Source organism: Mercenaria mercenaria, chromosome 7 (assembly GCF_021730395.1).
Source record: "Mercenaria mercenaria strain notata chromosome 7, MADL_Memer_1, whole genome shotgun sequence".
In the NCBI taxonomy this organism is placed as follows: domain Eukaryota; kingdom Metazoa; phylum Mollusca; class Bivalvia; order Venerida; family Veneridae; genus Mercenaria; species Mercenaria mercenaria.
In genome coordinates, this window is record NC_069367.1 from 8,059,942 (window position 1) to 8,132,030 (window position 72,089).

The 72,089-nt window shown below is 35.6% G+C and overlaps 2 protein-coding genes across 2 annotated transcripts in view; one reads left to right on the forward strand and one right to left on the reverse strand.

The window, feature by feature from the left end:
* The first annotated feature begins 4,699 nt into the window (after positions 1-4,699).
* Positions 4,700-57,198, forward strand: LOC123556069 (GTPase-activating protein skywalker-like). Its single transcript, XM_053548944.1, has 11 exons — positions 4,700-4,845; positions 11,126-11,917; positions 12,929-13,239; positions 13,904-14,005; positions 17,663-17,753; positions 18,090-18,190; positions 18,726-18,920; positions 37,248-37,403; positions 43,193-43,351; positions 48,743-48,951; positions 50,065-57,198. Exons 2-11 carry the CDS (start codon positions 11,146-11,148, stop codon positions 50,198-50,200), a joined length of 2,232 nt encoding a protein of 743 aa, XP_053404919.1. The 5' UTR covers positions 4,700-4,845; positions 11,126-11,145; the 3' UTR covers positions 50,201-57,198.
* Positions 57,199-62,762: 5,564 nt separating this feature from the next.
* LOC123555647 (zinc finger protein 90 homolog) overlaps positions 62,763-72,089 on the reverse strand; it is a 12,103-nt gene continuing 2,776 nt past the window's right edge. Inside the window, exon 2 of the mRNA XM_045346243.2 lies at positions 62,763-64,938. Within this exon, the coding sequence (XP_045202178.2) occupies positions 63,741-64,938 (1,198 nt within the window). The 3' untranslated portion in view covers positions 62,763-63,740. The remainder of the gene's footprint in view (positions 64,939-72,089) is intronic.

Below are 72,089 nucleotides of genomic sequence, written 5' to 3' on the forward strand. Positions count from 1 at the left end.
AGTGTAGTAAATGACACATTACATTATTACCATGATAGCAAAAACCAGTTGAATGCCAGTGTATTATTACAAGTTAGTTTTCAGAGTTTATCACGATAGCATGGATTGAGACTGACTTTACAGTGCAAAGTAGGAAAATCCCCACTACTGTCATTCTGTTCTCAGACAAGCACTTTAGCCTACAGACAAATTCAAACAGCTGCCCTTTTTCAAGTACCCCTACTTCCTATAGTCTATTTTTTTTCTTTGTCTACGCTTGAATCCAGGAGAAGTTCTACCCTTACTTTACGAGAGGAAGAAAAAGAAAAAGACCCTTTCGAGCAGGTAATTAGCCAAACACATGCATTTAGTTTTCAATTTTATTTTGTACTGTTGTCAGTATATTGTTTTTCACTTGTCTCACTTTTAACTTCGACGTGTCATTGTTAACTTTTTTGTAAAAAAAATATCTTAATTGCCTCGACTTTCCATCTGTCAATAATACCGAAAGTCGGGTTAAACAGTATCCGTAGATCCTTAATCATCAACTACATTTATAGTGTAATGTCCAGCAATCAATACTGGTTATGACAAGGTGCGCTTTGTCTGGAACAGACTCTTAAAAGATGGGCAAGTTCATCGGGTGCAAAGTCCCAGATAGCAGATATGCGTTGGCCCAACGTTGGCCCAACGGCAGACTCTTCGTTGGCCTAACGAAGATTTCCATCGTTGGCCCAACGTCATTTTGCTAATTGGCGCAACGTTGGCCCAACGGTTGATACATCGTTGGCCCAACGACTGGTATCCTACACCTATTGTTGGCCCTCCATTGGGCCAACAGCTGGTATCCTACACTTATCGTTGGCCCTCCATTGGGCCAACAGCGTTTTTTCGTCTATCATGGTTGGTCCAACGTTGGGCCAACTCTATTTCTTTGTTGACCAGAGATGGATGCCAACGCTATCCCAACGATTACGAAATTGGAAAAAGACTAAAACTAGCATTTTTAGTACATATTTTATTTTCAAAAAGTTGTGATTTTATTAACATATAATAAAAAGAAGTCTAACATTTATTTGAAGTTTATTTGCAATTTTCCTGAAGAAATATAACAGAATATTTCATCACTACAACATGTCAAATATTGATTCCTGCCTTTTATAAATCTAAATATTTTTCTTTTTTCAGTCCCTGATAAAATCCTACTAAAGCGAATTACTGTCTGTATATTAACTCATTATGTATCCAAGTTCTGTTTGATTGTTTTCTTTTCTCACTGAAGTTGCAGCTTTCTATTTTATTTTCTAGCGCACCACAGTGTTAGGCAGTCCAATATTACTCTCTTGAACAGCACCCTGTAAAAAACAAAAATCATAATGTTGATTAAACCATCCACGTCCATGAAATTGATAACAATAAAAAAAGAAATGCGTATAAACCTCTGGACATAAACTTGCGTAAAATGTTTGAAATTTATTTGTGTCTGTATTTAACCGAGAAAAATACATGTATGTTAGAAATAATTAACGAGAATATGAGTTATTCTATTTACAGAATTTAATTCTCAACACAAGTGCCATCCGCCAGCATTAAATAAAAGTATTTAACGTATGTTCAAGTCACCTGAATATTACATACATACAGGATATAAAAAGACATTCTCTATAAGATTCCACAACTTTATCAAATATATTCAAAAACTTTTACTTACAGTTTATAGCTGGTAGACCGGGTTCTTGTTTAATCTAGATCTATCACAGGTATAATAGTTTCCTTTACTTCACCTGTCTATGAAGCTAGAAATCTGGCCTAGAGAGTAAAATTAACCACATTTTCTGGGATTTCTTACATAACTCGGGTTAACGAGAGTTCATGTTCTGGAATATTCAACAGATTTATTGTAAACATTTTATGATTGTATAAATTAGATATTTGTTATAGAGTTAGTAGGATTTTTTTCAATATTTTCTTTTTTAAGGTAGTAGATTTGAAATAGTTCAAAATATTACGGCTGCAGATAAGTTTTAAGTTTAATTAGCTCAAATTTAACTGATCACGAATTGGTGCAGAAAAGTGTTTTCAAATTATTAATTAAATATTGCATGTTACACCTACACAACGTGTAGACCTGTATGGGCTTGTGATAAAACTGTGACCTGTAAAATATATAATTATTATATATATTATTACTTCTGATGGGCCAACGTTGGGCCAACGATGTTTTCTCTGTATAAGACTTTCCCTGAAAATCAATATTGGGCCAATGCAGAGATATCTGTGACTGAAATTAAAAGTTGGTTCAACGTTGGCCCAACAGCTGTATTTACAATACTTATTAATCATTGTTGGGCCAACAGTGGCCCAACAACGATTATCCTTTGACGTTTTTTCGTCGTTGGCCCAATGACTTCATGTTTACAGTGGTTAAAATGAACTGCAAATTCTAAGATTTAAAACAGAGATATATATTGAAATATTACAGTCGTCAGTCAAAAGTAAAACGGGGCCGGACTGTCTGTACGGGGGAAGACCATTCCAGGAATACACTGTTCTTGAGAAATAGAGATTAGAATGGTTTTGCGAGTGCTATTGTGGGATCAAATAGTTCAGGTCCCTTATAGGTATGAGATACGTTGTTGTCAACTGCAATAAGTATTTCATATTCTAAAGAAAACAGTAAGGAAGTTTTGGATGCGGCGTTGGTTAAGGGATTGCCATTAAAGTCCATTTAGCATTTGGGTAACGTTGTTTGTTTGACTATAGTTGTTGCATACGTACAGAACTACCAATCGTTGTACCCGTCCAATTTTGTATGTGAGATACTTTTGCCAAAGGTACTAGACAAAAAGAGCAATATTCAAGACGTGAGCGGACATATATTTGTTGAGTGTTATTTCATTTACTTTTATGTTGTTTCTTTTTATTTTTATTTTTATTTCATGCTATGTTATCAATGTGTTTTGGTCAACTACATGAGGTCTTTACTTAAAGTAACGCTTATAAGTATTTGCAGTTTCAGTTGTTTTGATAATTTTGTTATTAAGTGTATAATTGTGAATGACTGGTTTCTTCTTTCGAATAATCCTCAATACCACATATTTATCGGGACTGTACTCCACTAGTCCAACTCGTGACGTAATTATCACTTTCATATCATTTCAGTCTGATATGGACGGACCGTCAGGGGAGGTAACTAGAGTCACGGATTGGGACTAGGGCTCCACTAATCAGTCCCTTTCCCAGGCTTCTATGAAGTGGAAATATTTTGTAGGGTTTGAGAATAAAGTGAGTATGTTACGGTGAGATAAACAAAGCTGTCGATCATTTGCAAAATGTCGTACTTAACTTTTGGTGAACTCTGAGAGGTCATTGATATCGGCTATGAAGAGGCTAATGACTTGGCCTTGTGGAACCCAAGACAGAGTTAAACAGAGTTTATCTGAGACAAAGCGGGCTCTTTTGGATCTGTCCTTGATAAATAATTTCATTTTGATGATCATTCTTTTTTTACAAAGGGTTAAGGGGGTTGTAGTGTATAGGTTTGTGGAGGGGTGGGGGGAAGGTCCTGGTCACGCGACAGGCACCTCTGGTTTGATGCATTCTGTCCAGTTTTCAAACAAATCTACAGGTTATAGTGATAGTCATGGGAGGTCCGCATATGGCTTACTCAATTTTGTTGGAGTATGTTTTGCACAGTCCAAAATGTAGTTCCATGTTGTTGATGAAATCTGGTATAATGAGTCTTATCTCAGTGTTGTTATATTTTCTGGTCCTTCGGGATCATTGATTTCAACTCATTTAGATTTGAAACTTGAATACTGCTTAAGCCGGTGCTAGGGGGCGTGGGCAGTGTTGCATTTTCCATCACTGCTCATGAACAGACTCAATCAAACCGAGTCTGCAATTTTCACTGTTTGCCTTGTTCTCGGTGCTTCCGAGGGATCTACTTTCCAGATTTTATTATGAAGATGTGACAGTTATGTTTCTGGCTTAATATTTTATAGCTTATTGTATTGAGAAAAGATCTAGACCATTTCGTTGTGAATTTCCAGAAATAAGTTTTATTCTTTGAGAAAATGTCTACATACGCGTAATTGCTAAACGGCTATTTTCATGGGAGCATTTTAGAGGGTGATGTTTCTCAGAACAGATTATTTTTCTAATATGTAACATAACATGTCAATATTTTTCTATTTTTGATAAGAAGACATGTCATACTAGATTACCATATATGTGTTTCATACCAGTGAAATGCTCTTAAGTGTTAAAAATGGGGTCTGCTCATTTCATTGTTTATATGAAACAAAGAGCTATAAAAATTATACTTCTTTGTATGAAATAAAGAAGGAACTGAATTGGTTGAATGTAACCTAGGGAGGTTGTTCCGCACATACCGTATTCCCAACGGGTTTTAGCCATAATTTAAGTACTTCCTGTGGCCTTCACCAGAGCGTGAAACTTCCGGTAAATTTGTTAAACTGTCAACATTTTGTAAATAGATTGTAATTGCACAAACTGACAGTGAAGAATTAAAGAAGGGTCAGTAAACATAATCATGACAGTAATCCGTCAACCCCTTTCATTATAACCGAAAGTGGTGGGAGCAATTTATGCACGGCTAAAAAGCATAAAGAAAGTTTATAATTTTTATGTCTACAAATTATGAGTAATCTGTCTGTGCTAGGGTAGAACTACGTGATACTCAGCACATCCATTCACTATTACATAGCAGAGGAGCAAGTCATATGACAAAATTAATAATATGAAAAAGGCAAAGCCTTAGTCCAAATAATTGTACTCGAGAGTTGAATATCGTTATATTATTTTGACTTGTCGATATCCGCCTCCGAGTACAAACCAGAAAAGGTAAAGAATGTGGTAGCACTGTCCTCTTCTTTGCGTAAGTAACACCCAATGGAATCCGTTGGGCGGGAATTATGTTATGATAATGCCAAGGATAAAAAAAAGAAATACATACACAGAAAGCCTGTAATTTTTCCTTTTCAATGATGTATATATTACCGAGATTTCTTGAGAAAAATTCAAACTATGACAGGTAAAAAAATGCCAAGGTTTAACACGAGTGTACTACATATCGGAAAATGGCCGATCACCGGTAAACACATTACTACACGAAGCGTTTTCATTGGTCACGCCTCCGACCGCCATTACATGAAGACGATTGAAACATTAGAGGTTTAAATTTTTTACAACAGAAATTCTTGATAAATATGTCCTGTTCTTATGTTTTTTATTTACTATTTATGATTTAAAACAACAGGTAAGCAGTTAGGGCTAAAGAAAAATCGTGACTACTAATAAATCGTAATTTCAATTGACCACAGTTTCCACCACAGTTTTGATTGTTTCTGGTTGAGACCTTTAGGTAGACAACGTAAAATATCAAAATGTAAAATCGGTCTGCCCGAGGTCTCATTATTTAGACTAGGCAAAGCCTCAGCGAGTGTAGCTTAAATGACAAAGAAACTATTCACTGCTCAGAATAATTCGCAATAACCTGTTCACTTGAAAAGAAATTTTTTTTTATAGTCATCATACCTCTAACAGCGAATATCATACTTTGCAAAATTCATGGAAAGCCAATGTCACGATGACGTCATTACCTATTTGCCGCGTTCATGTGGCTTTAAATGACATTTCTGCCTTTTCGCGTCCACAATCAACATATTGATTACAGTGACGTTTTGGGAATTTTTTTCCCATTTTCTGGTCAATGCTTGATCTTTTAAAAATTAAATGAAAAAAAAAAAAATTTCTACCAGTGGAAAGCTTTCTTGCATTATTTTTGAGTGATGGATAATGTTCAGCAATCAAATGAAGTTCTGCATTCACTGCGAACAAAGCACCAGTGTCCACTACGGTGCGCTTTTTGTAAAATAAAAGCAAAAATTGATATTATTTCCATAACATCACTTTTTAAAAATAAAGACACCTAAATAATTACAGAGATTTGTAACTCAAATATGAAATTTAAAACAAACAAGACATTTTTTCCCGACTTTGACGGAAGTAGAAAAAATGGCGGCTCCCTGACGTCGATGAAGCTACAGCTACATCACTTTGCCTCATTCGGCACACATTGTTATACTCACCTACACATTGCCTTAAGGTGAGCTACGCGCTCGCAACTGCGCTTTGAAAATAAGTCGAAGCGAGCGTCAAGGCCCTGCACAGCTTCTCATTATTGGATGCAAACCTGAATATTTTACAAAGTTATATAAACGCCGCTTTTTCGAATTAGAAATCTTTGGTTTAAGGTTTTGTATGTAAGCTGGTATCTACAGGGTTCGCACAGGCCTTGAAAAGTCCTTGAATTTGGTTGCAACCTTGAAAAGTACTTGAATTTAGTGTTGCCTTGAAAAAATGCAAAAGGGTACTTGAATTTGACTGAAAGTCCTTGAATTTAGGCAAACAGCCTTGAAAATCCATTAACTGTTTCTGTCTGTTGTCAAAATCGTATGTTATCGGTGTAAAAATGAATAAAAAAACTTTTTTTCGGCAAATTTAAAATACGTTTGTGTAGGAGTACGAAAGGTCGCCGGTACGAGAGCGTGTATCCTGTACGGTACGGGTTTTATACTAAACGTTTGTGTATGACGTCACAAATTGTGAAAATGGCAGCGTCCATGGTTTTGTAGAAATGGGTAAAATCGGGAAGAAGTGTTCGTTCCAGCATAAGTGGGTAGGAAAGTATCAGTGGGTAAAATCCACGAGTAACCAACACAAAGCCCGGTGCACGCTATGCATTAAAGATATTGACTTGACGCACATGGGTGTAAGTGCAATAACGTCGCATGCTAAGAGTGCAAAGCATAAGAAAAACGAAGAAGTGAGATCGTCGTTGGCATCGTGTGGGGTGGCATTCATTCGACAGGAAGGAACTTTCAATGTAAAGAGCGAAACTAGTGCTGGCAGTAGCCGAGATATCAGCAATAATTCAACTCTACCTCCCCCATCCACTCTTGAAACTGATGGAAAGTTCTGTCACTGGTATGACTATCCCACCCCCATCCACTTCAGAAACTGTTAATAGACCCCAAGGGCCAACAAGGATTAATCAGTATATTGTGAAGTCAGGATTACTTAGGGGTTGACATGGCCTGCCATTTTATAAGTGGTAACAGTTAAATACTCTAAAATCAAAATCTAAAATGTATGTATTTGGGGATTGGTTATGGATTGACATATACTGACATTAATTTTTAGCTCATCTGATTTTTTGAAAAAAAATGATGAGTTATTGTCATCACTTGAGCGGTTGTCGGCGTCGGCGTCGGCGTCGGCGTTGCCTGGTTAAGTTTTATGTTTAGGTCAGCTTTTCTCCTAAACTATCAAAGCTATTGCTTTGAAACTTGGAATACTTGTTCACCATCATAAGCTGACCCTGTATAGCAAGAAACATAACTCCATCTTGCTTTTTGCAAGATTTATGGCCCCTTTTGTACTTAGAAAATATCAGATTTCTTGGTTAAGTTTTATGTTTAGGTCAACTTTTCTCCTAAACTATTAAAGCTTTTGCTTTGAAACTTGGAATACTTGTTCACCATCATAAGCAGACCCTGTACATCAAGAAACATAACTCCATCTTGCTTTTTGCAAGAATTATTGCCCCTTTTGGACTTAGAAAATCAGTTTTCTTGGTTAAGTTTTATGTTTAGGTCAGCTTTTATCCTAAACTATCAAAGCTATTGCTTTAAAACTTGCAACACTTGTTCACCATCATAAGCTGACCCTGTACAGCAAGAAACATAACTCCATCCTGCTTTTTGCAAGATTTATGGCCCCTTTTGGACTTACAAAATATCAGATTTCTTGGTTAAGTTTTATGTTTAGGTCAACTTTTTCTCTTAAACTATCAAAGCTATTGCTTTAAAACTTGCAACACTTGTTCACCATCATAAGCTGACCCTGTACAGCAAGCAACATAACTCCATCCTGCTTTTTGCAATAATTATTGCCCCTTTTGGACTTAGAAAAATCATTTTCTTGGTTGAATATTATGTTTAAGTCAACTTTTCTCATAAACTATCAAAGCTATTGCTTTAAAACTTGCAACAGTTTTTCACCATCATAAGTGGACACTGTACATCAAGAAACATAACTCTATCCTGCTTTTTGCAAGAGTAATGGCCCTTTTTAGACTTAGAAAATCATGGGTAGGACAATATTTCTATTATACAAAAAAAATCAGATGAGCGTCAGCACCCGCAAGGCGGTGCTCTTGTTTTATCAGTGGTGACAATAATTCATTTAGTGTGTGTAACTGTATGTGGAGGCCATTGTTGTTAAGAAATGAACTGTGTTTTCTAGTCAGTAATGAAACTATTTAAGTTAGAAACTAACACATAGTTATCGTGTTCATGAAATACATTGTCATAATTGTATAATTTGAACTGGGTACGGATTTAAAAAAAAATCCTTGAAAATACAAATTTAACCTTGAAAAGTCCTTGAAAAGTCCTTGAATTTTGGTAAGAGAATTTTGTATGAACCATGAATATTCACTTATGGGAATTGGTTGAATCTTAACACACTTATTCACTGTCATGATGTGACATGCACTAAGCAGGTTCCATAACTCTACTTCGCTTTTTTTTTTTTTTCAAAATTATGCCCCTTTTTCCACTAAGCATTTTTTTGTAATCTTCCTGTATGTAAGCTGGTATCTCAGTATCCACTAATGGGAATGGATTGAAACTTCACATACTTGTTCACTGTCATGATATGACATGTAATGCAGCTGATGTATTTTTGTAATGCACAGGTCCCATAACAAATTACGCCCCTTTTTCGACTTCAAAATTTTTGGTTAAGGTTGTGTATGTAAGCTGGCATCTCAATACTCACTAACGGGAATGGATTGAAACTTCACACATTTGTCCACTGTCATACGCTGATATGCACTGTGCAGGTTCCATAACCCTGATTTGCATTTAACAAGATTTTGCTCCTTTTTCGACTTGTCTCATTCAACTGACAAGGCTGTTGAATAGTCGAGCGTTGCTGTCCTCTGACAGCTCTTGTTATTATTATCATTTCTTCAAATCGGTATGCAAGAAAAAGATTCTGTCACTGGTTATAGGTACAGATGGGAATATCCGGCTCTCGGGTAACTGTTTTCCAGTAACTTGGCAGAGCCTCGTTGGTAACGTTACCGCCTAAACAGTTACCCTTGAGGCCTGAAATTCCCATCTGCACCTACAACCAGTGAAAGAATCTTATATGACGTAACTTCGATTGTTTTTTATGTACCTAAGGTAAGTTACTTGGCATTTTAGAAAAAGTGATTATTAGTCTTAATTATGACTTTTTTAGTAATTTTAAGATGCTGTCGATGTGGCCATACCGTGATTTATTCTCTGCAAAATTCCTTAACTTATCTGTACAATAGAGATTATTTCTCTGCAAAATTGCTTTTAAGCGTAAGTTAAAACTTATCTGTACAACAAAGGTCAAAGTTTTGACAAAATGCTTAAAAATATGTCTATCAGTCTAGACTGCAACTTCTTCAGCTTTGGGAGTCCTGGGACTGCAACATAAAATTGCTAATGAGAACCCTGCTGTGCCGTGGAAGAGCAGACCCGTTTTCACATGGAATTTTTTTTCTTAAAAGTACTGTAAAATGGTGTAAGTTCAAAGCCTTACAAGAAAGAATGGGAAAGACATCTTGTTATAATTTGAGAGGAAGATAACAGTATTTCAGAAGCTAACAATTAATACACACAACAATCACGAACAAGGTTTTAGGGAGCCACTAGAATTTTATAAAGCAGGCGTAAACTTAACTTTCCACAATTACTTCTCATGAACCTGAACGTAGATCTCTGCTGCACATGTTAGATTAATAAAGATAAGGAATCCTTGCACATAATTGAGCCGTGCCATGAGAAAACCAACATAGTGGCTTTGCGACCAGCATGGGTCCAGACCAGCCTGTTCGCTTTCACAGCCGTGCAGTCTGGTCAGGATCCATGCTGTTCGATTTCAAAGCCTATAGCAATTAGAGATGCGCAGGCTGGTCTGGATCCATGCTGGTCGCAAAGCCACTATATTGGTTTTCCCATGGCATGGCTCATATGTATTTTGTTCAAATTTTCCACTTAATGTGTTTTAAGAGCAGCCAGAGTTACTGTTAGAAGAAGCTTTAAACAGCTTTTTCTGATGAACCACTTTCAAGACCGCCGCTAAACTTGGTTTGTAACATCCTTGCTCAGTTTTATTCAGATGTTTCTGCTCGATTACCGGAAAGGGCCTCAAAAGCTAAAAAACCACAAACGACTTCTTACCAGGAACCACTGGCTTCTTTATGTTTGTGTATCTTAGTAGAATATGCACATAATTAACCTTTACCCTGCTAAATTTCTAAAATGAACTGGTCCATCATTCAATTTGGGCAATACCATTTATTATTTGAAGGGGTGTTTGCTGAAAATTTACTGACTGAATAGCGAACAGTGCAGACCATGATCTTGGTCTGCACTGGTCGCAAAGGCAGAAATATTCACTGCCAGCAGGCTAAAGGTTAATTATTATATGTACCTGAATGTATACAACTGATTTGCACTCCCAACTGATTTGCACTCCCTCACCCAACAGTAGGTCGGTATTGTACCCGCTGCCGAATATTGGAGTGAATTGAGGTATATTTACTATTAGGAACTATAACACATGCAAAGTTACACATGCAGTCATTTCCAAAATATCTCAAGAATAAAGTATGTCAGGATGATAATCAAGCATTCAAGTTAAGCATCTTTTTCAGCAACTTTTTGGGCATATAAACTACAATGTTTTCTTGTAGCAGAGAGCACAATACCCAACTTTTTAGTGCTGCCTCATTGGAATATCATTACATGATACCCATAACCAAGTCAAATTATACAGATAGTGGGTTGATCAGTCCTAGAACTGGCCTCTTAATGCTGAGCACCAAACTATTAAGCTATTAGTACCATTTTTCATATATATTTCATATGACACAGTCAGGGAGCGAATCCATGACCTCCTACTCTTGAAGCGGGCAGTCTACCAGTAGGTTATCAAGGGGGTGATATTACGTAGTAAATACAATTTCTGGTGTATACATGCATATACATGTACTTACTAAGAACAATTTTATTTTCAGGACTGTTCTCATTTTCACCGATGAACTGTATGTCAAGTAAAAGTTCAAAAAAGAAAAATACTTTGAAAGCAAGAAATGAAAATATGGAAACATTGACGCTGGAAAATGAACCTCAGATTGATCAGAATTCCTCAAATGTACATGAGGCTGATTTATTGACGAGTGAAACAGATGTTACAGGAGGTATTAATGTTGAACCTGAAGGGAAGGAGAGTATTGATTTACAGGAAAAAGAAACTGAACACCTGGAAAATGTTAATGAGTCAGCCAGAGATATTGATGTAATTGGTGAAGGATCAGAAAAATCAAACAAGGATGAGAATGTTTCTGAAGTGAGTAGTGTTAAAACAGAAAGCAATAATTATGACCTTGAAAATCAAGAAAACTCTGAGATGGATCTGGAAAAACTAGGATTTGTGGAAGTTAAAAAATCAGATCTGAAAGGTAGTGATACAGCTTCTTATAAAGCTGATAGAAACAATGTAAAGTTTGAAATGGAAATGGATGAGGAGAATTACGAAGTGTTTAGTGAGTTTGTAGACAAGGATTCTGTAGGTAATGAGATGAAAGTTGATCACAGTGTTGATGAAGATGTGGAGATCAGTGAAGATCTGCTTGTGCAATATTTGAAGAAAAACCAGAAGAAACATTTTAAAATGGCATTAAGGAATGGATTGTGGGATGTAAAACATAAAATAAGACATGCTTTATGGTTTAATTTGTGTCATCACCTTCACAAGGCAGATGACCATGATATCTTTAGTGAATTTGCACAGGATCTGTTCTCTTCAGGTAAGCTAGTTGTTAAAATTGTTAATGAAACTAACCCACACTGTGTGACACATTTTCAGAGGAAAGAAGTGAATACCGGTACTCAGCTGAAAGTACAATGTAATAGTTGTACAAACTTACTGACATAAGATTGTTGTAAGAACTAAGATAGTCTCATAAATAGAAATGTAACCTAAACTATTGTGAAGAAAGTAGCTGAATGTTGCAACATCTTTGAATAGATGCAGAAAATTTATTATTCTTTTTGCATTTTTACCGATATATGTAGTTTCCATTTTCACAAAATTTATCATTTTTCAGTGTCAGATAGACATTTTATGCCAAACTGAAATGAAAATGGGTTAACCGTTGCTAACTTGGAATCACTTGTCTCTCACCACTGTACATGTAGGTTCAAGCTTTACTTTGGACGTAGAATTTTTCATGTGAGGAAGCCATCCAGCTGGCTTATGGAATGTCAGTGGTTCTACCCTGATGCCCGCCGGCAGGGTTTTTTCTAGCTAATTTGGGAACATAGCCATTACCCCCAAAATTGGGAATTTTGATGCTTAAATGTTCCAAATTGGGAAATATTAAGTCCCATAAGATATAGAAAGGATGTGTTTAAGCACTTTCTCATACACTTGTTTCACATTGCACAACCTATTTAACATAGTTCCATTACAAAATTGTCCATAATTTGGTCAATAGTTGTGCAATTTTGATGAAATTTTTTTTCAAAATGAAGATTGGGAATTTTTCCACTTATTTTGGGAAAAATACATACTTTTTGGCATTGGGAATATAGCCGAATAACAGCTATAAAAATGGCCGAAAAAAAACCCTGGCCGGTGATGAAATAATGCTCGAAGGTGCACCTGGAGTCTTCATCCACCATGAAAAGCTGGAAAGTCACCATATGACCTATAATTGTGTCGGTGCGACGTTAAACCCAACAAAAACAATCCTTATAAAATGTTATAACAGTAAAATTGTACAATTGCTATTATAATGTTTTTGTTATTTTGAAAGGAGACCCTTCAGATTTGAGAATACCATCATTTGTGGACATGGAGCACTTGAACTACTACCATCTGAGGCAGGAGGGTATTCAGAGTGCAAAACAGATTCTGTGTGTATTAGAACATTCGTGCCCTGATATTATACACAGTCCGTTACTGTTCTCGATACTGTGTTTGTTCTTACACTACATGGATACGTCCCAGTGTTATAATTGTCTATATTCTCTGCTAAGACACAAGGACAGCGGGTTCCTGCCAACAACCAAAGTATCCTATGAAGCTTCGAAACTAGTCATCAGAGATCTTGCCAAAAAATATGCTGTATGTAATGTTTAAGTTGTTATTCATTTTTTCCCATGACTTCCTAAAACATTAACTGTCACTCAGCGAATAGGATTTGTACATGTTCTTTCTGTTGAGTTTAATAATGTAAATACCATAAAAGCTGAAATTTTCGCAAGGGTTTAATTTTGCTATATTCACGAAGCCCTTCATCTCGCGAAAGTTAATCCTTGTGTTATTATTTACCATTAGTATATTAATTCAGATTGAAGTAGGATACCATTTTAATAACGTTGCAGATATTAACTCAAAATTTCAAATTAGCGAAATTTTGCTCCAGCGAACGTACATTTTACGTGCTTTTACAGTAATAATATAATGTTTGAACTTTCCTCTTCTGTCAAAATGTTAAAAAATTCTGTGCATAATGCTATATCTATTTTAGAGTTATTCAACGGATTGCAGTTATAGATTGTTGTACTATACAGTTACTGAATATTATCTTGCCAGTTCACATGGTTGATAGAAGTCAGACAGACCAGCATGACCAGGGGCTAATAATTTTGACTATTGCCTAGCAAGGCATTCAGTGTTGTGTTACATGATATTAGAAAAAGATTTCTGAGCTGCTTAGAATTTTCAGTTTTTGGATATGTAATTTATAATAACAATTATTATATATTTTGTAGTTTTAACCTTTCAGAAATCAGGCTATGTACTGATGGTACGGAACTGTGGCAACGTGGACCAGGTTTTTGATACGTGGATATGGTGGATATTTGAAGATCTTCCTTTCTCCTACTTGGTATCAGTCTTATGTATTTACATTTTCTATAATGTCAATTAATTTAGATTAAGGAAACTTATTCTTACTAAGTTAGGTGTCACTAGTCCAAGGAGTTTTCCTGGTAAACTCTCTCAAACAAGAGGGTTAAGGAAGTTATGTCACACATAGGGTTGTTTTTATGAAATCCAGCATCTACAAATGTACAGCACTTAAATCAATAGGGAGTCCTTGGCTGAGTGGTTATGGTTGCTGACTTGGAATCATTGGCCCTGCACTGCTGTGGGTTCCAAACCTCGCTTGGAGTGTAGATTTCCTTCATGTGAGGAAGCCATCCAGCTGGATTATGAAAGGTCTGTGGTTTTACCCAGATGTCTGCCCCTGCGTGAAGTAATACCCAGAAGGGCACCTGGCGTCACCCTCCACCATCCACCATCGAAAGCTGAAAAGTCACCACATGACCTAAATATTGTGCAAGTGTGAGGTTAAACAAAAATAAAACAGCATTTTCAAGCAGAAGCTGGACACCGGCATTAAAGAAAAGACACATGTATTTGTTTTGCTGGTTCCCTTCTTTGTAAAGTAATATGACCCTGAACAGTTAAACGGTTTCCAGATGATAACTCAAGAACACTTTGGCCTGGGATCATGAAAGTTGATAGGGACGTTGGTCATGACCAGCAGATGACTCCTATTTATTTTGAGATCAGTATGTCAAAGGTCAAGGTCACAGTGACCCAGAACAGTTAAATGGTTTCTAGATGATAACTCAAGATTGCTTGGGCCTAGGATCGTGAAATTTGATAGGGAGGTTGGTCATCACCAGCAAATGACCCCTATTGATTTTGAGATCAGGAGGTCAAAGGTCAAGGTCACAGTGACCAGGAACAGTAAAACAGTTTCTGGGCGATAACTCAAGAACGCTTGGGCCTAGGATTAGGAAATTTGATAGGGAGATTGGTCATGCCCAGCAGATGACCCCTATTGATTTTGAGGTCATTAAGTCAGAATTCAAGGTCACATTGGCCAGGAACAGTTAAACGGTTTCTGGACAATAACTTAAGAACACTGTGGCCAAGGGTCATGAAAGATGCTATAGAGGTTCATCATGACCAGCAGATGACCCCTATTGATTTTTAGCTCATCTGATTTTTTGAAAAAAAATGATGAGTTATTGTCATCACTTGAGCGGTTGTCGGCGTCAGCGTCGGCGTTGCCAGGTTAAGTTTTATGTTTAGGTCAGCTTTTCTCCTAAACTATCAAAGCTATTGCTTTGAAACTTGGAATACTTGTTCACCATCATAAGCTGACCCTGTATAGCAAGAAACATAACTCCATCTTGCTTTTTGCAAGATTTATGGCCCCTTTTGTACTTAGAAAATATCAGATTTCTTGGTTAAGTTTTATGTTTAGGTCAACTTTTCTCCTAAACTATCAAAGCTATTGCTTTGAAACTTGGAATACTTGTTCACCATCATAAGCAGACCCTGTACATCAAGAAACATAACTCCATCTTGCTTTTTGCAAGAATTATTGCCCCTTTTGGACTTAGAAAATCAGTTTTCTTGGTTAAGTTTTATGTTTAGGTCAGCTTTTATCCTAAACTATCAAAGCTATTGCTTTAAAACTTACAACACTTGTTCACCATCATAAGCTGACCCTGTACAGCAAGAAACATAACTCCATCCTGCTTTTTGCAAGATTTATGGCCCCTTTTGGACTTAGAAAATATCAGATTTCTTGGTTAAGTTTTATGTTTAGGTCAACTTTTTCTCTTAAACTATCAAAGCTCTTGCTTTAAAACTTGCAACTCTTGTTCACCATCATAAGCTGACCCTGTACAGCAAGCAACATAACTCCATCCTGCTTTTTGCAATAATTATTGCCCCTTTTGGACTTAGAAAAATCATTTTCTTGGTTGAATATTATGTTTAAGTAAACTTTTCTCATAAACTATCAAAGCTATTGCTTTAAAACTTGCAACAGTTTTTCACCATCATAAGTGGACACTGTACATCAAGAAACATAACTCTATCCTGCTTTTTGCAAGATTGATGGCCCTTTTTAGCTCATCTGATTTTTTGAAAAAAAATAATGAGTTATTGTCATCACTTGAGCGGTTGTCGGCGTCGGCGTCGGCATCGGCGTCGGTGTCGGCGTCTGCGTCGGCGTTGCCTGGTTAAGTTTTATGTTTAGGTCAGCTTTTCTCCTAAACTATCAAAGCTATTGCTTTGAAACTTGGAATACTTGTTCACCATCATAAGCTGACCCTGTATAGCAAGAAACATAACTCCATCTTGCTTTTTGCAAGATTTATGGCCCCTTTTGTACTTAGAAAATATCAGATTTCTTGGTTAAGTTTTATGTTTAGGTCAACTTTTCTCCTAAACTATCAAAGCTATTGCTTTGAAACTTGGAATACTTGTTCACCATCATAAGCAGACCCTGTACATCAAGAAACATAACTCCATCTTGCTTTTTGCAAGATTTATTGCCCCTTTTGGACTTAGAAAATCAGTTTTCTTGGTTAAGTTTTATGTTTAGGTCAGCTTTTATCCTAAACTATCAAAGCTATTGCTTTAAAACTTGCAACATTTGTTCACCATCATAAGTTGACCCTGTATAGCAAGAAACATAACTCCATCCTGCTTTTTGCAAGATTTATGGCCCCTTTTTGACTTAGAAAATATCAGATTTCTTGGTTAAGTTTTATGTTTAGGTCAACTTTTTCTCTTAAACTATCAAAGCTATTGCTTTGAAACTTGCAACACTTGTTCACCATCATAAGCTGACCCTGTACAGCAAGCAACATAACTCCATCCTGCTTTTTGCAATAATTATTGCCCCTTTTGGACTTAGAAAATCATTTTCTTGGTTGAGTATTATGTTTATGTCAACTTTTCTCATAAACTATCAAAGCTATTGCTTTAAAACTTGCAACAGTTTTTCACCATCATAAGTGGACACTGTAGATCAAGAAATATAACTCTATCCTGCTTTTTGCAAGAATGATGGCCCTTTTTAGACTTAGAAAATCATGGGTAGGACAATATTTCTATTACACAAAAAAAATCAGATGAGTGTCAGCACCCGCAAGGCGGTGCTCTTGTTAGACTTAGAAAATCATGGGTAGTACAATATTTCTATTATACAAAAAAAATCAGATGAGCGTCAGCACCCGCAAGGCGGTGCTCTTGTTAGGTCAAAGGTCAAGGTTACATTGACCGGAACATTTAAACCGTTTCCAGACAATTACTTGAGAACGCTTGGGCCTAGGATCATGAAACTTGATAGGAAAGTTGGTCTTGACCAGTAGATAACATATATAGATTTTGAGGTCTGTAGGCCAAAGGTCGAGGTCACATTGACCCGGAACAGTTAAACCCTTTCGGACGATACCTTGAGAACGCTTGGGCCAGGGATCACGAAATTTAATAGGGAGATTGATCATGACCAGCAGATAATTTTGAGGTCAAAGGTCAAGTTCACATTGAACCAGAACAGTAAAACTTTTGTTTTGTTTACAGTGAGCATATAATTTCTGTTCCTTGTGCCATTAATGAATGCATCAAGTGGGGCATTTCGTGTTCAACGAGCTCTTGTTAAGATTTGTTTATGATTATGTTTTGTTTTGGAGGAAATAAAATGTTATGCAATTGCATGATTTTCTGATTTCAGGTTCGTGTAATGGATTGTTACCTCAACGAAGGAGTGAAAATATTTTTCCGTGTAGCCCTTGCAATACTCATACTCTTTGCTAAAACAAATAGTAAGTTTATGCATACCTACTGTAACATTTCTTTTTATGTGTTATCAACATCATTTTAGTACATTTTAACCCTTACACTGCTAAATTTCTATAATGAACTTGTCCATCTTGTAATTACTATAAAACTCTTTTCTTCCTTTTCATGACAAAATAAAACTCTCAGTATGGCTACAAACAAAGTTTGTACAAAGTGAGTGACTCACAGTCTTTGTGTTACCTTGTTGACTCTCGCAATCTTTACATATGTTACATAATGGACATACAATTGTTGTGTTACCTGATGGACTCTCAGTCTTGTGGTTACATATATTAAATTACTGTTTTCATCATTTTCAGCCAAAAAATCACCAAAGAAAGATTCCAGTACCAGCAATATTTTGTTGGCCCTTCGACAGTTTTGTCACGAAATGCCAGTGAAGGTTGATAAACTTTTGAAAGTAAGTGGAAACTGTTTTAAGAGAAAGTTAAACATCCTGTACAAAGACATTTCTGTTGTAATGATCAAAGGGAAGTAATCTGTAATGGAATAAATCAAATATGCTACAGGAGTTATGTGACAACTTGAGAACTTCATGCATTCAAGTTTATAAATTCAAAGAAGACCCAAGACATGTGTATCTTGGTCACAGGTTAACTCTAGTAGAGTCAGAATTGGTAAGATGTCAAAATTATATCAGTGAGACAAGTGTAAGTTTAAAACAACTGCTGCTGAAGTGCCATATCTTTATTGTGTCTTTGAAGGCTGGTTGTGTCCTCGACCTAGTCGAAACTGAAATTAAAATTTGGTATTGTATTATAATAACTTTTCCAGAATGGTTTCAGTCATACTAGATTGGTTTCAGTCTGTTTTATACCGATTGTTTTAAACTTCTTTCAATCTTTTTCATATAGGTTTCAATCTGTTTTAGCCTGGTTTCAATTTTTTCCAGACTGGTTTCAATTTTTTTGAAGATTGGTTTCAATGTTTTTCAGACTGGTTTCAGTATTAGAGGTCTTACCAGGAAGGAGATACGGAAGTTACAAGTTAAACATGAAATGTATATCACTAGTACCAAACATATCAACAACTTCAACGAGAGTCAAGCAGGCCGCCTATCAATGTCAAGGTCATTCAGTGGACCAATCGTCTTACAGAACCTTGGGACCGACACACTTACTGTGGATATGGTGAGGTTATCTTTAAAAAAAGACCTTGTTTTAGAAATGTAGTTGAAACTTGGTACATGTATAGATTTTGAATTTCATAGGATTGATTGTTTTACTTCGAGATAAGAGAAATTTGACTTTAAGTGATATTTTGTGCAGGGGTTTTAAGGAGGGAACTTAAAAATGTCTTCAAGTTAGGCTGAATTTTTCGATACTGAGATTCAACTGTATTTGCAGAGCTGAAATTGATTTGAAAATATTGTTTTTCTGAAACGAAAGTAACTTGTCCAAATGGTTGTTACCAGAGCACTGTCAAATTTTTCTTTAGAAAAAGAAATGAAAAAGGGAATGAAGAAAATAAGAAAAATTTGATGGATCATTACATATAAACTAATGAAATTGACAACCATAGGATGTATGAGAGGTTGCAGTTTCAATAATTGTGTTTGTAGTCTAGGCCGAGTTCGAAAACAGGTCATCTGGGGTCAAAAACTAGGTCACTAGGTCAAATCAAAGAAAAACCTTGTGTGTGCGATAGAGGCTGTATTTTTCAATAAATCTTCATGAATTTTGGTCAGAATGATTGCCTTGATGAAATCTAGGCTGAGTTCGAAAATGGGTCATCTCGGGTCAAAAACTAGGTCACTAGGTCAAATCAAAGAAAAACCCTGTGTATGCGATAGAGGCTGTATTTTTCAATTATTCTTCATGAATATTGGTCAGAATGATAACCTTGATAAAATCTAGGCCGAGTTGGAAAATGGGTCATCTGGGTTCAAAAGCTAGGTCACTAGATCAAATCAAGGAAAAACCTTTTGTATGCGATAGGGGCAGTATTTTTCAATTGATCTTCATGAATTTTGGTCAGAATGATTACCTTAATGAAATTTAGACCAAGTTCGAAAATGGGTCATCTGGGGTCAAAAACTAGGTCACTAGGTCAAATCAAAGAAAAACCTTGTGTATGTAATAGAGGCTGTATTTTTAAACTGATCTTCATGAAATTTAGCCAGAATGTTAACCTTGATAAAATCTAGGCCGAGTTCGAAAATGGGTCATCTGGGGTCAAAAACAAGGTCACTAGGTCAAATCAAAGTAAAACATTGTATATGCAATAGAGGATGTATTTTTCAATTGATCTTCATGAAATTTGGTCAGAGTGATTGCCTTGATGTAATCTAGGTCGAAATTGAATATGGGTTATTTGAGGTCAAAAACTAGGTCACTAGGTCAAATTAAAGAAAAATCTTGTGTATGCAATAGAGACTGTTTTTTTCAATTGCTTTTTATGAAATTTGGTCTGGATGATTGCCTTAATGAAATCTAGGTCGAATTTGAATATGGGTCATCTGAGGTCAAAAACTAGGTCACTTGTTCAAATCAAAGAAAAAAACTTGTGTATGTGATAGAGGCTGTATTTTTCAACTGATCTTCATGAATTTTGGTCAGAATGATTGCCTTGATAAAATCTAGGTCGAGTTTGAACATGGGTCATCTAGGGCAAAAACTAGGTCATATCTAAGAAAATGCTTGTTTTGTCGCAAGAGACCAATTTTTTGGTCCAATCTTAATGAAAATTGGTCAGAATATTTGTTTCCATGAAATCACTAGGTCAAACATGTTTTACACTGTTACGGTGTGTTTCTTAGGTGAGCGACCAAGGGCCATCTTGGCCCTCTTGTTATATTGTTAAAGAGCAAACTTTGTTGTATTAATTTTAGAGACAGTTTATATTAAGAGACCACTTTTTGTCCCTCCCTTAAGACAGTTTATATTAGGAGACCACTTTTTGCCCATCCCTTAAGACAGATTATATTAAGAGACCACTTTTTGTCCCTCCCTTAAGACAATTTACAATGTATATTAGGAGACCAATTTTTGTCCCTCCCTTAAGACAGTTCATATTAGGAGACCGCTTTTTGTCCCTCCCTAAAGACAGTTTATATTAGGAGACAACTTTTTGTCCCTCCCTTAAGACGGGTTATTTTAGGAGACCACTTTTTGTCCCTCCCTTGAGACTGATTATATTAAGAGACCACTTTTTGTCCCTTCCTCCCTTAAGACAGTTTATATTAGGAGACCACTTTTTGTCTTTCCTTTAGGTGGTCTATTAATGCAAGTTGAACTGTATAAACATTTGCATAAAAATTTCACCATATTGTGTTTATATTCATATCAAGCCTTTCCCTGAGGATAGGTCACGATCTAGGTCAGTAGGAGCTCTTCAGCCATATATACAGAAATCTTCAATTCTTGACAGGAAGAGTGTGAGTTGTTTCCCTTGGCTGTTGTGGGCAGACTTCAGTTACTAGCATCACAGTTATGTTAATTCAGTTACATCCCTTGTATCACTTATGTTAACTTGGCTTATAACTGTGTTATTGTTAAGTTTTAGCTGTTGTGTTATTAGCTAACTTACATTTGAATAATCGATAATAGACAAAACCAGTATGAATTACCTCAAAAGCACAGGATGTATTAAATGTTTTTAGCTCGACTATTCGAAGAATAGTCTAGCTATTCTACTCACCCTGGCGTCGGCGTCGGCGTCGGCGTCACACCTTGGTTAAGTTTTTGCAATATTTCGAATAGTCGAGCTTGGCTGTCTTACGGACAGCTCTTGTTTATTATGCCCTCGGCATCAACTGATATGGGAGGCATAAAGTGATTGTCCTGTTCATCCATTCGTTTGTTCATTCGTCCGTCCGTACGAGGTTAACCAAATGGGACAGTTTCGTCTAGCATCAATACCCCTTACTAGAATGACCTGATACTAATGCAGATGTAACCTGTGACCATTCCTCATCTTCAGACATCACCTGACCTCAGTTTGACCTTGATCTTGACCTCATTTTGGACTTAGGTTACTTTATATGGGCTATCTCTTGGTTAACCAAATGGGACCGTTTCGTCTAGCACCAGTACCGCTTACAACAATTAATTGATACTAATGCAGATGTAACCTGTGAACATTCCTCATCTTCATACATCACCTGACCTCAGTTTGACCTTGACCTTGACCTCATTTTGGACTTAGGTTGCTTTATATGGGCCATCTCTTGGTTAACCAAATGAAACCGTTTCGTCTAGCATCAATACCGCTTACAGAATGAATTGATACTAACACAGATGTAACCTGTTACCATTCCTCATCTTCATACATCACCTGACCTCAGTTTGACCTTGACCTTATTTTGGACTTAGGTTAACCAAATGGGACCGCTTCGTCTAGCATCAGTACCGCTTACAACAATTAATTGATACTAATGCAGATGTAACCTGTGAACATTCCTCATCTTCATACATCACCTGACCTCAGTTTGACCTTGACCTTATTTTGGACTTAGGTTGCTTTATATGCCATCTCTTGGTTAACCAGATGGGACCGTTTCGTCTAGCATCAATACCGCTTACAAGAATGAATTGATACTAACACAGATGTAACCTGTGGCCATTCCTCATCATCAAACATCACCTGACCTCAGTTTGACCTTGACTTCATTTTTTACTTAGGTTGCTTTGTATCGACAAGGATGCCATCGGGGGCATCAAGCTTTATTGAACGCAGCTCCATGTATATGAATAGTCCAATTGTTTCCTTTTTATTTTTAGAATTTTAGTTTATAGTGTTGATGCACTTTAACCTTATTAGTTATGGATTTAATTCAAACTTAAAACTGTTGCTCCGCATCATCATCCACATCATATATTACCGGTACAAGGTTGTTTTTTTGCTATCCAGCATCAAAATAGAGTGCAGTCTCCTCAGACAAATCTTGTTTACTGTCTGTTTTATTTATATAAAAAGTGTAGTGAATCATTTCTGTGACAGGCTTACAACTTTGTTTATCTGTATTATAGGAAATTGTATTTGTACATGTGATAGATGTTGTACATTGCTGTTATACCTTTGATTTCTGTTCATTTTGTTGTATTAGACATTGCTATAAAATTTTATGTAACGTAGCATTGTAATGCATTACAGTGTGAAACCATTTTATTTTATACAAAATTTTGTGGTTTTGTCAAAAATTGTTCTTTGTTGAGTACAATTTCATTGACCTTGACCTTCAGAACATAAAATGAATGGAATGAACCAGGAAGTGAACAAAACATTTAAGAATTGTTAGCTCATGTCTGGCAAGTTTGAGGTATCAAGAGTTGTGGCTCTCAGTTTTGATATAATATATTACTATGCAAATCACATAGGTCATTCTCTGCTTGATTACATATTAAGTAAAGAATGAAGTATTGCAACCAAACTTGGTACATACATGTAATTATGTAGTTTTCTTTGAGGCTGAGGTATGTGTCCTGGGATCAAGATAAAAGTCACTGTTACTAAAAAAAGAAGAAATGGTTCCTTCTCAATAACTCCAGCGAGGAATGAAGTATTGCAGCCAAGTTTGGTAGTTTGCACAACCAAGGTTCAGCTGCATTTTAGATTGCTTAGGTCAAGATCATGGTCACCATTACTTGAAATTGAAAAAGAGGTGTTTGCTCAATCACTTCATTTAGGAATGAGGTGTATAGACGAAACCTGCTATGTAGGTAGCATGCATAGAGTCCAAGTTTGGTTTCATGTTGAGTAGCTTAGGTCAAGGTCATTGTTACTTAAAAAAGAAAAATTGTTTTGGTCAATATCTTACATAATTTGTAAATGTATTACTAAGACTTTTTCCAAATATTTAGATTTTTTTTTTAAATTTCTTATTTACTTAAGTCAAGGTGTGAGATATGAACACATATAAAGTGAAAATATCTATGTTTTAAAATTACTAGTTTGGGATGTATAAGGCGTAAAAAAAAATCCTTTGTTTCCGGTATCCCGACCTACCCTAAATTTTTGGCCTGACCCTAAATGTTTTTATGGCCTTGGAGAATATTTTTTTCAACTTCTTGACAAAAAGTTGCCAAATTGCACTTTTTATGCTTTAAACATGATCAGTGATGTTAGAAATCAACTTCCTGATGCTCTAAAGGCATAACCCCATTATTTGTATTCATTTCTTGACACGAAGATAATTTCCGAAAAGTCTCCCTTAATAAAAGAAAATTCCCCAAAAAATAATTTTCCGACCTACCTACCCTAATTTTTTTGAGCATGTTACCGGAAACAAAGAATTTTTTTTTTTAGGCCTAATGTTCCACACAAAAGAGTACTACTTCACATCTTTGGTTTAAACTGTATTTATTTCCCCAATTTTAATTATATTTACAAGCAGGAGTAGTACATTTAAGTTAACAAAGTTTGATAAAAACATACATCAATCAAAATACATGTAGTATAAACAAACAAAGAAAATATTAATCAAATGGATTGGAAAACTAGTTAGTTTAATTTACTTATATGAATTCCCCTCCATAAACTTCTTTGCAGTTGTATATAGAGTCAGAGTGGATAATGCTGATGAACATTAAACAGGTAATACTGGTGAATAGTAAGATATGTTATATAGTACTGAGCTAGGACCATATTTATATAGAGCAAGTTTGTTTGAACTTACGTTTTTGTCCCCTTTTGAAGAAAATGGGACATATGGTTTTGCTTACATTTCGTTGTTTCACAAACACTTCAATTCCCAATTATTAACACTTTGATATAAATGATCAAACTTCAAATGAGCCGTGCCATGAGAAAACCAACATAGTGGGTTTGCGACCAGCATGGATCCAGACCAGCCTGCGCATCCGCGCAGTCTGGCCTGGATGCATGCTATTCGCTAACAGTTTCTCCAATTCCAATAGGCTTTAAAAGGGAACAGCATGGATCCTGACCAGACTGCGCGGATGCGCAGGCTGGTCTGGATCCATGCTGGTCGCAAACCCACTGTGTTGGTTTTCTCATGGCGCGGCTCAATTATGATGATTGCCTGTGGTCAGTAGATGACCCATATTGCTTTTGGGGTCAGTAGGTCAAAGGCCAAGGTCAAAGTGGCATTGAGACTGAATATTGTTTTAAATCAATAGCTGGAAAATGCTCTGGCCTAGAGTTGTCATCATTTAGAGAATGATTACCTTTTGTCACTGGATGAACCTTGTAGATTTGGAGGTCAGTTGATCAAAGGTCAAGGTCACTTTGACCTTGAGGCTTAGAATTGATTTCCAATCAGTATTGGGGCAGTGCTTAAGTAAAGGATTGTCAAACTTTATGTGATGATTGCCTATGCTCCATAGATGATCCTTTTTGTTTTGAATGTCAGTATGTCAAAAGAAAGGTCATAGTGACCTTGAGAATAAAAGTGGCTTCTTATTAATGACTGGAACTTGCTTGGACCAGCAGCCATCAACAGCCATCAAACTTTATATCATGATTGTCTATGGTCAGTAGATGACACTTATCATTTTCTTGGTGATCAAGAGGTCAAAGGTTAAGGTCACAGTGACTTTGAGACTAACTTTTAGACCAGTGACCTTCAGACTTAAAAAGAATAGTTTTGTCAAGATCCCAGCAAACTTTAAACATTAAGAAAAGTTACCTCAACTGTTGAGTCAACAGGTCATTGTGGATAGCATATATGTATTAAAACAGCTTTTGTTATTTCGTTGGTTTGTCAGCTGATGTGTGTTGAGTATTACCAGTTTCAAACATCGGAACAAAAATGACATAAGGCTAATGATGCAATGGCATTTATGGAGTCAGGATGGCGGCCTTTTAAAAGTGGTAACTCTGTACTAAAATGAGTTTCCTGTAATTTTTATGCAGGGATTAAATGCTACTGTGTTACAAACAATTCTGATATGAGCTGCATCATGAGAAAACCAACATAGTGCGTTTGCAACCAGCATGGATCCAGACCAGCATGCCGTCTGCGCAGTCTGGTCAGGATCCATGCTGTTTGCTAACAATTTGTCTAATTGCAATATTTAGGCTTTGAAAGCAAACAGCATGGGTCCTGAACAGACTGCGCAGATGCGCAGGCTGGTCTGGATCCATGCATGCTGGTCGCAAAGTCACTGTGTTGGTTTTCTCATGGTGCGGCTCATATATGCTTAGCCATGGTAGCTAAACACTTGTTCTAGACAGTGGAATGTGGATTGGATCTGTTTTTACTGTTTTCAAGACAGTACTGTTTTGATAACCAGGACAAACTTTCTGCTCTAAAACAATAAATTTCAGTGAAGTGTGGATCAGGACCTGAAGTATAGCAATGTGTGGAGCCAGTGTTGATTTGTCAGTAGTAGCTAGTTTTGGTATGAACCTTTACCCTTCAAAAATTTTAAAATGGATTGGTCCATCATTCAGTTTGTGCAGTACTACTTCTTTATCAAAGGGGTGTTCACTGAAAACTTACTGACTTAATAGCAAACAGTGCAGAACATGACATTATATCTTCACAGTCATCATTTCTTAATGTATGCAAGAGCTAAAATTTGTTTTTTGTTGGTAAATTTATAATTTAACTATAAAATAAATGTTCATAGCTCACATTTGAAAAAATTAATTATCTTGAAAGATATATTTTTGAAAATACACCAATCTCATCAGCTTTGTCCAAAATTCAACCCCTATTAATTATATCTCCCATCACACACTGGTGTGGGAGACATATTGATTTACTCCTGTCTGTGTGTCTGTCACAAAGCTTGTCCGCACAGTCGAACATTTCTCATCCAATCTTCACCAAACTTGAACAAAATGTGTTTGACCACAAGACTTTGGCCAAGTTCAGTAACTAGCCAAATCAGCCAAGACACTTCGGAATTATGGCCCTTGAACATAATTACCAACAACCACCAGAGCAGCATTGTAGATGGTTACTCCACTCAGCTACCGTCAAACAGCATTGTACATTGACACAGCATTGTAGACCGGTTACTCCAACGTGTGAATACCAATAGGCCAGAAACAGTATACAAAGACAGACTTACTATTCAGATGATTAGGCAGTTGTGGGAGACGTACGCTTTTCTCAAAAGCACCTCTAGTTAAACATTGCTGTACCTAAACGTGAACATTTGGCTCACTGACGTTGTTGTTGTTATTACTGAGGTATTTAATTTACATGACCTTGTCTTCTGTTGGAATTCAAGTTAATTGACTTTAAAGCACAAAAGTCCCCTGTGATTGGTGATGAAGTCAGTGACATATTTATCACAAAGTGTAAAGTTCTCTTTCATTGGTCAGTAGCTGTGTATTTTAATTCACCTTTCCTGTTACTAGACATTTAATATCCATAAATTTGGTATTAAATTAAAAGGGAAAATAAGCAGTGCTTAATAGGTAAAAAGGTTAAAATGTTAACCTTCTGGTCACAACTTCAAGGTTGACTCACGTAAACATTTATTTTTAAACCTATTCTATTTTTTAGGATGATTGTAGAGATAATTATCATAACTAACTTACATTATGGCTGTTGATCATCCCTAGACTTCTGATGCTATAATGAGCATTGTTAAGAGATTGTTGAGACCATGGTCAAATTTTGCTCCCTCTTCATAAACCTACCAGTAATTAAATGTCTTTTGTGCATTATAAGTTGAACTTTTGGCAGGGCAGATTATAATACAGTGCAGAGTGGGCGTGTTATGGAGCAGAATTATCCGGCCCTACCATCCTTTGACATCTCTCATGTGCATTTAGAAAACACTACCACTGTCTCTCATGACTGTGCATTTAGAAAACACTACCAGTGTCTCTGGTATGTAATTAGAAAACACTGCCACTGTCTCTGGTATGTAATTAGAAAACACTGCCACTGTCTCTGGTATGTAATTAGAAAACACACCACTGTCTCTGGTATGTAATTAGAAAACACACCACTGTCTCTGGTATGTAATTAGAAAACACTGCCACTGTCTCTGGTATGTAATTAGAAAACACTGCCACTGTCACTGGTATGTAATTAGAAAACACTGCCACTGTCTCTGGTATGTAATTAGCAAACACTACCACTGTCTCTGGTATGTAATTAGAAAACACTACCACTGTCTCTGGTATGTATTTAGAAAACACTACCACTGTCTCTGGTATGTAATTAGAAAACACTACCACTGTCTCTGGTATGTATTTAGAAAACACTGCCACTGTCTCTGGTATGTAATTAGAAAACACTGCCACTGTCTCTGGTATGTAATTAGAAAACACACCACTGTCTCTGGTATGTAATTAGAAAACACTACCACTGTCTCTGGTATGTATTTAGAAAACACTGCCACTGTCTCTGGTATGTAATTAGAAAACACTGCCACTGTCTCTGGTATGTAATTAGAAAACACACCACTGTCTCTGGTATGTTATTAGAAAACACTACCACTGCCTCTCGTGTGCATTTAGAAAACACTGCCACTGTCTCTGGTATGTAATTAGAAAACACTGCCAATGTCTCTGGTATGTAATTAGAAAACACTACCACTGTCTCTGGTATGTATTTAGAAAACACACCACTGTCTCTGGTATGTAATTAGAAAACACTGCCACTGTCTCTGGTATGTATTTAGAAAACACACCACTGTCTCTGGTATGTAATTAGAAAGCACTTCCACTGTCTCTGGTATGTAATTAGAAAACACTGCCACTGTCTCTGGTATGTAATTAGAAAACATACCACTGTCTCTGGTATGTAATAAGCAATCAATGTTGGCAAAAAGCCGGTCAATATGAGTATTGACCGGGCCAGCGGTCAATACTGGTTAAAACTGGTCAATACTGGTCAATACCGGTCAATACTGGTCGATTCAATACTAGGGTTATTCTTGGTTGGTCAATACTGGTTTATTCAACATTTTTATATAATGTACACTCACAGATTAGCACAGGCTGTAATAGTAATATAAAAATAATTAAGCAATTAGATTAATATCAAGTTTTGTTCAATAAAAAGTCTAGTGGTCAATACTGGTCGATTCAGTTTTGGTCTCTGGCAATGTTTCTTGGTCAGGTTCCATTTTGGACAATACCCATGCAAAAACAGGGCCTTTGCAGAATATACTTTTTATCTTTGCCAAATATTTGCCATAACCTTTGCAGAACAGTTGCAGCACATGATTGTTGAATATATTCTGCAGACGAGTAGAAATGGAACGAAACGTGCAACTATTCTGCAAAGCTTTTGCAAATATACACAACGCACACAGAATGCAAATACTTCGCAAACAATTTACAATTCGCAGCTGAAACTTTGGCAAATAAATCGCAAAGTGATAGCAAAGTAATCGCAAAGTAATCGCAACTTGCATGCAAATAATATGCAAAGTATTCGCAAATACGTAACAAACAGCATAAAATGAATTTCTGAGGTCCAAAGAAAAGGATTTTGTTTAATATCTGAAAAACAGATGTAAATTCACAAAACCATTAAAATTTTGCAGTTTAAATAAATATTAAAAGTCAATCATTTCAGTGATCATTCAGTAAAAATAACTAAAATCATGTAATAATGTAAGTTTCAACAATTGCTTGAGTAAAAAGTGTTTTATATAACTGTCATTGATTAACATTACCTTTCTACATGCTGCAATATTCTCTGGTTCTTGGAAGTCTTATTGCTTAACAACATGGTATTGCATTATCCTTATTCAACAAAGTTTATATCCAGAAAAAATAATTAGAATATTATATAAATAATCTGTTTAACACAAGTTTGCATCACCAAAATATTTCTACTAACTGATGTGTAAACATTTCCTCACAATATTTTCAAAAATCCTGCCATTTGAATATAGACCAATCAGAAAACAGAATGGTTAATTACTTCCTGTACCTAGAGTCTACCAGGAAAGCAAATTCATCTATGTTAACTATTTGCAAATGCTTTGCTCTTTCATTTCTGTACAAAGTGTTTATTGTACCCCCCCCCCCCGTCTGGTCGTCTGTCCGTAGACGCAATCTTGTGCGCACCATCTCTCCTTATCCCCTTGACACAATTTAATGAAACTTCACACAAGTGATCAGTACCAACAGTAGTTGTGCATGGGGCATGTTAGGTTCTTTTAGAAAACAAATTTGCAGAGTTATGGGACTTTGTTTTTTTGTTACTATACTATATACATAGACACAATCTTGTGCGCACCATCTCTCCTCATCCCCTTGACACAATTTAATGAAACTTCACACAAGTGATCAGTACCAACAGTAGTTGTGCATGGGGCATGTAAGGTTCTTTTAGAAAAAAATTTTGCAGAGTTATGGGACTTTGTTTTTTTGTTACTATACTATATACATAGACACAATCTTGTGCGCACCATCTCTCCTCATCCCCTTGACACAATTTAATGAAACTTCACACAAGTGATCAGTACCAACAGTAGTTGTGCATGGGGCATGTAAGGTTCTTTTAGAAAAAAAATTTGCAGAGTTATGGGACTTTGTTTTTTTGTTACTATACTATATACATAGACACAATCTTGTGCGCACCATCTCTCCTCATCCCCTTGACACAATTTAATGAAACAACTGATCAGTAACAACAGTAGTTGTGCATGGGGCATGTTAGGTTCTTTCAGCGACAAAAATTGCAGAGTTATGGGACTTTGTTTCTTGTTAACATACTATGTACATACAGTCTGCATATGCAATCTTGTGCGTGCCTAATCTACCAAACCCTTGCACACAATTTAATGAAACTTCACACAAGTGATCAGTACCAACCCTAGTTGTGCATGGTGCATGTTACATTCTTTTAGATAAATATTCTGCATAGTTATGGGACTTTGTTTTTTGTTACTATACTGTATACATACAGTCTATATACATACAGTCCACATAATTATGCAGTCTTGTGTGTGTCAAATTGCAATGTACTGTGTCAGTGCATGCGGGGGGTACATTCATCACCTTTAGTGATAGCTCTAGTTTGCAATACCTTTGCTAAGTAAATGTGCTAAGTGTTTGTTTGCAGATGCTTTGCTGTCTGCTAATTTAATAAAGTATTTATTTGCAAAACCTTTGCAGTCTGTAATTTATCTAAGTGTTTATTTGCAAACCCTTTGCTTCAGTGTGAAACGTTTTGCAGACTGTTTGCGAAAATCTGATGCAAATACTTTGCAATCACTTGGAATATAGTTTCTGAGAAAACAAATATTTAAAATATATTCTGCAAATACATGACAAAGGGTTAAATGTGTATGGGCATACCTAGACTGGTCAATACTAGTTTATACAATGCCTAAATTATCTTCTTTACAGTTAGCCTTGATTTTAAATTGATTAAAGATTTTATTACAATAAATTACACTCTGTGAAATGGACAGTACTGGTCAATTAAAATTTGGTCTTATGCAATATTCCTGATAAGAATATGTAGTGCTCAATACTGGTCAATTAAAATTTAATACTTTGATTGCATTATTTATTTTTAAAATAAAGCACCATGTTCAAGCATTGAGATTAATACAGTGGGATTATTGATCATGACAGCTAATTAGTGACTAGATAAACAGGCCAGCAACATGCCTATTGTATATTGTAAGACATGGTGTCGATCAGGCAATGTGACAACTGCTCTCAAAACAAACCACTTCCATGAAAGGGTCCAGGTGTTCACAGCAATTTTTCATTAAATTATTTATACCAGTAAAAATAGATTATCACTTGTGAATCAAACACTTACTTCTACAGTTTATGAAATACTTTCTACAAATAAAAGTTCAGTTAAAGTAGCAGTTTTTCAACTTATTGTGAAATTTTTGTAGAAAAATAATATATCTTTACAGAAAATGTTAAAAGAATCAACCAGTATTGACCAGTCAACCACTTCTGACCATTTTTGGAGTACTGATTAGGTTGCTTTAACTAAATAATAATGCCTGCATTCTCCTTAATCAAGCTCCAAATGCTCTTAAACAGTCATTATTTAATTGTTCATAAACTTTGCAAAATATCTCAACAGTCAATATTGACTAGTATTGACCAATCGACCAGTATTGACCGGTATTGACCACTTCAGGGAGTATTGACCGGGGCGGTTTTAACCGGTTAAAACCGCTGGTTAAAACCGGGGGCGGTTTTAACCGCCCAACATTGGTAATAAGAAAACACTACCACTGCCTCTCGTATGCATTTAGAAAACACTGCCACTGTCTCTGGTATGTAATTAGAAAACACTGTCACTGTCTCTGGTATGTAATTAGAAAACACACCACTGTCTCTGGTATGTAATTAGAAAACACTACCACTGCCTCTCGTGTGCATTTAGAAAACACTGCCACTGTCTCTGGTATGTAATTAGAAAACACTGCCAGTGTCTCTGGTATGTAATTAGAAAACACACCACTGTCTATGGTATGTAATTAGAAAACACTGCCACTGTCTCTGGTATGTATTTAGAAAACACACCACTGTCCCTGGTATGTAATTAGAAAACACTGCCACTGTCTCTGGTATGTAATTAGAAAACACACCACTGTCTCTGGTATGTATTTAGAAAACACTGCCACTGTCTCTGGTATGTAATTAGAAAACACTTCCAGTGTCTCTGGTATGTTATTAGAAAACACACCACTGTCTCTGGTATGTATTTAGAAAACACACCACTGTCTCTGGTATGTAATTAGAAAATACTGCCACTGTCTCTGGTATGTAATTAGAAAACACACCACTGTCTCTGGTATGTAATTAGAAAACACTTCCACTGTCTCTGGTATGTAATTAGAAAACACTGCCACTGTCTCTGGTATGTAATTAGAAAACACTGCCACTGTCTCTGGTATGTAATTAGAAAACACACCACTGTCTCTGGTATGTAATTAGAAAACACTTCCACTGTCTCTGGTATGTAATTAGAAAACACTGCCACTGTCTCTGGTATGTAATTAGAAAACACACCACTGTCTCTGGTATGTATTTAGAAAACACTTCCACTGTCTCTGGTATGTAATTAGAAAACACTTCCAGTGTCTCTGGTATGTAATTAGAAAACACTGCCACTGTCTCTGGTATGTAATTAGAAAACACACCACTGTCTCTGGTATGTATTTAGAAAACACTGCCACTGTCTCTGGTATGTAATTAGAAAACACTTCCAGTGTCTCTGGTATGTAATTAGAAAACACACCACTGTCTCTGGTATGTATTTAGAAAACACTGCCACTGTCTCTGGTATGTAATTAGAAAACACTTCCAGTGTCTCTGGTATGTAATTAGAAAACACACCACTGTCTCTGGTATGTATTTAGAAAACACTGCCACTGTCTCTGGTATGTAATTAGAAAACACTTCCAGTGTCTCTGGTATGTAATTAGAAAACACACCACTGTCTCTGGTATGTATTTAGAAAACACTGCCAATGTCTCTGGTATGTAATTAGAAAACACTGCCACTGTCTCTGGTATGTAATTAGAAAACACACCACTGTCTCTGGTATGTAATTAGAAAACACTGCCACTGTCTCTGGTATGTAATTAGAAAACACACCACTGTCTCTGGTATGTAATTAGAAAACACACCACTGTCTCTGGTATGTAATTAGAAAACACACCACTGTCTCTGGTATGTAATTAGAAAACACTGCCACTGTCTCTGGTATGTAATTAGAAAACACTGCCAATGTCTCTGGTATGTAATTAGAAAACACACCAATGTCTCTGGTATGTAATTAGAAAACACACCACTGTCTCTGGTATGTAATTAGAAAATATTTACCACTATCTCTCTTAATTAGAAAAAACAAAGGTGCATTTTAAATGAGGTTCTACGCAAATTTGAAACACATTTTAAGACCAAATTGAAATGGTTCTTAAGCTGTTAATTGAGCAGGGGAAGGATTACAACACAGAAAATGTGAGTTTTTTTTTTTTCAACACGACAGATTTACTTAATTTCTTCAAGGTATTTTGTGTCTTTATGATTTGGCACGCCTGTACTTTAGATTAAATTTCAAAAAGTTGAAATAGATCGAAACAAGTGTATGTGAGGAAGTGGACGTTTTATTTCGTCTGTCGCCTCGAGTGCAGTGAGCAGTTACGAGAAAGATGTAAATAAACCGTAAATTGTAAATATACAGACAGTCTTAAGGTGTGAATTGAAGGCTTAGTGTATCTAGGATAACTTCAATTTCTTTAAATTTAGTATCTTTGTTCAAAGTGAAATGGGAAAAAGGAATTTATGTTTTCTTTGATAAAGAAGTACTTTGGGACTGGATGAAAGTAAAACTAGAGTGATTTATCTTTGATAGGTTTTGTTGATTGAGATAGGCTGTTTTTGCATCTTTGGGAAGTTTGCAAGTGTGTCAATACATAAAATGATCGTAGATTTTTCTGTGTCATTACTTAATTAGTTTTGTTAAAGAGTGCCATAATTTCTAACAGTCATGGGGGAGGGGGGGCATTCATCTTTTGATGTAGTATTACGCACTTTAACCATTACCCTGCTAAATTTCTAAAATGGACTTTTGGTCATCCATTTGAGCATTAATGTTTAGGTAGCCACTTTAATGCTTTAAGGTAGTGCACCTATAATGAGTATGCAATTTTGGTATTTTCTTGTTGTTATGAAAAAGGAATTTTCTTTAATGTCCATTTTAGATTGCCAAAATAGCATACAAGAATATGTAATCACACTGAAATTTCACATTGTCCTTCCAATGTATTGTCCATTACCTTAATACTGAGAAATAAACACTCTAAGACTTCACTTTTCATGCTGATAGAAAAATCAAAAAGAAAGCAAATTATCAGTTAAATGAGCCATGCCATGAGAAAATCAACATAGTGGGTTTGCGACCAGCATGGATCCAGACCAGCCTGCGCATCCACGCAGTCAGGTCAGGCTCCATGCTGTTCGCTTTTAAAGCCTATTGGAATTGGAGAAATTGTTAGCGAACAGCATGGAGCCTGACCAAAGACTGCGCGGATGCGCAGGCTGGTCGCACACCCACTATGTTGGTTTTCTCATGGCACGGCTCATATATTAAGTTTATACCAAACAAAATATGCTGTATTTATGGCTTTCACAGTGACTACTTGAAATCTTAATTGGTTATGCTAATGGTCACTTCAAAGTGACATGCTTCCATACAAACATCAAAATTTATATTTTATTGTATTTGTTTATTTTGAATCAGAAGTAGGTGCCTGAATAATTAAGCATCGGTCATTTCAGCATGTGATTATAACCGGGGTCCTTTTTTCTGGGGGAAATTAGCTACTATTAAACAAGTGGTAGAGTTCTAATATTCTTTTATTCCATTCTAAATAATAATGTTGTATCACTTTTCAATAATTCCAATTTATCAATTCATAGTACATGATAATGTATTATTCTCAAAGTTTCCAAAGTATTTCTTGCCTAAAATATTAAAATATCAATTTTGACTAATTTTGACTTTCCAGTGCCTAAAACGAAAACCTAAATCTAACTGACTTCTCCTTTCAACTTTCCCTCCAAACTCTGCAACCTATTCATTCACGCCCACTTCATACTTCAACCAATCACATCACACATGCATCATACTTCAACCAATCATATCACACATGCATATATTAAAACCTGACCAGTACTTGTCTACTCCAGTGGCTTATTACTTTCTGATACTAATTAACACTTACTAATTAAATTATTACCATATCAAATTCTGTCTGGAATATCTTTTGAAGTAGCAGACCGAATCAAATGCACATATGTTTAGCTATAATTATTTCTAGATAAGTAATAAACTGTAGAAAGGTAAGGGCACTCTGATAAAATAATGACTTAATGTTATTTTAATGATTTTCATAATAAAAATATATCTAAAATATAGAACTGGTCACAAGATTATCATTCATACTAAAATCTAGCGGGGCAGTGTACTAGTTACCTCTAAATGATAACAAAGATATGATATCGTTTTTATCATCGTTTAACACCCTCACATTAATGCCAGTATATTACAGTCAAGATATAAGTTCCCTTTCAAATACTTTACAAGTATTTTGACACAAAGCATTATATAAAAAATCAATCCTCATAAAATATAGGTTTTCCTAGGATTCTCGTGTACTTAAATTTCTATTATTAACATTTTTTTAATTAGATATGTTTTACCTTCATTTAATGATTAAGATATTTAGATAATGTGAAGATTTTCTTTACCGTAACCCTTATCATTCTTGACACGATTGATTCTGACTTTGCGACCAGTGTAGATCATGACCAGCCTGCACATCCATGCAGTCTGATCATGATCTGCACTGTTCGCCATTCAGTCTGTATCTTTTTGGTAAGCACTGCACCTTTAACAGTTATTGGTACTATCCAAATTGAATGGACAAGTTCATTATAGAAATTTAGCAGGATAAGGGTTAATTTAATGATAATGTTAATTTTTCAGTTAGATTTTTTTTTTTCAGTATTCTCCATTTATAGCTGGAAAAAATTTTATCAAAATATATAAATACCTATAATTAATTAATAATTAAATCTAATTTTAATGTTTGATACAAACAAGATACCTTTAGTTTAATGTTGTATATTGAGTCATGTCAAAATGATGTAAGGAAATTCTCACATGTCTGGAGGTCACTGCTGCAATCATATACTGGTCAATTGTGTAATATTGGTCACAAATTGATATGAAAAATCACATGCAAACCAGTCTGTTCATTGCAAAATTTGATCAGTGATAATTATGATTTAATGTAATCGTGAGTTTTAAGTCTTTTCATTAAGTAACTTAAAATGAAAAAAAAAAATGTTTAGAATGCATTTAAGAGTGAAGTGTGCACGAAATAAATAAGCTATTAAAGATTTGGAATTTATACTTTTATTTTCTTATCATCAGCTTCAAAGGGCATGCTTTTCCAAAAGGTGAATTGTTACAATAAATTTTAAAATGTGCATTAAGAGCAAATATTTAGAAAAAAAATAATGCATTTAATCTGAAGATAAGGTCATTTTTGTGCAGATTAAACCGGTGTATCTTTTAGATAGTGCACTAAGGAAATTATTGTTGCTGGATTAACTTGTTTCTTGCGGAAGTTATGTTTTTATTGCTAGTGCAGCATGCAGTTAACCGTTACCCCTGCTAAATTTCCATAATGAACTTATCCATCTATCAATTTGGACAATACCATTCACTGTTAAAAGGGGTGTTTACCAAAAAGGTACTGACTGGTCGCAAAGGCAGAATCAGTCGTGTCTAGCATGCTGATGGTTAAATTAAATTTGATAACTTTTTAATGGAGAATACAACACAAAAAATTCTATCAGTTTGTTTACTTTTTGAATTGTTATTTTTTATATTTTTTAGATATTTTTTATATTGAAAAATGTCAGAGTTGGAAACATATTGATGCCAATTAAAATATGTAGTAGTTGTCAGAGGAAATATTGACATTTAAAAAATGATATAGACTGGGATGAAATTGTACGAAGCAGACATAAAAATTAAAGGAGCCAAAGTATATCTAATCATAAAGTCAAAGAAATAAAATGAGTGTTTAAAGATGAGTTCCTGCATGAGTTGGATAAAGAAACTGAGACATAAGGAGACTGTGGAATGTGAGTTAGAGAGAAAAATAAGTCTCCATCTTAAAGACATTGTGCTCAGAAACTCCAATTTTAAAGCTGGATTTAAGGACTGCAAGGTAAAATATTTATGAATGGGAATTTATTTTTAACTTAATCTCTTCTTTGTGTAGTGCCAAACTTTATTTACCTATAAAATTTCTGATTTGATAATTGAAGTAAAGTAACAGTTTTACTGTTTTTATAGCTGAAACTTGAATGAAAGTATTTATATCCCTTGTGTTATGGAATTTTCATGCTATTAATGTTAGTTTTGATATTATATTCTAATATAAGTGTGAAATGCTTTGTAAAAAATTTATACTAGTGAGGAGATTTAAAAACATTTAAAATTGTAAGGTAGTCAGTACCTGTAATGACAGTGGGGTATAATTTCCATTCATTTATGTTCTGTCTGTATTTGATTTTGGTATTCTCTGATTGTTGATGAAACACATTGCTCTGTGATCTACATTAATACGGCCTAATGCCAAAGTAATAGATGAGCAGAAATTCCAGTTTGTCATTATTGCTCACTACCTTCAAAACAAATTTGTTTGTTGAAAGTTGAAGTTCTAGTAGGTATCACAGTGCCATCAACACTATTGCACAGAGCTCAGCTTGATTGGGAAATCTGTTGATGTTGTTTTTTTTTGTTTGTTGATTTAGATATTTTTAGCTCGTCTGTTTTTTGAACGAGGTTTTATCGTCACTTGATCATCGGTGTCGGATCAGCGTTGGTTAAATTTTTTGTTTAGGTCCACCTTTTCTCAAAAACTATAAGAGCTACAGCTTTGAAACTTTGCACACTTATTTATCATCATAAGGAGACTCATAATGCAGGCCGAGAACCATAAATCTGATATGTGTTTTGTCAGAATTATGGCCTTTTTTGTACTGAAATCTGAACTATAACTCTTTTCTTACATATTGTCCAGCACTTGCAGACAAGCGATGGTACCTGCAGGCGGAGCTCTTGTTAAAATGTACATATAATTTTATACAGATTTGTTTCTTAATCGTCATCTCAGCGCAAAAAGCAGATGATTACATTGATTTAAAGAAGCATTAACCCACTTTTTGCACTAAGGTGCCCATTTTTTTCTTCATATACCTTAAAACCCCTTTAAACCGTAACCTCTGAATACCGGAAAGTCCTCCAAACTGAACAAACTTTGCAGTCACGGAAGTTGGCCCTCTTATTTATCCCCCCGCCAAAGGCGAAGGGGATATTAGAAATGCTCTCCGTCCGTGCGTCCGCAACGATCTTTGTCCGGAGCATAACTCAAAAAGTACTGGAGGGATTTTCTTCAAACTTCACACACTGATAGAACGCATTGGGAGGAAGTGCATTGTGCAAGAACAATAACTCTACCTTGCCTATTTTTTGAGTTATTCACCTTTATCATATTTTCTTAAAAAATTTTGTCCGGAGCATAACTCCAAAAGTACTGGAGGGATTTTCTTCAAACTTCATACACTGATAGAACACATTGGGAGGAAGTGCAGTGTGCAAGAACAATAACTCTACCTTGCCTATTTTTTGAGTTATTCCCCTTTATCATATTTTCTTAAAAAAATTTGTCCGGAGCAAATCTTCATGCATGGAGGGATTTTGATATATCTTGGCACAAGTGTTTACCACTACGAGGCAGAGTGTCATGCGCAAAAACCAGGTCCCTAGTTCTAAGGTCAAGGTCACACTTAGAGGTCAAAGGATACAAGAATGAAAACCTTGTCCGGAGCATTTCTTCTTCATGCATAGAGGGATTTTGATATAACTTGGCACAAATGTTCACCACCACGAGACGGAGTGTCATACACAAGATCCAGGTCTAAGGTCAAGGTCACACTTAGAGGCCAAAGGTCAGATACAAGAATGATTTCGTCTGAAGCATTTCTTCTTCATGCATGGAGGGATTTTGGTGTAACTTGGCACACTTATACACCATCATGAGACGAAGTGTCATGCGCAGTTCCCTTCTTTAGAATTACTTCCCTTTGTTGTTACTTTAAATAGCTTTTATTGTAACTTTTTCATTACTAGTCGTAGGGAAAAATCGAGACCACTTTTCTGTAGTACAACATGCATGCTAAATCCAATTTTGAGGTGTATTTTGACCAATCTCTACCTGATAAAGATTTTGTGTGGACTTGCAAATTTTTTTTTTTTTTTTTGTAAGATTAACTTCCCTTAGTTGTTACTATAAATAACTTATATTGTAAGTTGTAACATTTTTATAATTGACCGTAGGGAAAAAACAAGACCACTTTTCTGTGGTACAACATAGATGTTACTCTCCCATTTTAGGTGTATTTTTAGCTCACCCTGGCGTCGGCGTCGGCGTCACACCTTGGTTAAGTTTTTGCATGCAAGTACATACAGCTATCATTTAAAGGCATATAGCTTTGAAACTTATTTATTCTTTTTCTAGGTCAATTACCTACCTCTCTGGGTCAGGTCCCATAACTCTGACATATATTTTGAGCAAATTATGCCCCCTTTTGGACTTAGAAAATTTTGGTTAAAGTTTTACATGCAAGTTACTATCTCCAAAACTATTGCAGATATTGAATTGAAACTTCACATGTGTTTTCGGGATTATAAAACTAGTTGATAGCACCAAGTCCCATAACTCTGACCTTCATTTTGGCCAAATTATGCCCCCTTTTGGACTTAGAAAATTCTGGTTAAAGTTTTGCGTGCAAGTACATACAGCTATTACTAAAAGGCAAAATAGATTTGAAACTTATTTTTTCTTTTTCTAGATCAATTACCTACCTCACTGGGTCAGTCCCATAACTCTGACATGTATTTTGAGCAAATTATGCCCCTTTTGGACTTAGAAAATTCTGGTTAAAGTTTTGCGTGCAAGTACATACAGCTATTACTAAAAGGCATATAGATTTGAAACTTATTTTTTCTTTTTCTAGGTCAATTACCTACCTCACTGGGTCAAGTCCCATAACTCTGACACGTATTTTGGGCAAATTATGCCCCCTTTTGGACTTAGAAAATTCTGGTTAAAGTTTTACATGCAAGTAACTATCTCCAAAACTACTACAGATATTAAATTGAAACTTCACATGTGTCTTCAGGGTTATAAAACTAGTTGATAGCACCAAGTCCCATAACTCTGACATGTATTTTGGGCAAATTATGCCCCCTTTTGGACTTAGAAAATTCTGGTTAAAGTTTTGCGTGCAAGTACATACAGCTATTACCAAAAGGCATATAACTTTGAAACTTATTTATTCTTTTTCAAGGTCAATTACCAACCTCACTGGGTCAAGTTCCATAACTCTTAACATATATTTTGAGCAAATTATGCCCCCTTTTGGACTTAGAAAATTCTGGTTAAAGTTTAACATGCAAGTTACTATCCCCAAAACTAATGCAGATATTGAATTGAAACTTAACATGTTTCTTCGGGGTTATAAAACTAGTTGATAACATCAAGTCCCATAACTTTGATATGTATTTTGGTCAAATTATGTCCCCTTTCGAACTTAAAACTCTTTTGATATTTAACATTTTGGGTAATAATTTCCTGCTTCTGTGACAATATTTCGAATAGTCGAGCTTGGCTGTCTTACGGACAGCTCTTGTATTATATATAAGGTATCTTTACCTGGTAAGGAATTTTTTTGTGAACTTAAAAAAACCCAAAAGACTTACTATGATTACTAAACAAAATTAACATTCCATTTGCAAATACAGCTGCTAGAGTAAAGAAATTTGCTGCAACGGGCATTTATTGTGACATTCTGGCACTCTTGTTCCCTGTTAGCTTTCCATTCCTTCTTTTTACAGTAGCCATATAGAAAAACATCATAGCTATACTGTTCATGAAAATTAATAAAATTTAGCAGTAAACCACCTCACTACTGACTTATTCTTTCTTCCACATCTTTAAAACCCCATGATGCAGACCACAACTATACGGTTCTTCAAAGCTTTCCCCAAAATTAATAATTTCAGACACTAACTTGCCAGGAACTTTAGCCTTCAATTATAATATGCCCGGCGGGGGGATTAGCCATGTGTAACATGGCTCTTGTTCCATTAAAAAATACCCTTGTAAACCGGAACCCTCCTATATTCCAGAAACCATACAATTTTTTCATATCGATCCTCTATTTATCAGCAAAAAATTACACCTGGAAAGTGAACAGTGTCAAAGGCAATAAGATTGTTTTGGCACTTGCCTTTAATTTCATTAACCAAAATTTACTCTGTTTGGTTGCATATGTCCATGAAGACTTAAATGGTGTTTTTTCATTAGTAACTAAACAAGACCAGGATTTGAAATTAATTAAGTTCCTAGGTAATTTTATAACTATGTCGTCTAAACTAAAAAAAAATGCCTCCGAAAATCAAACTTTTACCCTGGTCTTGAGGCTGTTCAGTTTAGACTCTAAGAGTTCAGCTGTATATCTATTTACTGTATTGTAATGATTTTTAGCTCGACTATTCGAAGAATAGTCTAGCTATTCTACTCACCCTGGCGTCGGCGTCGGCGTCGCACCTTGGTTAAGTTTTTGCATGCAAGTACATACAGCTATCATTTAAAGGCATATAGCTTTGAAACTTATTTTTTCTTTTTCTAGGTCAATTACCAACCTCACTGGGTCAAGTTCCATAACTCTAACATGTATTTTGAGCAAATTATGCCCCCTTTTGGACTTAGAAAATTCTGGTTAAAGTTTTACATGCAAGTTACTATCTCCAAAACTAATGCAGATATTGAATTGAAACTTCACATGTGTCTTTGGGGTTATAAAACTAGTTGATAGCACCAAGTCCCATAACTCTGACCTTCATTTTGGTTAAATTATGCCCCCTTTTGGACTTAGAAAATTCTGGTTAAAGTTTTACATGCAAGTTACTATCCCCAAAACTAATGCAGATATTGAATTGAAACTTAACATGTTTCTTCGGGGTTATAAAACTAGTTGATAACATCAAGTCCCATAACTTTGATATGTATTTTGGTCAAATTATGTCCCCTTTCGAACTTAAAACTCTTTTGATATTTAACATTTTGGGTAATAATTTCCTGCTTCTGTGACAATATTTCGAATAGTCGAGCTTGGCTGTCTTACGGACAGCTCTTGTATTATATATAAGGTATCTTTACCTGGTAAGGAATTTTTTGTGGACTTAAAAAAACCCAAAAGACTTACTATGATTACTAAACAAAATTAACATTCCATTTGCAAATACAGCTGCTAGAGTAAAGAAATTTGCTGCAACGGGCATTTATTGTGACATTCTGGCACTCTTGTTCCCTGTTAGCTTTCCATTCCTTCTTTTTACAGTAGCCATATAGAAAAACATCATAGCTATACTGTTCATGAAAATTAATAAAATTTAGCAGTAAACCACCTCACTACTGACTTATTCTTTCTTCCACATGTTTCTTCGGGGTTATAAAACTTGTTGATAGCACCAAGTCCCATAACTCTGATATGTATTTTGGTCAAATTATGTCCCATTTCGAACTTAAAACTCTTTTGATATTTAACATTTTGGGTAATAATTTCCTGCTTCTGTGACAATATTTCGAATAGTCGAGCTTGGCTGTCTTACGGACAGCTCTTGTTAATTAGTGAAAGTTTTTAAACCACCTTATGTCAGTTTGTATCTATTTATGAAAAGATTTTGTGCAAGTCTTCTCTTTCATATTTTAGTCGCAAATATTGTTTGACACATTATTTTAATAATATTAGTTTTCGAAGGCCTAACATTTAGCAACATTTGTATAAACCTGCTGGTAAATCTGTTTATACATATTATCCTTCTTTGGAGGTACCCTTAAACAAAAGCATCAATAAAATGTTCAAAATTTCCATTGTTTATTTTCAGTTGTATGCAATATTGAAGTGGATACCGACCCGCTACGCGATCTGTCAACCGGAACTGTTATACACGTCAGAAGAACACGGTACCAGTCTAGTCACCTTGTACCAGAGGGTCGAGAACCATCAGCCAACCATTATAGTTATCAAAACTACACAAGATGAGGTCAGTATTGCTTGTCTTTTTGCGATAAATTGTTTAACTTATAGATTATTTAAACTTTGTGTGAGAAATCTGCTAGAATCTGTAGCGGAAATTTCATGTATTTGGGAGCACAGTATTAATCCACAAAATAACTCGTGCATATTTCCTAATCCCTTATCCTACTAAATTTCTGTATGAACTTGTCCATCTTTCAATTTTGACAGTACCATGAACTGTTAAAAGGGGTGCTTACCAAAAAGACACTGACTGAATAGCAAACAGTGTAGATCTTGATCAGACTGCATGGATGTGCAGGCTGATCATGATCTGCAGTGGTCGCAAAGGCAGAATCAATCGTGTCCAGCATGATAAGGTTTAAATCTACATGTTAATATGGAAAAAAAGTGATACCTGTGGTTTCATTGTAACTTAATGGAGTTTAAAATCGATTATGTAATAATACATTACACACTTACCGAATGCCTTATTTGGCAGTAGCAAAAATTATTTGCCCTAGTATGGTTTTGAATGGATTTGGTGAGTTATTACCTAGTGCTGAAGTGACACTTGCCAAAACTAAAAAGTGTTTAATTTATAACATGACATACAAAGAAAAATGTTGTCATGGTAATTATCAAAGAAGAAACTAAATGAGTAACAAGACAAATGTTCTGTCTATTGCCTGATTGCCAGCTGGCTACCTGACTGTTTGACCTGTACCTGACTACTTACTGGCTGCCTGACTACTTACTGGCTACCTGACTACATACTGGCTGCCTGACTATTGACTGGCTGTCTTAATTGTGATTAGCTGCCTGAATATTGACTTGACTGTCTGAATATAGTCTACTACCAGACTATTGACTGGCATATAGCATAACTTTTGCCTGTTATTTGTCTATTTTTAGTCCTGTAATAGTTTTTATGCCCCCGAAGGGAGGCATATTAGTTTTCAACTGTCCATCCGTTCGTTCGTCACAACGTTAACTTTTTGCATGAAGGCACTTTACTTGCGAACCACTGCACCCAGGACCTTCAAACTTCACATGCTGATAGTACTTATTGAGTACAGGACCCCTACTGACTTTGGGGTCACCAGGTCAAAGGTCAAGGTGCTGCGGGGGGGGGTAGGGGCATTTGTCACCATTAGTGACAGCTCTTGTTATTAGTAGCTGTATGACTTAGTGACAGACTCCTAATATTTGATCTTGATTTATACTGATGGAATTATACAGTTTTGTAATTCTAAACTGTATTTTATAAAGCCAAAGAAAAACACAGTAAGTACACAAATTACACTTAGTGTTTGATCCACTTTTTCTGTAACATCGGTTATCCTTGATTCCGTCTTAAATATAAGACAATATCATCGATGTAACACATCATTCTGAAGAAACCCCAAGGGTGGTTATAGGAACTTCTTTAGTTTTCAATTATTAATTACAATAGTTTTTAACCTTTAGCCTGCTGGCGGCATGTGATTCTGCCTTTGCGACCAGTGCAGACCAAGATCAGCCTGCACATCCGTGTAGTCAGTAAATTTTCAGTGAACACCCCTTCAAATAATAGATGGTACTGCCCAAATTGAATGATGGTCCAGTCCATTCTAAAAATTTAGCAGGGTAAAGGTTAATTTATTGCCAGGAATTGATTTGTTTGGATATTATACATTGTCAGCCATTTTTGCCACCATATTCTTTTTTTTAATTCAATTCTGATTTTGTTTGTGAATGGACTGTTTTAAAACTCCTAGGATATCTTAGTTAGTATAAAAGGAACATTTTCATTATAAAAAAAAAAATGAAATTGAAGGTAATTTTTTTTAAGTCGTGATTTTGCCCGATTTTTATGCAGGTAAAAGTACACTGTTTGCCATAAAATTGACATTAACCATAAATATTCTAAAAGGTCCTGCAACCACATTCTGAAAAATGTAGCGTGATTTAAAGTTTATATCTGGTTCATGCCAAATAAAGCCACAATTCACTAGAAGGCCTGTTACGTATTATGTTGTTCATACAGTACATTACGTTCTCTGTTGCTACAGGATGTATGAGCAGACTGGGCATTGAGCGCATGTTTACGCCTTGTATTACAACTATTGTGGGTTTCTAAACACGATGGATGTCGTAATTTCAAGTTATACTCTGGTTTTAAGTGTACAGAGAAACATGCTTTTTTCATAAGATTTTGAATTAATCATTTACATGAAATCGTGCATGATTTTAGATTTGTAACTCATGTAGCCTGAAGCAATCGTGTAACTGTAATGAAATGTCAATACAGGTGTGTAATTTATATGTTAAATTTGGTTTTGCCAAAGGCAGAAAATTGCACATAGTGCAGTGCAAAGTTCAGTTATATCAAAATATTTATTCTGTCTTCAGTAGTCAGGGTAAAATGGTGCTTTTCACTATGTTTACACTCTAAGGAGAAGTTACCTTACAAGTCATGACTTACTAATTTATTCTCTAATTACTTTGACAAATTGGTATTACCTTACATACCTTGCGCTATGAAATTTATTATATTGAGACAGCTAATGGGAGTTTCTTGTTATCTTCTGCGTCAAATCTTATTTTACTTATTTTTTGTAAAATCCTCTTATATTTTTTAGCTCACCTGTCACATAGTGACAAGGTGAGCTTTTGTGATCACGCAGCGTCCGTCGTCCGTTCGTGCGTCCGTCCGTCCGTAAACTTTTGCTTGTGACCACTCTAGAGGTCACATTTTTCGTGGGATCTTTATGAAAATTGGTCAGAATGTTCATCTTGATGATATCTAGGTCAAGTTCGAAACTGGGTCACGTGCCATCAAAAACTAGGTCAGTAGGTCTAAAAATAGAAAAACCTTGTGACCTCTCTAGAGGTCATATATTTCACAAGATCTTCATGAAAATTGGTCAGAACGTTCACCTTGATGATATCTAGGTCAAGTTCGAAACTGGGTCACGTGCCTTCAAAAACTAGGTCAGTAGGTCAAATAATAGAAAAACCTTGTGACCTCTCTAAAGGCCATATTTTTCATGGGATCTGTATGAAAGTTGGTCTGAATGTTCATCTTGATGATATCTAGGTCAAGTTCGAAACTGGGTCAACTGCGGTCAAAAACTAGGTCAGTAGGTCTAAAAATAGAAAAACCTTGTGACCTCTCTAGAGGCCATATGTTTCATGGGATCTTCATGAAAATTGATCAGAATGTTCACCTTGATGATATCTAGGTCAAGTTCGAAAGTGGGTCACGTGCCCTCAAAAACTAGGTCAGTAGGTCAAATAATAGAAAAACCTTGTGACCTCTCTAGAGGTCATATTTTTCATGGGATCTGTCTGAAAGTTGGTCTGAATGTTTATCTTGATGATATCTAGGTCAAGTTCGAAAGTGGGTCACGTACGGTCAAAAACTAGGTCAGTAGGTCTAAAAATAGAAAAACCTTGTGACCTCTCTAGAGGCCATACTTGTGAATGGATCTTCATAAAAATTGGTCAGAATGTTCATCTTGATGATATCTAGGTAAAGTTCGAAAGTGGGTTACGTGCCATCAAAAAGTAGGTCAGTAGGTCAAATAATGAAAAAACGTTGTGACCGCTCTAGAGGCCATATTTTTCATGGGATCTGTATGAAAGTTGGTCTGAATGTTTATCTTGATGATATATAGGTCAGTTTCGAAACTGGGTCAACTGCAATCAAAAACTAGGTCAGTAGGTCTTGAAAGAGAAAAACCTTGTGACCTCTCTAGAGGCCATACCCTTGAATGGAACTTTATGAAAATTGGTCAGAATGTTCACCTGGATGATATCTAGATCAGGTTTGAAACTGGGTCACGTGCCATTAAAAACTAGGTCAGTAGGTCAAATAATATAAAAACCTTGTGACATCTCTAGAGGCCATACTTTTCATGGGATCTGTATGAAAGTTGGTCTGAATGTTTATCTTGATGATATCTAGGTCAAGTTTGAAACTGGGTCAACTGCGGTCAAAAACTAGGTCAGTAGGTCTAAAATTATTAAAATCTTTTGACCTCTCTAGAGGCCATATTTTTCAATGGATCTTCATGAAAATTGATCTGAATGTTTACCTTGATGATATCTAGGTCAGTTTCGAAACTGGGTCACATGCGGTCAAAAACTAGGCCAGTAGTTATAAAAATAGAAAAACCTTGTGACCTCTCTTAGAGGCCATATTTTTCATGAGATCTTCATGAAAATTAGTGAGAATGTGCACCTTGATGATATCTAGGTAAAGTTCAAAACAGGGTCACGTACCTTCGAAAACTAGGTCAATAGGTCAAATAATAGAAAAACCTTGTGACCTCTCTAGAGACCATATTTTTCAATGGATCTTCATGAAAATTGGTCAGAATTTTTATCTTGATAATATCTAGGTCATGTTCAAAACTGGGTCACATGAGCTCAAAAACTAGGTCACTATGTCAAATAATAGAAAAAACGACATCATACTCAAAACTGGGTCATGTGGGAAGAGGTGAGCGATTCAGGACCATCATGGTCCTCTTGTTATGAAATTCATAGTTCTTTCCCTTATGTTGTCACACTTTTCGCCATTGATTTTGATTGGTTTGCAATGATTTGTGCCCTTGATAGCCTGGTGGTAGAGTGTCCGCTTGAGTGCAAGAGGTCGTGGGTTCGATCCCTGGCCATGTCATACCAAAGATGTGAAGAATGGTACCGGTCGCTCTCTTGCTTGGAACTTAGCATTAAAAGGGAACCTAGCTTGTCTTCTCTCATACCCTCATGGCAATAGACTTCATCAGGATTGAGTTGTCAAGAGCAATTAATAGGTTATAGAATTTGCTTCACAATCAGCCAAAAATAAATTAGAATAAACCAAAGATTTGTTGTGAAACATCGCTGATTAGCTGAAACTTTTTATCTGTAATGTAACCAAACTGAAAATATCTCGGGTTCAACCAGGGAACCATGGTAGACATTTGGTATGCAAGAATGTTTTTTTAACTCACCTGAGCAGGAAGTGCTCAAGGGTTAGCTATTGTGGTCAATGATTGTCTGTCGTCCATCAACATTTTCCTTTAAACAACATCTCCTAAACCACCAGGCCAGTTTTGATGAAAATTTACAGGGATGTTCCATGGATGGTCTTCTTTAAAAATTCAAAGAATTGAATTCTTTATAGAACTCTTAAAATCAGTTTAACCTTTAGCATGCTAGATAAATTGTCGTCTGCTGGAAATGTCGTCTGCTAAAATTGTAAAGTTCATTCAATTTGCTCCAAAATTCGAAGAAATATTGTCAGAGTAGCAAACAGCTTAGAACCTGATCAGACGCCGATTTAATCGGCGTCTGATCTGGTTCCAAGCTGTTTGCAAAGGCTGTTAAATTCGCCTGCAGCAGGCTAAGGGTTAAATATAGGAAATATTTTAACTTTCCACTCCAGGTATTTGGAGCATTTTGTTCTACCTGTTGGAGAGATAGGCGACAGAAGAGCCAGTTACTGTCATACTTCGGTACAGGCGAAACGTTCCTGTTTACACTGTGGCCGGAGAAGAAGAAATACGAGTGGGTGGGGCTGACACAGGAAAACATTCCAAACACAGCAAGCATGTTCCAGGCGGGAGATAGGACCATTCTCACTGTAGGAGGAGGGTATGCTGTCTTTATATACTTAGTTATTGTTGTATTTTGATTAAGGAGAAAATGTTTTGGTTACCAGAACTGAGAAGATTGGATGGATGCCCCTACATACATGTCAGTGGTAATGTCGGCTTTGAGTGTAGGAGGTCAGGGAAGTTCATTTTCTGGATGTGTCGTACCAGAGACCTAAAAAATGGTGCTGGAAGCTTGCTAGCTTGGCACTCACTTGAAAGGGTTGTACCGGGCATTAAAAGAAGCCAAAGTCAGTATTTAAGATTACTGAATATTATTTTGGTTGCCCAAGTGATTATAGTTCATTTTAACTGTTGATCATATGTAATGTTAAATAAGGCTTACCTTTACTTTAACATAGGAACCTAGCAGCTTGTTTGAAATGAGGGATCTGATTGCTTTATAGTGTAGTACAGTTGAAACTCCTTTATCTTGAACTCACTTGCCTCAAAAGAAGACATTTTTAAGTCCCGTCCCAAAAGCATGTGCTCAAAGTAACCATTTTAACAATGTTTAAGTCAAAGTTCAGGTATCTCAAAGTAAAATGCTAATGAATGCATTCCCTTTGAATTTAAAATACTGTGTTTAGAAAAAAGATTAGTTTCTTATTGTCTGTAATATCTGACTTGAGAAATGAAGTACACATTATAAAAACTGATTTTCCTTTTTGTAAGACTCAAACAAGCCTTGCAGTAGGTGAAGCTCGTTTTACTGGCGAAACTGTTTGACACTGTAATTTTAACAGTACATGACTAAGATCAATGAGATTCTAGTTTATAAAGTTGTTTCTATATTTTTACTGAAATCTTCACACACATTGTATGCACTACAAACTGTAGTATAAAGGCAATAACCATAGACCAGCTGGGCATATTATCAATATTATAAATAGAAAGTTGCACATTTTTAGTACCCTGAGCTGCCTCAGATACGCCATTATAGGGAAAGCATATACAAAGAATTACTGAAAAAAAGGTGTTAACCTTCAAAGTGTTGAAATTTTCTTATCCTACTTAAACTATAAAATATATTGATGTCTTGTTATAGTTTATGCCGGTGATAATTTGGTAAGTGCCTCTTGTAATAATAAACATTTTAAAACATTACTTTCAGACATGGTGAAGCAATATCATTGGATGAGAACCTTCTTCACTGCCGGTCCGAGAAATGTGATACATTCAACAATGAACCATTGAGCAAGAGTGAAGATTTCCAGTGTAAAGTTGTCGAAGTGTATGGTTTTGTATAATGATTTAGGTTACTACACTGTCTTGTTGGGATAAAACAAAACTTAAGATCTTCCAGTAGTTACACAAACTCTCATTACTGAATCACCAGAGGCAAGGGAAATAATTCCTGAATCACCAGAGCCAAGGGAAATAATTCCTGAATCACTATAGTCAAGGGACATAATTTCTGCATAAATGATTTGCCAACATCAAGGGAAATAATTCCTGCATGTGTTGAATCACCAGAGTCAAGGGCCATTATTCCTGCATCACTGAATAACCGGAGCAAAGGGAAATAATTTCTGCATAAATGAATTGCTAGAGTCAAGGGAAATAATTTCTGCATGAAGTTGCTTTGGGTTAGTGATGAAATTGTAACACTTTCTGTTGTAATATGAAGACTACACTTTCAAACAGTGGTAGAAACTTACAGAGAACCAGACTATAAGGTTATATAATTGAGGCTGGATAGTTGGGAACCAGTCTCCAAATGCAGCTTTGCCATTGGTCTGTTTCAAAAGTCTGCCCTGAAACAGCCAATCAGATGCTAGAGATTTGAGTGCAGCTGTTATACCCTTTAACACAGGAATAAAGTTAAAATTTCAAATTTAACCATGTTAACCAGTGAAATACATGTAGTATTATGTATACCTCACTTATAATATGAGCCGCGCCAAGGGAAAACCAACATAGTGGCTTTGCGACCAGCATAGCTGTTCGCTTTTAAAGCCTATTGGAATTGGAGAAACTATTAGCGAACAGCATGGATCCTGACCAGACTGCGCGGATGCGCAGGCTGGTCTGGATCCATGCTGGTCGCATACCCACTATGTTGGTTTTCCCATGGCACGGCTCATATAATGTTGTAAAACTTACTCCTGTGATAAGTTTTCAAATGTAGCACAAACTTACTGTTGTGAAGCAACAAACACTGTTGTAATGTTACTGAAATATTTGACTGCCTATTGTGCGTTTTATTCGACCTGGCAGGGCGGAGTTAATCTCGGACTTATGCAAATAATGGTAATCTAAAAAAAAACACAAGCAAAATAGGTAGAGCAATATAATTGTTTAGTTCTGTAATCTTTTGGTAACCAATAACTAAAATTCAAGGCTACATTGGTTACAATGTGAGGTAAATGGTTGTTGAAAAAATAAGAAATCAGGTTGTCAGATATACTACTTATCCTGCACAATAATGCAGTGGACCATCGCAAAACCCCTCACTGCCAGGCCGATTAAAACACACAATACAAACAATTCATGTTGTTTATTTTCTATTGTGATACCATCTCCATAAGTTAATAGTTCTTGCATAAGATCAAATATATTTGAGGTCTTCATTGTAAGGTGGTCATTCTGGTTTTGCGGAAAGTTTGGACTGTGTGCACACTTCCGAAGTCATGCTATGTACATTTGAGAAATTTGCGAAGCTTTGTATGTTTCAATGTAAAACTCAGTATGCTCCCTGCATTGGTCTCCTATACAGTTGTCAGGGGAATTAGTTGTAAGCGAAGAAGTGAATAATTTGTAAGCAAAGGAGAAATAGTGTACATATTTTACCTAAAACTAGGTCTGGCTCTTCTTGAGCTTGCATAATATTTAGAAATAGTATACTTCTGCATAGTAGAAAAGTCCAAGACACCTTTCTTCTTTGCTCAGTACGGAGAGTGCAGATCTATGAATCATGTGGTCGTGACTTCATTTCTCGGGCAAAGCATAATGTTCTCCATGGTGATTTCATAAAAGATAGTGTGTCTGAAGTCTGTCATTTCCTCCTCTACCTTTGATTCATGTGGATAAGTTGGTAGTTACTTGTGGGGAACAGGTTTGAACAAATAAACAAATAAGAAAAGTTTGCACACTTTTCTGATGAGGAAAATTAATACCCGTTTTAGTTCTGTCTGATTTTTTTTATAGTCTTTATCGTCTCTTTATGGTGATTTAAAAGTAGAAAGTCATCTTCATTATGTGAAAGAATAAGTTTTATACTGTTGGTGCATTTTTAAAAAAAAAAGCCGTTTTATTGAAGGGAGGCTATCAAGTTTGTAATTATTTTCAACGGTTGATAACAGTTAAGTCCCTTCATATTTCAGGTATCTTTTTTCGAATCTCAGTGTCCTTTGGTTTCAAGTGATTTCTTGTTTTTCAGTTGGGTCTTTTTTGTAGTTTCATGGCTTGTTCACTTTGAACATATCTCACCAACCCTTCCTGACTGTTTTTCAGAAAAGGTGATAATTATTTTTATGAATTTTTGATCTCGTATTATTATTTCTCACAAGTACCAATATTGTGTGTGTAAACAGTGTGAATGAAGAATAACTATAATTGATGTGTGAATTAAGTGTAACACTATTCTGTAATAATGTTATGATTTTGAAATTTCTTTTACACAGAATAGTAGATCAAAATATGGTAGCACTCTTTTTTTTCATCACCTATATGGAGCCAAAAAAGTATTTCAACATGATGTCAATGTTGTTATGTTTAAATGAAAATAAAACATAACTTTTCATATTATGATTTTCACATTATAAATTATAATTATGAATATTATATATTTCACATTATAAATGTTAATACTAAAAGTTTATTTGTATTCAGATTTTGTTAAATAATTTATTCATTTTCATCTGAAAAACTGTCTGTCCAATATTTACGTCTATGATGTGACTCAATTTTTTTTTTAATCATTTAAGTATTAAAATTATTTTCTGTTCAGTATCTAGTCACAGTTATGTAAAACAATGTTCACTCAATGTCTCAAGAGGATGTTCAGAATACTTGATTTATCCAGGTTTCCGAGCAATCCAGACATACAAAATACAGTTGAGACCCGATATTTCAAACATTCTGGCTGTCTTGAAGATTTTTTCAAGTCCTGACCCAAAAACACGTTGCCCAAAATATCATTTTACGCCAAATTTTGGTTATCTCAGAGTAAAATGCTCAATCCTTTTGAATTTAAGATACTTAGAGTAAACTATATGATAAAAATCGGCGATCAACCACATGAATGGCTCATGTCCGTCCTGGTGACCGAGCAAGTCCGCCCTAGTGCCCAAGCAAGTCTGCCCTGGTGCTTGAGCAAGTTCCCCCTGGTGCCTGAGCAAATCCGCCCAGGTGCCCAAGCAGGTCTACCCTGGTGCCCAAGCAAGTCCGCCCTGGTGCCCGGGCAAGTCCACCCTGGTGCCTAAGCAAGTCAGCCCTGGTGCCCAATCGAGAGGTGTCTCACTGTAGCATTATTGTTGTGAGGAGATCTTTATAAATCAAAATTTTCAGAAAGAAATTATTATATTTGTTTTGCTTTAAGTTGACAAACTGTTCTCTAGATTTTGTTATTTCATGTAGTTTTGGAATGAATTTACCATGCCAAATTATAATAATTGTTTCATTGTTGTTTAAGTGTTATCAGTAAAATGTGTTTTGAAAGAAAAAATGAGAAAATGATCTAGCCGTGAAAACAGTTTGTAGATCTTTGCTCTTTTGTACAGTTTCAAACTTTCATAATAATGTGCGTTTTGTCTGCCTCAAGTTTGATCAGTTTAGACTATACTTTTTAAAAATTCTGAATATGAACTAGCAAAGTATTGCGACATATGTTGTAAAAGTATGTTACATATTGATTGACGTTTGCTTAGACATTAGATAAGGCAATACCAAATTTGATCTATGTGCAGCTTCCTATGGCTGGAAAGTTTTCAACTGTCTGATAAAAAAAAATCTGAAAATGCCCGGATGCCAGTGTTGCCATATAATCACAGTGGCCATTTTTATTCAGTATAGAATTTTTATATATAAGTATTAAGTTCTTTCAGCTTAATAAATACTTACATGTTACATTTGTTTTAAATATGAGCCGTGCCATGGGAAAACCAACATAGTGGCTATGCGACCAGCATGGATCCAGACCAGCCTGCGCATCCGCGCAGTCTGGTCAGGATCCATGCTGTTCGCTTTCAAAGCCTGTTGCAATGAGTGAAACCGTTAGTGAACAGCATGGATCCTGACCAGACTGCGCGGATGTGCAGGCTGGTCTGGATCCATGCTGGTCGCAAACCCACTATGTTGGTTTTCTCATGGTGCGGCTCATATATATATATTGCTAAAATTCTGATATTTCATGGATGTAAAGGCTTTTAGAAAGTATATTTAGGTTATTTTTTCCAGTGCATGTTAGGTAGCTTTACAAAATGATTGGGGAGCTAAACATAGATCTAATTGGGTGTGGCTTATTGGTAATAAAATATGCAAAATGCAAATTAATTACATGTAATAGGCCAGTTGTTGTTTATAGGTGTTCATAAAAGCTTGTAAAGTTGTTGTTGAAATATTTAATAAATGTGCCGCACCATGAGAAAACCAACATAGTGTGTTTGCGATCCAGCTTGGATCCAGACCAGATTGCGCAGATGGTTGGGATCCATGCTCTTCGCTTTCAAAGCCTATTGCAATTAGAAAAAGCTGTAAGTAAACAGTATGGATCCTGACCAGACTATGCAGATGCGCAGGCTGGTCTAGATCCATGCTTGTCGCAAATGCACTACGTTGGTTTTCTCATGGTGCGGCACTATTGTCCTATATAAGGAATATAAAAAGCTGTCAAATGAGAATATAGCATTTTGTCATAATAGTGGGGTAAATTATAAGGGTGAAATTATTAAACCAAGAATTGTTAGGGCACAATTTTATTTTCTGTTTATGATTACATCATTTGTAATATGTTTAGTCAGTTATAGTCATTTCTGTGCAATGCTTTATGTTACTTTATTAAGTTATGTGTTAAATATTTCGAGACTTAAGTTTGCAGTATGTATCAATAAAATTGAGCCGTGCCATGAGAAAACCAACATAGTGGCTTTGCGACCAGCATGGATCCAGACCAGCCTGCGCATCCGCGCAGTCTGGTCAGGATCCATGCTGTTGCTTTTAAAGCCTATTGGAATTGGAGAAACTGTTAGCGAACAGCATGGATCCTGACCAGACTGCGCAGATGCGCAGGCTGGTCTGGATCCATGCTGGTCGCAAAGCCACCTTGTTGGTTTTCTCATGGCGCGGCTCAAATGTGTTATTGTTATTGGATGTTACTTAAGGTGGTTACATCACACCTAAAGTCTTCAGAAGTTTGCATAGGTTTATATATTTTGTTGATTTAATAAAAAATGATACACACTTAGGAATATTTTAGTGGCTGAGATTTCATAAAGCTTTGAATGCAACCATAAACACCTGATTGTATAAAGAAAATGTTGAAATATGATAAGTATTAAATTATTCGGAATAAATGGTACTATTTGCCTCACTTCCATTTAATCTGTATGTACAGTATTGTATAATATTATGATTTCTATATTGCCTAAAAAGATATGTGCTATAAAAGAAATAGCTAGATTTAGTAGAGGAAGAGTTATTACCCTTGGCATTGTCGAATCTTCAGTGCCGTTTTGTGTCATGTTAGTCAATCAAAAAATTAACATAAAATATTATGCCATATTCAAGAAGCTATTTATTTACATTAGTATTTATGTTACATAGAAATCTATTCATATGTTAAGTTGATATTTTACTCTGGTTTTTTTTTTTTTTGTTGTTGAAAGTTTGTAGTTTTTAAAGGGGGCCTTCCTCGAGATTTCTGTCTGATTTACATTTCTTTACTTTGCTCGTAATTGTAAATTACATGTAAGAAGAAAGCTTTTACTTTGACATAAAACAGAAAGTAAATGTTGATTAATCAATGATATGAGCCGTGCCATGAGAAAACCCAACATAGTGGGTTTGCGACCAGCATGGATCCAGACCAGCCTGCGCATCTGCGCAGTCTGGTCAGGCTCCATGCTGTTCGCTTTTAAAGCCTACTGGAATTGAAGAAACTGTTAGCGAACAGCATGGATCCTTACCAGACTGCGCGGATGCACGGCTCATATAATCTGTAAAATATGAAGGCGTTTATAAGTCACTTGGTACTAAAGTCCTGTAGAATTATAGTTTTAATTGTGAATTCATTAATTTTCATTGGGGACTAATTTTGTATTTTTTTTTATTGTATCCATCCACAAGTCAAATCCCAACAAATAGAAAAAAGTCCCATTCCTTTTATATTAAAGAATTCACAAAATTGTATCCCCACAAACCTTTTTACAAACTCCAACGCAGTGATTTCCCTTGCCGCTTCGCTCATTGATCACTGCCACCACAACATTCACGTGACCATGGTTCATCACGTGATGATCGGTTTAAAAATTAACTTATATTTTCATATGATATACCAAACTTTTGACAATAACATATCTTGTCCAGCAGAAAAATATTCAAAAGCCTCCATCTGTTTCGGCTTGGGTCAAATGACAGCATTATAATAGTGAACGGCGTCAAAGATCAACGTCGACATACTCGTTTATTTACTTTCAGTTTCGTTTCAGGATACTTACCGGTTGTGTAAATAAATACCTATTTTCATTCAGAATCATTATTTTTTTCATTATGGAACATTCGCCTGTGCTAAAAGAAGTGTAAACTTCGAAAACATTGGGGAAAAAACAACTAATTAATCATATAACTGAAAGAAGTCCACTTAGCTGAATTTTAGCTAAAAACATTGTGTTGGCAGTGATCAATGAGCGAAGCGTCAAGGGAGATAACTCTGTTGGAGTTTGACCTTTTTAGCCCAAAGCATGAAATTTCATGCCAACGAAAAACAGTTATTTCACAGAATAGTGTAGTACTTCACAGGCTGAGTTAAATAACACTTGATTTATGTTTCTTGGTATTTTATAGAAACCCCCATTTATTTAAGACACTTCATTAGCATAATCTTTTTACCTGCAGGCATGCCCCTTTAAGTGCTGGTGTTGCCTGTTATCGGACACTGAACAAATACTTGTAACGATGTTGTTAATGTACATGTATATAATCAAGGTGGATACTTGTTACTCTGTTTAGCATCTCAGCTTGGTTTTCATTTTGTTAAGACTCAATATTATTATGGTATTTATAAATAAATAAATTTTGTGCAAAAATACGAACAGATTTTGTCCTCTTCTTGCATTACGCTTTTAACAAGAGTTGTTTGTAACACACATATGCCCCCCCACCCCCACCACCATGGTGGGTTGTCCCATTTTCAGTCCTGTGATCACTATGACCTTGACCTTTCACCTAATAACTCGTAAACAATAGGGGTCATCAATTTCATAAGCCCAATCATGATATCAAGTTTGAAGATACTGGGTCAGGTGGTTCTCAAGTCATTAAGTGTAAAACGTTTTCAAGCTTCAGTCCGGTCCCTGTGATCTTGACCTTTGACCTATTGACGCAAAAAACAATAGGGGGCATCTACTTCATAAGCCAAATCATGCTGCCAAGCTTGAAGGTTCTAGGTCAAGTGTTTCTCAAGTTATTGAGCAGAAACAATTTTCAGAGTTCAGGCCCCTGTGACCTTTACCTTTGACCTACTGACCTCAAAAGCAATAGGGATCATCTTCATAAGCCCAATCATGCAATTCATCTGGCATCGGAATAAGGTTTGCTTTCTAGAATAAGTAGTTACGGTCGCCAAAGTGTCGTCGATCACACCGCGTTTTGATATGATGAAGCAAACCATCCGAATGTTGGTCACGTGATACTCATGATGCTAGGCCATCCCTGAAAGGAACACCTGCCTTTCAACGTGTAATTGAAACCAAATTAACTGTACCTGCAGCCAATTAATCCATGTATGTTTTATGACGTTGAGCGCTGACTGTAGAACTACAACTATGTTACAGATTTGCGCTTGGTTCTCGTCATTCTTTTGGCAAGACCACCATTTATAACTCGAATAGTTACGTAGAATGAAGGTGAAATAAAAGGTTATATCTATCAAGGCATTCGATCTGAAAATCCTGAAAAATGCAAAAGATAGCAATAACTTCCAACATATATGAAAGAGTGTTGCCGCAACGCACCAGAAACAAATCATAAGTACTAGGTGTCCGCTAAACGCGGGGTGGACATTGCATAATTTAAGCGGATATCTATCATTTTCAACAACCTCTTCTAGTACCTGTACTAAAGGAGGAAACCTAGCTAGGTTAATTGCCCTGCCTCCGTACCGGACAAAAACTTCAAGATTGTCACTGAACTTTGCTGAGTGTTCTTATAACCAACATGAACAGTGCTAGAATTTGACGAGAAATTGATTTACCTTTTCAACAGTCTTTACAGAAAAGACATGTAGCCTGCTGCCTCAGGGCTACCAAGCTTGAACAGGCTTCTTTGCATTCATAGAATGTATACATTTTACTAAACCGAATGGAGCCGTTTGTTGGATGTCAGTACCTGACACATCTGGCAGCAGACGTTTGGACTAGAACAGCATCCAAATGTATTAGAATATTATGTTACATCCCTGTTTCGTTTCTATAGAAATAGTCGTGTTCCCTGAATATATCCATACAGTCGACAAAACTGGAAACAATAGTGCAGTGGTAACACTGTCTGACTACGACAATAGGGTTCATGAGTTCAAAGCCCCACTCATATTCCAAATAGAATTGCTAACATTCGGACAAGAGTCCCGTGCATAACAGTCCGTTTTACAGATGGCACGCTAAAGAACCAGGGATGCAACTGAACTTGTACTCTCATCTATCTGAGATTCGTACAAATCTGCACTAGGAACTGACGTAAAAAAGAATATCCAATGGACTACTTCAGGCTTTATGGCTATAAATGTGTTGGCATCTAGTTTCTACATAATATTCTAGCAAGTAGTAATTCGTATTTGTATATTTCCCAACGTTTTAAAGTTCCATTTTATCTTTATTATTTCTAATGCATTGCAGAATTATACCTTAATACAACACCCGCATCTGCGGAAATTATAAAAATGCAAAACGCTCTCGAGCCCTCTGGTATTACATCATATTTTAAATGAAGCATGTGTATAAATGATTGAAAAGTCCGATCAACGGCATTAAGCTATCAAAAGACGACATCGTCTGCTTTTCAGTTTCCCGCGTAATCGATACGATAAATAAGGATTAAATGCATTTTCGTGTAAATTCTTATTTTTGTATCTACCGGATGAATTGAAAATAAATCTAAACGAAAATTATAGGAAGTACCATGGGTCGAAAAATGGCGAAATACGGGTATAATTGTTTCGTTTATATCTCCGGTAGGCGAAAGACTTGTTATTTGAACGCTCGGATTCAATTGATATCCATTTAAGGATACCTTTTCAGCGAATAATTGCGGTAAATGAAATTAAATCGAGAACACTGAGAGCCTTTTTATTGTCGCACAGGAGGCTTGACAGTAAATTTCACCTATTTATCTCAGTGAAAACAAGAGATCGAACGCTATTAACTTCTGATTGCAATTGTAAAGTAGAAGTGAATTGCATTTGAAGCGGATTTCTTGTAATTATTTAATTATTTCATAATTATCTGGCTAGGAGGCCGAAAGACGCATATCTTTTGATATTGATGCCATGGTGCAAAAAAGTATAAATTGTCGTATTTTACGATTCTGGATATTAAGAGTTAAATCAAATAATTTGAAATAAATGATAAATGTTACAAACGTTTCCGTTTTATAATGCATTGAAAATTAGGTCTTACTTGTACATGTATATACACTCGGCAACTTTTCTAACACCACACCTGATTTTTATATTTGTTAGATATTGACTGATAAGTCTGAAAACTAGACATAATGTTAAATGGTTATTTCATTTTTATAAATAACAATTCTAGCATAAAACTGCTGTTATTGTCACTTTTCGGGGATATTTTAACAGGAGAGAAAACGTGTGTTTAACACAGAGATTCTCGAGCTCACGTACTATTAAAATACCTTTTTGGTTGCGGGTTTATCCCGCTACCAAAGTTAAGTGCAATTCTGACAATCATGTAGCATCTTTATTTGATTCCAAATCACATCCAAAGGAATTTGTTCATGTGCTACACGAAGTAGTCCCATTCATAAACAATGCGGATGACTTATCAATGATCAAGCAGTTCTTATTCATCCTCTATCCATTCACACTGGCCATTTAGATTATATAAGATCTGTCAATGATTAGGTATTCCAGTCCATGATTACATCACTGACTTCCAGATGTTCATGTAAGGTCAGGCAGAGTTTATCTTGGATTTGAGGCACACTAGTATTTGTTTCTTATACATGTATACTTATAGATTGGCATTTAAAATGAAAATAACTCTAGCAAAACCAGCAACCACCAGACATCTCAAGGCTTTGATTATATATGCGCGTATTTGGCAAAGTGTAAACATATTACGGCCCTAAAACGGATAATACAAAAGGAATGACGTCAACGTGAAAAAAGCAATTTAGATTTTACCGCGCATTTCATGGAAATTAAATAACGTTTAGGAGCAAAATATTCATTTACATTTGTACTTAGTATTTACACGTTTTATGCTAGAATAGCGTTAACGCATGTTCTTTTCTTGTTAAAACATCTCCAGAATACAGATGTTATAGCACGAAAAAAACATGCGTTATCCCTACATTCATTTAGCAGTTACTGTAACGGTTATCACAAGAAAACCCTTAAATCAAAAGTCACATGATCAGTAAAACTAGTGTATTTTGAACGATGCAATTCAAATGATCATTTATCAATTTTTCAGCCTCGTTTTGTTGAAATGGGGCATCCATCAGTATCTTCAATATCAACCAAAACCATTTCTACACAAAATGGATGACAGATGACATGGCGTTAAAAATATACATTAACGTCGATTATATTCAATTAAAGCAGTCAAAAGAAAACTTTGTATCATTTTATTAGTGAAAAATGAATATGCAACAAAAATATTATTAGATTTGCATCGAGAAAGATGAAATTTGATACAACGGCAATATCTCTCGTGCAGACCTCGTGCATACCTGATAATCTACTAATGAACACTTGTAAAATAGTATCCGGTGTCTGATTAAAGCATTCTCTTGTCCCTGACGAGTGTAAGGTTGGCGGAAAATCGCTTTATTACACAGATGTCACTTCTTTCCTTGTAGTGACAGGCGCAAAGTTACACTCAATTTGTTACATTGCAACTGTCACAGCTTAATGAATAAAAGTCTAATTGTTTTTTTTTTATGTTTTATATAACTATGCTGATTATTAAATAATGTGTCCAATTTTCATTCAAACTTGTCAATATTTGACAAAGTTAACGCGAAATACAAAGTGCGGAGAAAGAAAAGATGTTGGAATATATGACACGTGGTAAAACGCAGGGCTATGAACCAAATTCGGGCCCCAGCTCCACCAACTAAAAACACTAACATCTTGTCGGATAAAAGTACCGTCAATGAGTTCTTTTCACCTGGAATTGTAATAGCTTTTTTTATCATGCGCTATCTTCCAACTAAAATTACTAACATCCTTTCGAAGTACTGACGTTCACAATTATTACCAACAGAATAAATTCTACTGTTAGTGACCATCTTTATATAATTTAAGACCGATTGGAATGTTTTAACTTTAAAACATTTCATTAAATTCAGTTTCTCAAGTGTGTAAAATGATGAGAAAATTTAACAAAGATGTACAAATAATGATAAAAAGCAACATTTCCTGTTGGATTTTCCGCGCTTTTAATATTGGAAAAATATCCGACTGGAAAAAGTTCCAATTTGAAAAACTTCAACACGGACAGTTTTCTTTTTTTTTTTTTTTTGTTAAAAGGTAGAGAGAAAAATCCAAATGAATTTTTCAAAAAAGTAACTCAGAAGACGGCTTTTTGATGATGTTAACGTTCTTATATACCGTACAGACATTAACCAAGCGTTTAAACTCTAATCATGTCCGCCCTGAAAGAAAACTGTTCACCACCTTACTTAAAAATTGTCAATTGGATTTAAACGAAAAAAAAACAAAACGATTTGACGCCGTACGTCCAAGTGGATTCTGTAAAAAAAATGTACTTTAGTATTTTAAATATTTTACAATTTTATGTCATTTGTTACTGCTTGGCCCCTAAACAACAATCCAAACTAAAGCAAATGTTTCTAAGTCTCTCAGAAATGGTAGTGAAGTTCGCGAAAATCCCTGTTTTGTGGAGATACCATGGTGCTTGTTAAAAGCTTGACTTGTCAAAAATAGAATAAGATAGACTTGATGACGCTCAGTATCCATATATTAAATAAAAACACACACAAAGAACTTTGACAGAATTGAAATGTATTTCGAAATTCATTACACTAGTTTTCAGTAAAATATTGAAATATAACAGAGCATCAGTGAAAATATCAAAATTTAATATATATTGTACGGAACTACAAATTGTGTGAGGTTTGGTAATAAAACGCTGAATTTATGAAGTAAAAAGCATGTGTCTGCTTTACAAGTAATTTCAAAATATCTTTTAACATCATATTTTACATTTTCGTTTATGAATACGTCACTAGTGAAAATATTGCATGTATGTGATATTTTGATGAAATCACACTTGGTGATTTATTTTTATTTTCTATTTTTTTTTTCAATGTAATATACAAATATTCTCTATATTCTATATGAGATTTCACAAATATCTAAGTCATGTGACATTGGGCAACGTTTAAATGTTCATAATGCCTTTTCTTTAAAATTCGGCTGCCACATTTTCCGTTATGAACATAAAATACATTAATTTCTTGTTAAATCCTACTTCTGATAATTAATTTCATTTAAATTTGTCAAAGGTTTGACGACTGCTAAATATACTAGAATGTTTTATGAATATATCGTCTTTTATTATCTCCCTTTATGGTTCTAACAATAACAGTTCATGTGCAATATTAAAAGTAGTGCTTTTCTAACCATGTAACTACGCATAACATCTATTTGAAAAGCTGTTTCATCTGGGGTTTTTTAAGATATAAAATTTAAGCATTATGGACCTTTAAATAAATCTTTAAAAGACGGAAGCATGCCATAAAATGTTACTTAAATGTGATTCACCAACTTTAAATTAACGCTCAATAACATTTATTAAGAATTTTACATTTATACAAATTGTCAAAACAGGTCTTTGTAACTAACACATACTTCTACTTCAGAAAGAAATCTTTAAAAAAGTATGAAAACTACAGACAGCTATTTCTACTAGATCCGTATTGCATCAACAAACAGCTTTTGCACAGCCTTTGTAAGAATGTTCTTACACACTCTATTATAAAAAAAAATAACATTTTTGACTTAAGGGCCCGTATTTTTCAACGTTTTAGTCTGAATCTTAGGAATGCTTAAACGTCTTTTTGCCATATATTTGGAATTCTTGACGTACATATTATAATGAAACTTGGCATGAATATGCCAGATGATAACGTTAAAACCTAGTAAAGTTTCAGCAATATAAATTTCATACAGAGGAAGTTACAGCTAACGTTTAAGGTCTAAATCTAAATTCCCTTTCGGAAAAAAAAACTGACGAAAAACCCGTGCACACCAAGTGGTATAAGGCATTAATGCTTTCAGAACACACTTGCTACATTTTGAGAATTATTGAACGAACAAGAAAATACCTACATTATAAATAATACATCATTATTAATTAGTATTAATTAATGCACGTTTGAAGTAACCTGTAAATCTAAAGGTTCACATGAGTTTTGATCTAGATACGTTTTTGTAACTGTTTCTATTTTTCTTCTAGTTGCGTCGTGTTTTCGACATAAATCAACACTTTGTTTAATTGGCTCTTGATTTTTATCACTATTTTCACCATAGGGAATGTTTCTTTTATACAGCCCATTCGTATCTGTATCGCAAGACGTTGGCCTTGGTATGTAAACTGGATAGTTAGAAAGTTTGTTTTCTTCATCAAAACTATCCTCCGTGACGTCGATATCGGATGAACACTCATCCGAAGTGTCAAGATCAACGCAGTTGTCGGCCTTCGAGTCAGCTTCGCTAAAAGAGTTGTCGGTCGTGTCTGGACTTTGCGTCTGATGGCTGGAAAAATCTGTGCAGCCAAAAATAGACCCTTCTTCTCCAAGCTTTAGTCTTTCATGTATACGTTTATGGCGCTCAAGGTTGCTTTTGTGACTGGTTGCATAGTCGCAACTAGGACAAGTGTAGTCTTTCTGACCGCTGTGCACCGATAGATGGCGCTTCAATAACGCCTTCCGGCAGAATCGTCTGCCGCAGTATGGACAAGAGTATCCATTATGGTGAAAAATCATAATATGTTCCCTAAGAGAGGCTTTGGTACTAAAACTAACACCACAGCATTCAAGAAGTTTATCGCAAGTCTGGTGCATTGTAGAAATATGACGTTTCAAGTTGTTTCTGCGATCCGTGACATAGCGACAATGAGGACATGGGAACAATTTCCCGCGAAAAGTGTTGCAGACGAGCATTGCAAGTTCTAAGTAATTCCTATTAATCGGTGTTTTCAATTTCTGCGTCTCCACGGCTCCTGAATTCGCTCGGCTGAGGGAATGTATGAGATTTAGGTTCTGCAGTTCTTGTGCTTGGCTTCCAAAGCTGAAGGGTCCAAAAGGCATAGTTGGGTCTGGTAAAAGTGGTGTGGGTATTGCCACTGCAGAGGCGGGATTTTGAACGGACGGTAGTGACAAAACAGGAAGTGGATGAAATCCAGTATTTACTGCATTCAAAGGAAAGTTCATCAGACCTGGGCGAACATCAGAAGTCCTTGTGTGTGCCGGAAGTGGGTGGCGTGTCGGCTGTGGTGCAGGTAAGGGTCTTCTGTATTCAGCTTGTAACCTAACGCCTTGAACATCACAAAGTCCAGGGGCACTGCAATATAAGAAATAAACTGATTTAGTTAATCAATTAAGCTGTCTTTATAGCACGTATGCATTTTTCAAGAATGTTATACCCACTATTTCTGCTTATTTCTGTATCTACGGCTGTTTCATTCTTACTTTCTTAAAAGAAAAATGAAGTACACAAAAAAATGACGAAAGTCATAATTATGTTATAAAAATGATAGCAGTTGAATTCAAATGACGTTTGTTTTACTATCTCTTTATGTGCAATGTCTAAGGGAGATTATATACACATCATAATGGAAAGACTATGTTTGCTTCAAAGCTACTTGCCCACTGTTAAACATGACTTGTTCATAAACATGACTTGTTCATATCCAACAAGTTTGACACAGAGTGCATATATAAGACTGAAAAAAATGAGTGAAGACAAGTGTGAGATACTTATTACATGTTTACTTCGTTTTCGTATTTGTTGTAAGAGATTTAGTTAGGGGACAAAATGCCCATTACACACAGTTAGAGCCCTGTTAGCAATGTATTATTGATTTTTTTTATAAAACTTTATGAAAGTATGTAAGGACGGTTGCGGCAGTTTTGGGTAAAAAAAAATCCCAAAAATTAGAATTTGTTCAAACTTTGTATATGAACACAGTGTCATGTTAGGAACAGAAGTATGGAAAAAAATCGAAGGTCATCATGCTTGTTCAGGAGTTATCTGCCCTTGAATATGCAAATTTGAAGAAAAATCCAGTTTTAAGGGCAGATAACTCCTAAACAAGCATGGTGACCTATGATTGTTTTTGCATTTTTCTGTTTCTAACATGAGACTGTTTTCATATACAAAGTTTGAAAAAAAAATATTTTTAGGGAAACTTTTGTCCCATCTCTCATACAAGAAACTGCAGCTAGCGTCTTTAAAATACTGTGTATTTCTTTTTATATTAGTTAAATTTCTAGTTTTACATTTGCATTTTATAAAAATCTGGCTATTTAAGCAACCTGAATAATAATAAAAAATAAGTTTTGAAATAGCGTGAAGCTTCTGAATTCCTTTTATTTTCAAATCTGTCTTGGTTGCGTAACCAAGATCGGCAAAGGGAGGTAATAACATTATTTTTCAATCTAGCATTTCTAACATCAAATATAACACAGTAGATTTTATGTTCATATCAATCTTAATGAAGTTATGTTTATCAAATCTATATTTATATCTTGGTTTGGTAAAATATTTCCAATAACAATGTAACTTGAATTAAGCGCTCTATGAACACAAATAATTGTAAATGAGCTCGAACATATCCGTTACTTGGCCGAAATCTGATTTAATCACCATAAAACCTGTAAATTCTTTCCATTTTTATTCTTTACCCAGTACCAAGATTTGTTTACAAATATTTATTTCTTGGTACGCTGTACAGGTATGAGTAATCGATGAATGATTTGAAATATAGAGGAAATTGCTTTTCAAAATTTGACGGACGTATCACAACATGGGTTTATACCGCAGATTCATGTATTTCACCCCCGTAAACAATGGAATATGTAAGGTGTCAGTTACACTTATTTTGGGCTCGCATTCAGCCGACTATGGCTTCACGCTGCGAGCCCATGGGCTCTTGGGTATAAGATTCACGTGTCAGGAGTAGAATGAAATATGTGTTGTTTTCTTTGAGACATCGCGGGCCTTCTTCAGGGTGCTAAATAAACGTAAGTCGCCGCGGCCGCAATATGATACTTGATTTGATAGACTACGGTTAATGTTTTGAATAAATTAGCCATTTATTATAGGTTGTTATTTAACTCACCACGTATAGGGTATAGCAAAAATTGAAAGGCGAGTCGGTGACACTAGTGACTCTAGGACATGACTGACTTAGTGGTGATGTTGGTTCCAGCTCACACATTCCACAAAATGACTTTAATGTGCACTTTTATATAGAGTGTCCTTTAATAGATAATTTACTTTCAATCCTATATCAATTGTTTGACACATAGAAGTGTAACAAAAATGCATATATATAATTCTTTAAAACAGGGGTAAACTCTAACTAAAATATATGTAAGCTCTGACGCCATCTGTTATAGTTTACATATGATATGGTAGATTATGGTATTACATCTGCACATCTCTATAATTATGAAATATCGGACCACTGTTCTCTCCATTTCCTGTGACAAAGTGAATACTCTTCTTTGTCACTTGTTAGACTGAAGTTATTTGGAACGTATTTTACCAAACAAATTGAACATATATTTTTAAATGAATAATAAAAGAGTATAATATTTCTTTAGTTGTTGAAGGAATTGAACAACAAGTCATGCTTGTCTTTTTTTTAATGAAAGATAAATGATTCGACTCATTTAAACATTCTTTTTATTCAAATGCGAAAAAAAACGTTTACAAAACAGAAAATATGTAAGTAAATAAAAATTGGGAAAAGGTAATCTACAAATTAATCCTTATGCAGGATCCAACAGTTTATAGATCGCTGGAATATGTGTATATTGACAGTGTGCGCAACCAGTATCATATTTTGTCTGCCCCTATTGACGATAACAGGAAATGGGAAATTTTTGCCGCTGGATAGAAGTTTCTGTACGTGTTTATATATGGCCTACTCATTCTGTTCATTTTTTATTTTCAAGACTTATTTTAGATTTGTGATCTTTCCTATACATAATTGTTCTGAATATTTGGAGGCTTCTGATAAACATTTTGTACGACTGTCATACAAATTTAAAAGTGACATTTCTCTAATGGGAAAAAGTATGTTCCTAATATTCCATAAGCGAAATATCCTCTTTATAAAGTACTGTTCATTTTCATCTTTATTAATATAACAAAATATTGAATCATTTGTTCTTTTTATGCCCCCGAAGGGAGGCATATAGTTTTTGAACCGTCTGTCAGTCTGTCGGTCTGTCCGCAATTTTCGTGTCCGGTCCATATCTTTGTCATCGATGGATGGATTTTCAAATAACTTGGCATGAATGTGTACCACAGTAAGACGACGTGCAGTGCGCAAGACCCAGGTCCGTAGCTCAAAGGTCAAGGTCACACTTAGACATTAAAGGATAGTGCATTGATGGGCGTGTCCGGTCCATATCTTTGTCATCGATGGATGGATTTTCAAATAACTTGGCATGAATGTGTACCACAGTAAGACGACGTGCAGTGCGCAAGACCCAGGTCCGTAGCTCAAAGGTCAAGGTCACACTTAGACGTTAAATGATAGTGCATTGATGGGCGTGTCCGGTCCATATCTTTGTCATCGATGGATGGATTTTCAAATAACTTGACATGAATGTGTACCACAGTAAGATGACGTGCAGTGCGCAAGACCCAGGTCCGTAGCTCAAAGGTCAAGGTCACACTTAGACGTTAAAGGATAGTGCATTGATGGGCGTGTCCGGTCCATATCTTTGTCATCGATGGATGGATTTTCAAATAACTTGGCATGAATGTGTACCACAATAAGACGACGTGTCACACGCAAGACCCAGGTCCGTAGCTCAAAGGTCAAGGTCACACTTAGACGTTAAAGATCATTTTTCATGATAGTGCATTGATGGGCATGTCCGGTCCATATCTTTGTCATTCATGCATGGATTTTAAAATAACTATGCATGAATGTGTGACACAGTAAGACGATGTGTCGCGCGCAAGACCCAGGTCCGTAGGTCAAAGGTCCTAAACTCTAACAACGGCCATAACTATTCATTCAAAGTGCCATCGGGGGCATGTGTCATCCTACGGAGACAGCTCTTGTTTAATTCTTCAGTTATCGGATTCTTTCGGAAAAAAAATATTTTGGATAAACTTTAGAGGCAAGAAATTTTGCTTACGTTCGCAATTTCTACAGTTTACAAATGCACCGATAAACAACAATAGTGTCGACTTTAATGGAGTAGAAATAAAATGTATTTTACCAAATAAATGCAGGACTGCATTTCGACGTTTTACAAATGGTAACAGCCCGGTGCTGTCTGAGCAAACTTAGGTTCGAGTTTCACTGAAAAAAACTATATTATATTTATAGACATGAAGTAGAACAATGCTCAATAAGTATTTAGTTGTAGTAGTACTTCTTGGACAGTACCTAGTCGGTGCCAAAATACTTACTGAGCATTTGATGACAGATTACTAAGCTGCTGGTATTTAGTATCAGTGTATTTAGTGGAGGGTATTTGGTGCAGGGGTACTCAGTGAACGGTATTTGGTACAGGGGTACCCAGTGAACGGTATTTGATACAGAGGTACTCAGTGAACGGTATCTGGTGTCGGAATTCTCAGTGGACATAATTGGTGTCGGAATACTCAGTGGATGGTATTGGTGGACGGTATTTGGTGCAGGAATACTCAGTGGACGATATTTGGTGCAAGGGTACTCAGTGAACGGTATTTGGTGCAGGGGTACTCAGTGGACGGTATTTAGTGTCGGAATACTCAGTGGACATATTTGGTGTCAGAATACTCAGTAAACGGTATTTGGTGTCGGAATACTCAGTGAACAAATTTGGTGTCGGAATTCTCAGTGAACGATATTTGGTGCAGGGGTACTCAGTGAACGGTATTTGGTACCAGAGTACTTAGTGGACAAATTTGGTGTCGGAATACTCAGTGAACGGTATTTGGTGTCGGAATACTCAGTGAACGGTATTTGGTGTCGGAATACTCAGTAAACGGTATTTGGTGTCGGAATACTCAGTGGACGGTATTTGGTGTCGGAATACTCAGTGGACGGTATTTGGTGTCGGAATACTCAGTAAACGGTATTTGGTGTCGGAATTCTCAGCGGACGGTATTTGGTGCCGGAATACTCAGTAGACGATAAGTGGTGTTTAAAAAATGTATATTTCCGCACGATTTAGACAGTTTCCTTGTAATTTATATCGTAAAAGAAATGTTTCAATAAATATGTTGCCATAACATGCACAGTTCAATTCTATACCGCGATTCGTTTCACGAAACACGTGTATCACGTAATGTATTTGTTGATGATTTTCTGTCAGATTAATTCCAATGATTCTCCTGTCAGATTAACATCAGAATCTGTAACATTTTGTATTCTGATACCGCCACGTGAGCAACCACTCTATTCACAGAATGGCGTTATTAATCTTCAGTCACAGATGCAAGTGACGGGAGTAAACAGTGTAATCTTATTTTTAAGTAAGATTACATTTAATGTATCGTTTACATATACAAATGTAAATACGTTAAGAACAATGAGATTGATTTGGACATTCATCTGTGAAATCTAAAACAAAGCCGAAAGTAATATAGAAATGCGGTCTTCTATTGAGACGTTGTTTGACATCAGTGAGGCCTAACAAATTATAAAATGTTCCTGAAAAATATGGACACTTTACAGACAAGAAGTGAATTGCGGTCTTGTTAAGAATTTCTTTGTTTGAGTTTCAGCCAAAGTACTTATTTCCTCTTTCAATTTGACGGCAGTCTGCAATATTCCTACCAATTTTAAAGTCATGTCTTCAGAGCTAACCAGACCTGTACCGGAATTTTGAAAGAAAAAAAAAATCCGCGCACATTTTGTTAAAAATTGCCAAATGTTTTAAGGTATATTACTTGCAACATACGATACGAACGTCTACGAAATGCAATTTTACAAAACAGCATAATTATTCTGCTTTAATCCAACCCTTATAAGAACGGTGCATTTTATTTATTTCATAAGATGCAATCACTGCGTGTTATATGCGTTTTAATCACAATGCAAATGTTTTAACTTACCAGTAAAAGAGATTGAATAACCACGCTTCTTCTAAAATTATATGTTTTAAGATTTGCCAGCCGTGTCTTTAAAAGTGGCGATTTGTATATCCAGAAAAGATTAATTACATTGACATTATTTCCATTCCCACTAAATACTCACCGTCATCATGTTAATTTAATTTAAATACAATTACCGTTTTATAGAACAGATGGACAAAAAATGTTTGAATAATATGCAAAACTATAATAAAGTATGTTATTGTGAAGACCATAATAAGATATTTTGTCATAGCATGGAAATACGAAAATACATTATTTAGATTCTACTAATAAATAGAAGGTATTAGAAAAAAATGCTTGAACGTTCGTCTCTGAACTATTTGCATCAGATAAATAAACAGAACAACTGTAAAAAATGCATGCTTCTGTCGACATATACTGAAATTAGAAAAAGTATGAAAGAGCAGACAAATGACACAAATATATTCAATAAAGACCATAAATAACATGTTATTTTAATTTCGGTCTTGTATAACTGGTGTTGTTTATAAATTGTCTGTATAAATACCAATAACGTTTCAGATATCGGAATTCGTTTTATTTACGATCTATAAGACCTCTGGCGGACACACTGCCATGCTGTGAATCCGTCTGCAGCACGAAACATGTAATACGAAACGGTAAATGTGAAATATTCCTCCAGCCAGCCAGTTTCAAAACCAGTAAATAAGTGATTTGAATATTTCTTTCTTTTTTTTTCAGATCTCAGAAATTGACATGTTTGTTCAGTTCTATAGGTAAGTTATGCTACTGGGGTTTTTAATTAACAATACAATTGTCAAGAAATATATCTAACCGAACAAAGAATTTTTGTGTATCTGCTATAATGTAACCTACCTTTCAAGTTGGTTTTTGTCGAAAACTATAACAAAGTAACTCGAATATGGAATATGTTCTAATGACATTTTGTATATTATGATTAGGGATCTGATTAAGTCTTAAGTATCATTTCGATGTGGGTACATATTTTTTCATATTAGAAACTATATCCTTCTAAGTGCCCACACCTGCCTGACGTAATTTCCGCAGGGACAACCTAGGTATCAAAGCTTGAAGTGATCTGTACTGCTTAAAATATGTCGACAAAAACTTTACAATTTAGCATATTTAAGGCTACGTTTCGGATGAGCTTAAAAATTTCCCTATATTTGTAATATATCCCTTTTCACTGGGCATACTGGGATTCCAGTTCTCAAAGTTATTTTCGATGACAATCTTTTTACATAATGCTAATATTTTAATGGTCAATTTCATTTTAATTGCCAGTGCAAAACGCCTATAAATTAGATGTTATATTTATTTCTATTGGTCTACTTGCAGCAGAAGAAAAGGGCGTCAAAGCGCTGTAAGTTTACCGGGAGATCTGCTTTTAAGATGTT

What these genes read in the sequence shown, in the direction of transcription:
- LOC123556069 (XM_053548944.1), top strand. Translation starts at nt 11,146, where the DNA reads ATGAACTGTATGTCAAGTAAAAGTTCAAAAAAGAAAAATACTTTGAAA. An exon ending in ACAGGATCTGTTCTCTTCAG is followed by an intron (nt 11,918 to 12,928) that starts GTAAGCTAGTTG and finishes TTATTTTGAAAG; the next exon opens with GAGACCCTTCAGATTTGAGA. An exon ending in AGGTTGATAAACTTTTGAAA is followed by an intron (nt 18,191 to 18,725) that starts GTAAGTGGAAAC and finishes AATGTTTTTCAG; the next exon opens with ACTGGTTTCAGTATTAGAGG.